This window comes from Gobio gobio (assembly GCF_949357685.1).
Source record: "Gobio gobio genome assembly, chromosome: 1".
NCBI classification, from domain to species: Eukaryota; Metazoa; Chordata; class Actinopteri; order Cypriniformes; family Gobionidae; genus Gobio; species Gobio gobio.
In genome coordinates, this window is record NC_137097.1 from 82,000,489 (window position 1) to 82,072,577 (window position 72,089).

The following is a 72,089-nucleotide window of genomic DNA, read 5'->3' on the forward strand; positions in this document are numbered from 1 at the left end:
AATCTAACAGAAGATTACAGTAGCCATGAGCCTTACTTTTACTATATTGAAGACTTTATCAAAAACTACCTGAGGAGGACCCGCAGCAGATTCTCTTTTAATGATATCCTGATTTTCTTTCAACACATAAACACGAAAGCTTGCTTGAAAATGCATAAATACGATGTGCACGGCAGTTCGTGATATAGTCACGGAATTTTATCTATTGATTCGTGTTCGTGAACACGAATTTCACTTTTTTTTTTTCGTGTCACTCAGCACGACTTTCGATGTGTTTCAATGGGAAGCACTATTCGTGTCTGCACTACGTATTTCTTTCTGCCACTCGTGAGCATTTTTTTCTTTTAAGCGCTACATTACTCAACATTTAAGCAGGACATTTCATCCTTGTTTTTATTATTCTGTAGGCTACTCATCTTTTGGCTAATATCTTCAACACATAAACACCTGTTGCTTGATAATTCAACAATACGATGTTATGACCATCTGTTTTATTTGATTCTCCTTCGATTGTGAGGACGGGGGATTATGATGTTAATTAAATTAAAATAAAATAAAATAATTTAATTTAATTAGTGGACGCCAGCATTACCCGTGATCCTCGGCATCTGTTGCTATGGAGACGGAACCATTCCGCTTTGCTATTGGGTGATTGCTTTATGCCGCGGATTCTGTCTCATTGCGCTCAAACCACTGTTCAGGTAAGCCACGTCACGAGACTTGTCTTGAATGTAATGATCACGTTTTGCTTAAATTGTATAATTAAATGCATTTTCTTTGCCATTAGACACACATGGTTTACATGTCAGGGCAACGAATTAAAGGCCGACCAATGGTTTCCTCATTATCAGCAAAAAACAAACAAAGCACGTGAACTAAGGTTAACGTTAGCTAAAAGTCTAACTAACTTAGACATAAGTCATCTAGACAATGTAATTTTCAATGTAATCACCCACTACGTCATATAATAATAACTTACTAATAAGTTACTGCACATAACGTTGCCCCTTAAATCTGGGATGAGGAACCCCATTTGCATGTTACACACTTTTTATTAATTTATTAAGTATTTTTAATAAAATTGGTGAACTCATTTTAAATCTTTTATCAACATATCTACTCTGCATAATTAACATTTTCTGTTCTCCCTGCAGATCCTGTCAAACTTAACCTTTTCGAACCTATACACCTGATTTTCAAAACCCAAAGGCACTTTTAAGAGCCAACCTCTATTTTCTGTCTCTCACAACCTCTCTATCCCTCTCTCTAACCTCTCATCTATCCCACCATCTATATTTCTATCCATCTCTTCTATCTATATCTGTTATCTGTCTTTCAGTCTCTATTTCTCAATCTTTCCTCTCTTTCTGTCTTTGTCTACTTTTCTGTTTTATCCGTCTCTGTCTGTCTGTCTGTCTGTCTGTCCTTTGTATGTTAGTTTGTTATAATGCCAGGGGGGTCTACGAAAAAGATGTGTCCATTTTGTCAGGGCATTTTATTTTGCGCACAGAAGAAATGTTCCCACTGTCAAAAGGAGCAGCCTCTGAAGCAGCGCCTCAAGAAGAAGCTTCAGAGGTTCGATGACAAACGAGAGGAATGGGTGGTGGGCCGTAAGAAGAACCACAATATCGCATCCATCAAGGATGAAGTCATTATCATGGTATGTGCAATTTCATACATGATGTTAAACTGTCCAGATCATCTAGTCTAGGACACATTTTCCCACATTTTCCCATGGTCAATGAGTCACGACAGTACTAATACTAATAATGATGACTAAATAAGCTTATGTAGGGCTATTAAATAGCGGTCCCAAACTAGTTTTTGTTAATACAATAAAGTTGGTAAGTCGGCATGAGCCACCAGAATAAAAAAATAAAATAAAATAAATAACATTAAAAATAATGTTTCATTTTAGGGTTACAGAAACTACAGCTACCATGGCAAATACACAATACTAACATGAACCGTTGATGAAACATGGAACTGCTGCTGTTAAATAGAATAAACAAATCCTTCCCAGCTAACACACGACGTACCAGTTATGGGATTTATTAGTACCTTACTTTTTATTTCATGACTTATTAATTGACAACGTAACGTTGCATACTCGTAGTTTCTCTTGCACTTTATATATTTATGCATTTAGCAGACACTTTTATCCAAAGCGACTTAGTGCATTCAGCCTAACATTGCTAACAGGCTAATGCAATGCTCTACCAATTGAGCTACAGGAACACTATATGAAACAATATATGAAGTGATATACAGCACACGCCGCCACATGTGTCAATGCATTTCTGAGTTCATAGCAAATACAGGCTTGTATAACGACAGAATCACAGGTGCAATATAATAATCAAAGTTTCTTATCAAGTGAACGAGAAATAACAAATAGACTGCATTCATACTTCATTGAAGCATTTTACAATGTACACACGTCAAGTGTAAATGTATGTGCACCATTCACCCATTTGCTCATATAATCACAAAGGTTCTGCCTTTATTTTTATTTTTGTAATAGATCTGTGTTTTGTCACTGTCCAATTCACAGTGGTTACACAATCCTAGCAATGTAGGTGCTAAACCCGAGCTATTAATGTTGCAAAAAGTTCTATTGTACCCTCATATTGTCAGATTAATCTTTTTGCTGTTTCTCTAAATAGAAGAGTTGGTTTTGCTTCTACTGAATGAGCCTTTCCTGTTTGCACATACTTGGTATACAAAAGCTAAACTCACAATGAAGTTAAATATACTGAATTGCATTAACCTGAATGCTGTCATCAGAAATGTTACATTTTCTCAATAATTAATATGCTTAGTTATTTTTGCTGTTGTTTTTCTATTACTTTAAACAGCAAATACACAATGTTGTCATTTCATTGCAGCTTGAAAAACTCCATTCCATTGGATACAAGCCAGTTCTGCTTCTTGGAAAGGAGACCAAAAAGAAAGGAAACAAGTGTGAAATATTAACCACTCGCTGCACACTCTCTACCAATGCCCAGGACTACCTTCAGAAGATAGGCTCATTTTATGAATACCTTTGTGAAGGTGAGATGCATGCACTCTATTTTCACAACTAGTGTTGAGTATGCAAAATATTTGGTCAGTGTTTAAATCATAAAGGATGGAGGATACGGCGTAGGTCCGACGCAGAAGTATAAATCAGCCTTTAACCTCCTTGAAAGTAGAAACTTCAGAGAGGTTTCCATTTGTAAATAAATAACACAGAGCTTGTTAGCACAACACTGGATTTTTTTTAACACAATTGAAGTATTTCATATTCATATTTATCTTGCCTTAGAAACAGTCAAACAGCACTCCCTCAAACCATTTTGTAAGATTTGGAAAATTACATTGTAAGACAACTGACTTCAAAACATTTCTTCCTGTCCACTGCCACTGTTTTTATCTGCATACTATGTGAGGTTTGAAAGCAAGTGCACAAGATTTGGAGATGAGGAGCGAACTAATGTACTATGATTATGTGATTGATTGTGTAGATTAATAAGACATGGATAATTCTGCATGGGGTCTCTAATCTAACTGTTATTGAGCTGGAAAGAAGTGGACATTAACCTTGTGTATTTCTAAAGCAAGTCTTTAAGTTTATTTCACATTCAGTGTAATCCGTATGCATTTATGTTAGAACATTATTGGGTTTAAACATATACTGCCAACTTTGGAAATTTTTATGTTTGGTATGTTTTTTGTAGAAGCCATATTTCTTTTCTGTTTTCAGCCCTCATACAACAATATTTTTAATGTTTAGGTGCATCTCAATATAGTGCTGAATGTAGAGCTTACAATGTAGATCATTGGACCATTAAATGAACTAGCACAACAACAAAAAAGAAAACCATCAAATGTTGGCTGGATACACCACACACTTACATGACAACGAACTTGGAGACATAAAGGCCAGTTCTTTTAGCACATGACACAGTCCAGTCTGAACTAAACAGAGACTTTGTCTATGAACAAACACTACACTTGGTGTAATTCTTTGAATAGATATTTTGAGCACTCTTTTTTTTTCCTGACTAAAAGATATATTGTATTTGTTTTAGTCACAGAAAATCAATTAAATATAGATTTGCAGATATCTAATACATCCAGTAAACTATCAATAGTTTCCCTGGAATCTAAAGTGTCCACAAATCTGTCTGGGAAAAATTGGACTTTATGATTCAAAAAGATTAACATTTAAAATGAGTTCATGTTCATGGTTAACCTCTATTTTATAAATGTGAGCAAAACATAACACTTGTTTAACTTGCACAGGTTGGACATATTGTTCCAATGGTGATCAGCAGATTACGCTGCACCTCACACCCTGTGACCCATTGGAGAACACAAGCAACCAGGAGGAGGTGAGGACCACGCGGGTGGAGGAGACGAGGAACATGCAGCTGGAGCAGACAAGGGCTACAGTGGAGCAGATGGATCAGTTGAGCACTATGGAGGGGAGGATGGAGCAGACGAGCATTACGGAGGGGAGGATGGAGCAGACGAGTGCTACAGAAGAGCAGATGGATCAGTTGAGTACTACGGAGGGGAGGATGGAGCAGACGAGTACTATGGAGGAGCAGATGGATCAGTTGAGTCCTACGGAGGGGCAGATAGATCAATCGAGCACTACGGAGGGGAGGATGGAGCAGACGAGCGCTACAGAGGGACAGCTGGAGCAGGCAAGCACTACGGAGGGGCAAGGTAATTAGGACAGATTTAAAAAGTTACAGTATATATTTGTATATTTAAGTGTTTGACCCATGGGTTACCTTAACGTTACTTGACTTCCGGTATTTTTTGTTTTATTTCCCCCATAGCTTTCTGCAGGTTAGGGCTGCATGATATATCTTTTCAGCATCGACATTGCAATGTATGCACGTGAAATAGTCACATTGCAAGACGTGATGTCAAGTGGTGGAAATGAACTCAAACACGTCATTCTAAAACTTTTTTTGCTGCTTGATACTAAAGTAAAACTCAATGTTCTCATTTTCAATGAATAATCTACAAGAAAAGTCCATCTAATATTATATAATTAGATAGATGATAGAGCTATCTCTGAACTAGTGCTGTTGGAACTGATTTCATGAGTCATACTCATATGTCAGGGTAGGAGTGCATGATATTTGAAAAAATTTACATTTGCAATATTTAGTTTTTCTGCTGCATATATTGTGATATAAATTCACAATAAAAACACCGGATAACTTGAATAGCTCTTTTTGGAAACAATTAACCATGCAAGGATTATTTTGTGATTTTATAGGTGAGTAAATATGCATCGAAAGTAATGAACAAATCACAAGCATAAATAAATACAACAGAACACAGATACAAATGAAATAAATAGTGCTTTTATATATTTTCAGCTAAATCTAACATGTACAGAAATTGAATTATAAAATGTAAAATAATACTGCATATTTTTCACTGTATAAATTAAATATTATTAATCTGTGTTAAAACTACAAAAGTGATTTTTATCTTTGTCTTTTGTTGTTTCATTGACATTCATGACACAGAAAGCAGCAGGAATATAGACTGTAGTCACTTAAAGATGAATGCGCGCATTGCGCAGATCAAAAATACTGTTACACAACCAGTTTTCTTTCTCAATTGGCTTTATGCACAGCTGCACTACTTCCTGAACTTCAGCCAGCTCCTTTGTTTCCTGTCTGCCATTATTGGACAAACTGATTAATCCAGGTGTGTCTGATTATTGTTGTTGTGACTACAGAGGTCAGGCACACCTGGGGCCTATACCCATGGGCGTCAGTTTGGTTTGAAATGTGCTGGGGACAGAGACGCATTCAGAAGTGCATTTTCAGAAGTGCTGGGTACATTTTTTTTTCTCTTTCGCGCAGGTCATGTTTTGAAAGACTATGTCCTGCAGCTTACTAATGTAAATAAATAAAAATGTCAGATGAGAGACATATTGCGGGTCTTATAGCCTATCTTACTCATGCCGACGAAAGCGCCCCGCGAATTCTTTAATATTTTTCATTTTTGCAATTTTTTTTACCACTTCATTATCAGAGTCCCACTGGAGCCCGTGTTTTTTTTTTTATCCTCCCTATTACACATTAGTTACAGCCATTAAAATAGTTCAGTTTTGTTTTTAATGTCAAAGTAGATATATTTTGTTTTGTTTCTTTATTAAGTTAATTTAGAAAAATGTTTAAAGCATTTAATGTTTGTTAAACTAAAGTTTTTGCTTTTTAAAGTGACGACCAAGCGGCCAGCGGCCGACAGTGAGTTAACCCAACACTTTAGCCTCTGAAATCAACACTTGACTTGTCTTGCTTATTAAATCCATAAAAAACACTTAAAGCATCGTTTAAACGTTTAGCCTACTATCACCACCATCACAGTAAAAAGGCATTTTTGACAAGATGAGGCAGGCAGATCGCAACGGCGCGCGCAAACAAAACGGGCTACACAATCTAAACAAATAATTAAAAATAAAAAACATCCTGGTTGTCTTACCTTAGGCTACACCTCTCCGCGAAATGAATATATATCCGATCTTCAATTCCCGTGCTATATGCACATTTAACGGAGTTCATGTCAACGAAATCAACCGATATGAGTATTTTATTCATCAGCTCTTTTCAACATCAAAGACCGCATTATGAGAACGAGCGACCTAAACACTGGTAAGAGCCTTTAGTCTCATTAATTTTAATGAAGATGATTGTGCTTTTGAGCATCTAAAACTTAGCTTGTTTTCAGTTTCACTTGTGGCAGTTTGCGTGTTGGCTTGCTTTACTCATTTGCGGCGATGCGTGTTGCATAGCGCCGTCCTATAGCCTAAAAAAGCCCGAAGCCCGGCCCGCGTCTGAGGTAGGCTATGACTGGAAAATTGTCCCGAAGCCCGGCCCTAGGGCGTAAAAAAGTCGGGGCCCGTCGGGCTCGGGCAGAAATGTAGGGCTCTACTTTGAGTAAGGCTGAAAGCGTCATTCTTTTTAATACATTTCTTGAATGTCTCAATTACAGTAGGCCTAGCCTATAGATAATTATGATATTTGTGGCTGCACCGGGGTCCGTCATTACGCTAAATCATGAGCGGTCCATGGCACCTGCTACCCATGGCTGTTAACAACTGTAGCCTATAGGCTACATCAATCCATTACAACAATTTCGTGTTATGGGCACTGCCACTGATACAGGCAGCGGAAGAGCCTATTTTACGGAGCTTGCTTCTGCTTTTCAAACGTTTTTACAACAAAAGATGTCGTTAAAACGACTTAAGATCTCGTTATTATGAGAAAAGATGTAGTTAAAACGACATAAGATATCGTTATTACGACACAATTGAGTGGAAAAAATTATATGTGTGTGTCAGCAATGCTTCACCGCAAAATTGAACTCGAGGTTTAAAAAAAAAAAAAAAAAAAGTGGTGGGTACAAAAGGACTCATGACGAAATCTGGTGGGTACGCGTCCCCCCGTCCCCCCCGAAATCGACGCCTATGCCTATACCATGAAGCCGGTTTAGCTGGCTAGCCAGATATGTTTAAGCTTAGTTTGTGCCAATCCTGGGTTTAAGGTACCATTAAAGTGGTTTGGCTTTTAGCTGTGTTCATCTCCATAGTAATTATATGATGGTCAAACTTTGCAGTTAATCAGGGACATTGGCTACCCTAGCTTTAACAACGTAACAATGTTAGAGGCTAAAACTCTAAATAAGCTAAAAAAAAAAGTCCTTAGGTCCTTCCTGTCAGTGTGGTCAAAGGATGTGATTGTCCATGTCTTAAATTCTATTGGATTGTCATGAAATTTGATGAGCACATTTTATGCTAACCACACAAGTGATCTTCCAGTATTCTAAATAATAAGTTTAAGTTTAAAGTTTTATTTGGTATATGAGTAATTTTCTTTCTCCAAACCCACAGCTGTCTTCACAGGGTCAGCCAGGGGCACAGTCACAAGTCCCAGAAAGAAAAAGTCAGGTATGTAAATAATGTTTGTAGTGTAATTATTGCTGGATCTGATATCTCTGATATTAACATAGCTCATTAATCAAGCAGATTCTCTTAAGGAATTGAATTAATTAAATAGAATTTAAAGGGGAACACAGTTCATATATGTACGGGAAGAAGAAGGCGGGAACCAGCGAACATTCAACCAAACTTTAATAAATAAAATGAACAAATACAAAACGAAGTAAAATGCCAGCAGACCCTCGCAGACGTTTGCCGGCCACACAAACATAATAAAAACATGACATAAAGTCCAGGCCTGGTCCTCTCTCTCGTCCTTCACTGTCGCTGCTCCTCCTTTTATGCTTCCGGAGCTCCTCTGTGAGAGATTCGAGGCCGGTGCAGAGTGCAGCTGACACTTATTTTTCATTTGCCTCGCACTGTTCTCTCACAGCTCTCACCCGCCCTGCTCTTCACAGGGACCTATTATGCTCATTTCCAGTTCTATATTTTTATTAGAATACTAGAATAGCTTTGCATATTCCACAGTTCCACAAAAAAATCCTTATTTATATTTATATTGGCCCTTTATTCAGAAAACAAGCCGTTTAAGATGGAGCAATCTTAAAGCCTACTATGGTTCTTATTCTAATAAGCCTGCACATGATGTAAAATGTAGAGCCAAATATAAACAGTGTTTGTGTGCACACATTTACTGAAAGAGAAATGTTCTTTTGTCATATGTTGGGGGTCTGTAGATGCACCAGAGACACATTTATGTTGAAAAGACATTACAAAGTGCATTTGTCTTTTTTTTTTTTTTCCTGAGTGGATATATAACTGGACTGTAATCTTCTATCACACAGGTGTACCGAGGTATATGCCTAAGAGGAAAAAGCCACAAAAGAGTAAGTGCATGTAAATGCAATGATTGATGCTTCTCATCAGTGTGTTGACATTGCTATTTTTACCCCTGGTTATTTGCTATATTTCTGTTGTTGTTCTTTTTAACTACTTACAACAGATAATTAGTCCTAACAGACAACCTATGAAACCCCAACAGGCTCAGTGTGTCTAATTTGCCGTAAATGCATAGCCAAACAGTAGAGAAAGTAACAGTAGAGTATTCTCAATTGTGAGCTGTGGCTCAGCAGTATTATGGTTATTCCGGCAAGAATACCACATTGGAGATAAACATCACTTTTCATCCTTGTAAGTCTGGTCGATACTTAAATCTAATATGTGGAACATGTTTTTGATATTCACAGATTGCTCCTATCACACCTGCTTAGAGGCTTTCCCCATCAGGAGTGTTGTAAGAGAAAGAGTGAGAAAGGTTAGACAGTCATAAAAGAAATGCAGAGTGTAGACAGTATGCAGAGTGTAATATAGGATTTAGAAACCTTGTGCTTTAGCAATACATACTATACATACCGTAATTGTTTGATAGATACTTTTTATGTTTAGTCTTTTTGAATTACAGATTAGGAAGGAGCTTAAAAATAAGTACTGAAAAATGCATTATCAGATGCTGTAAATATCAATGAAACTCAATGCCTATAACCAATCATAATAGCCTTATGCTAAGAATGGAATTCATGTGTTTGTTTGTTTCTAATTTTCTTGACAGGGCAAAGAAGAAATGTTGGTTGAGTGGGAGCCCTGTCCTGTATGGTATGTTTATACTGCATGGTATATTTTACTTATAAAAACATGTTGTAATTATGTTTGCTTTACACTTGTTAAAAGGTTTATGTTTATTGGAAACCCAAGTACAAGTGCAAAAACATTCCCCTATTTTTTTTAGTGGCAAGCAGTGGGCCCATTCCTGGCAGCCAAAGGATTCTCTCCAAATCAATTGAAATCAATAAAATGTATAATTTTTTACTCCATTTTGGTTTCTGCCTATTTATTACATTGTTTCTGTGCTGCAATTTAAGTTATATCTCATCTTTCTGTAGTGAAGAAAAGGTGAAAATCTCCTGTAAATGTGACACATTACAATGTGGTTAAATCTCAAGCAGCTTAAATAGAAATGTACTTAATTCAACTCAATTTCCTTTTCAGATGTTATTCAGAAACATGTTTTATATGTCATGATTATAAATTGCACTAATACATTTTATTACAGTTTTTTTACATAATTAATAATTAATTGTTACATTTATATAGCACTTTTCTGGGTACTAAACACGGAGTACTTTACATGGAAGAGAGGAATCTCCTCAACCACCAACAATGTGCACCATTTAGCTGGATGATGCGTCGGCAGCCATATTGTGCCAGAATGCCCACCACACACCAGCTTACTGGTGGAGAGGAGACAGGGATGAAGTCAATCTGCCATAACTTGATGTCATGTTCTTTTGTCCGCCCTTTTCAAGTTAACTTAACCTCACTGTCCACTGTTAAGAAAGGCTTGTTTGAGAAATGAAGCTTGAATATGGTGTAACACATACGCGACCATCTTCATACTATTACATTCTCTGCCAGCTTGACTGGGTGTTTTACTTCTTAAACCAATCATATTTTCGTCTCCAGCCAAACATGTCAGTTAAAGTTTAAAGCTGTTCCTTAGCTCCTGTCATTTCAGGCAAATGGATGTGACCCTCTTCCACCCCATTCACCTCCAGTCATCACATTCAGCTCCCATGGATCTTCCCACTGTGCTCATCAGGAGCTGAGCTCCACACTCGTCCAGATCTCAGCATTGCTATTCACCCCTGCATCACCAATTGTCTATTCTAGACTCCAAGCCAAAGACTATCAACTTGGTTTCAACTTATGGATCTTGTCATTAAATTAGCTTGTAGTGTCTGTTTAAGCTTGTAGTGTAGTGAAAAAATAATCATTTGGTGTATTTTCACTTGTATAGTTGTCAAAGACCACAAATTCACTACAATAAACTATTTTAAAAGATGATTGATTTTGTTTTTACTTTTCCATACATCATGTTAATTTGTAAATATTAAATTGACCCTATTTATGTGAGAAATTTGTTTTAAGTGGATTATTTTGAAATAACAATTTGGGGTAGCATACAATTTAATTATAAAGATACTTTTCTTGATCACCGGTAGTTACTAGATATCAACAGTTTTTGTCACTTTAAAAGACTACTGATTTATTGTGAAGGTCTGGGTCTGGACAGTAGGCTATCTCATATTTTGGAAGTCTTCATTATTGCGTTATTGTTTTGGTCCTAATACTGACATATAAGCGCAGCTGCATTTTATTACATTCCCGAGGGGGATAAACAAACATGCTGAGGTCATAATTATACAACACATTACCGATAAACACAACTCGAAGTCATTTCCCTACTACCAAAGATGAACTGACATCCTGGCGATTTTTTCACAATGATAATCTAAATGCAATGTCTGCTTCGGCTGTAGGAGATTGGGGATAGTAAAGACAAATTTTTATAACCCTATTCCTACTCTGGAAACCAAAAGAACTACAAGTATGGTGGTCGATTTGGATGCTCCGTAAGAAGTTCTATGGTGCGTCTCTTGTGGGAATTGTAGTTTATAAATACATTGGCGACTGCCTTTATAGTTTGTTCAACAATAACAGTTAAATATCCCCGATGAAGGACATCCTCGCGATTTTTTCATCCTGATCATCTAAAAGCAGCATAGTGTATGTTTTGGCTGTAGGAGATTGCTGATATATAGAGTAAAAGTACATTTTTATAACCCTAAATTTAACCCTACTCTGGAAACTGGAAGAACTTCAAGTATGGGCGCTGATTTGTGCGCTTAGTAACAAGTTCAATGGCACGTCTCTGCTGGGTATTGTAGTTTTTAAAAACATTCATATATTCCCCAAAATTAGAAATTGGCAGTATTAAACTGTGGGCGCTCTTATGGGTTTTCGAGGCTGGGAAAGACATTGGTGTCATCAGATTTTAAAAATATAATTGTGAAATGGGTGAAAATTGCTTGTGACCTATTTTTGACAGCACCCCCAGTTGCTGCCCAACAGTGACTATACTCACATGATAGCTGAGGCCCAGAGCTCTCTATAACAGCTGGTCCTATGTCTGTAAACCTTCTTGTTGCTGATTTATAAGCCTTCAAACATGGTCCAAGGTCAAGGTTCAAAGATCAGTATTTGGAAAGCAGGAGCCACATAGAACCTTCATACTGACCTGTTACTCTCCAGGTTGAGACCTTTCCAATGGTGTATTTGGTTTAGCTCTACGACAAAGTTTTATTTTTCTCTTTTCATTGTCACAAGCCATCTGAGGCCTAGTTTCAGAGAGCACTTAGAAGGCCCAATCTAAAAAAAAAGATTTTTGTTTGTTTGCTTTTCCTTTTTATGTGAATAGTGATGAATAGTAATGAATAGTGACTAAAATGAGTCAGCTTCAGAGATTACAAAACGTTTTATTAGCCAATGTATTTGGTTAATTCCTACGAAAAAGTTTTAATTCTCACAATTTCATGGACAAGACTTTGCTCAGGCATAGCTTCACAGAACTCTTGGACAAAAAATACTAAATTGTTTGATATGGTCTAATTATTAACCTTATTTTCATGATGGCATGCAGGATCTATGTTTTCAGTGTCAACCCAAGTATTGCAGGCTTTCCCCCAAACCTGTAATAATGCACTGGATGGTCATTACATTACACAGCAGTATTGTAAGTTTATTAAGTTTATTACAAGGATAAATTCCTTGCGATGAACCATCTAGTTTTCAAGGGGGTCCTTAACACATATCAGGGTTGCAAACAGGTGGTGGGGGAAAAGATGAGAATGTTGCGCAGGGCAGGTGCATGCTCACTGAATTTTTTTTAAAGTTATTTGTTTTACTGCTCATTTGTACTTAATTCAAGGTTTTTTATGTATTTTTTATTACCCTATATGTCAAAAAGTAATATTTCACAAAATAATTAACATATTGTTGCAACATTTTACCAAAATCAACATTTAGTTAAAATCTCATATTATAAATGACAAAGTGCTACACAGGATGTTTAAGACAATATTGGCTGATTAGATAGTAACACTGTTTGCCACATCTCAGACCTCAAATACATTAAAAACTATGCCTATAATGGGTATTGTTTTAAGTAAAGGAAACGGTACATTACTTATTGAAACAACCAGTTCTTTATTTACCCTTGTAAGTTCACAAGAACCCTTATAAGACCCCCGCCACCTCCCTCCATAAAACACTTTTTTATTGGATCTATGCAAATCCAGATTACCTATTTTGATCTCAAAAAGGTGAGTTCTCACTGAAAGTGAGGAGTTTGCATCTTTGCATACACAGAAAATACTGTACATAAAGCAAAACAGACTACACAATACAATCAAACAGACAAAAACCTAATTTATGTTTCTTTCTCCAGCTATTGCCTTTAATCAACCATCAAACTTTAAAATAAATAAATAAAAATGTATGGAAAAGTAAAAGCATAAAATACTCTTCTTTGGAAATAATTTATTTTTTGTCTTTCACAACAATACCAATGAAAATACACCAAAATGCATATTTGTCACACATGTCATAAGGTTGTATTTAATAACACTGGACTATAAGGTTAACTTGAAAAGCACAAACAAAATAGGGAATCAAGTTATCTGTCAGCTGAAATAATATACAAAATAATGTATAATCAGGTACTTAATGTATAACCAAAACTGCTGTACCAATATTCAATGCTTTTAAGGACAAAACTGACAGTGACATAAATGTCAACAAATTAACCATCTTTAAGAAATAATTGATGTTGTTTATCTTCAATGGTGCAGTAACATAAAGTTGTATCCTATAATGCATTCAATCAAGTAGTGATACATAGACAGCCACCTCTGGGGGAAAAAGGCATAGACCCTCTACTGATAAAATTTTACATTATGGTCGAAGGATATGCTAAAGAGAATTTAACAAATGTTAACAAAACTGACAAGATTCATTACCTGGGAAGCTTGAGATTGCTCAGTAAGTCACTTAGAAATATGTTCTTAATATTTGTTGTATAAAGTCAAAAAGTTTGGCCTGATGTTGGCGTACAAAAATCAAAGGGGAGTCTCTCTTAAAGAAGCATGAATACACTACCAAACATCATGTCAGTCAAGTATTTACATCTGATAAGATCATACATTACTATACTAAGAGGTTTGTGCATCTTCAAGGAACATTAATATGCTTACATACATATACATATAGGTTACATTTTCAACCATATAGGATGCATCCAGATTTAGATGTGGTTAATCAATCACAGATACAGGGCGAGTCCATTTCATTCAACACAGTCTTTTGAGTAGCTTCAATCTGGGAAGATACAAAAAAACAAAAAGGCAAGAGGTAGGATAAGAAGGTGAAGTTCAGCTGTTTTAGAATGAACAAGGTGTGTAAAGCATTAATTATTTAGAGTAACAGTAACAGGGGGGTATTCCATCAACCCAGCTAATGTAAGCTGTCCTCAGTTGAAAAAGCCTGGCTTGACTTTGCTATGAGCTGATTGGCTGTTGAAACAGGTGATGTGCCTTACATTCTAAAACCAGAAACTGGCAAATTGTCTCCATCATCAGCTGGCTTGAGTGAAGCTGAGAAGGGCCAGTTTACATCGCTGCAACATTCTAAAACGGTTTACTCTCGTTGTGAATCTTTGGTCTGACCTGGGCTGAAGCCACAGTAATGGCATGGAACTCTTACTTAAATTATTGAGACTTATCAAAATAAGCCAAGCCATTGATGGAACACCCCCATCTATTTTGGAACAAACCTAAATAAATAAAATACCTAAGTTGTGTTTTCTTCTTCATCCTCACTGGTGTCTGGGCTACTGAGACCACTGGGATCTTCTGCTTCAACATGTAGAAGGACAGAGGCCTCAGGACCTAAAGCAGTCTTGTACTGTTGGAGGACCACTTGCAACTGTTCTGACACCTCTGACAGTCTTCTTCTTAAGAGACAATAAAGTCCCTCATTTCCCTTGTCTTCATCTCAAAATACAAAAGAGATTACATTAAACACAAACTGCTTATTAAGATTGCTTAATGAGGCCAAAGAACTTCAATGGAGTAAAAAGATTTCATCCATTCAAATCTGCATACCAGGATGGTTGGTGTTTTTTAAATGTGTATTGATGCCATGGTACCAAGCTAGCTTCTGTATAAACTGACTCACTGAGGTGACTTTATGAAGTGAGGCCCAAAGCAGCAGATTCAATTTCATACTTTAAATGGCAGGGATTTTATTCAACTTACCCCCCTCAGCCATCTTGTTCTTGAGAACCACTGCCAGGCTCTGCAACCATGTGCAGTGTTGTGCCATCTCCAGCACCAAAATGCTTTTCTCCTCTTGCAGTCGCATTGTCAACATCACTTGGTCATGCAATTGTTTCTTGGTTGAAATGTTTGCTAAGAATCAATAACAGTTTTATGTATACATTAGACATTCTTGTATAATAGCAGTGCAATGTTTTGAAACTACAAACATGTACTTTTTAATCAAATTGATACATAATGAGAAAACTGAAAATACACATAAACTAAATTAATATTACAACACTCAATGTTACATGCATCTAAGGCATGCATGTGTTGTAATATTCATTCAGTTTGTGTGTATTCTCAGTATACTCTACATAACAGAACTATAAATAAATTCTTGAGAAGCATCTGGAAATTGACATACCACTGCCATGAACCTCCCACGGCCATATTTGAGACACACTGCTCTCTCCAGTAAGGGAATGCTCCACAGCAGCGACATCAATGTTTGTGGCAGAGTCTAATACAAGACCATTGTATTTCTGTATCTCCTGAAGAAGGAGCTTTTTGTCTTCTGCCAGCTTCCTGCGAAGGCGGTGGCGAAGCTTGCCGCTGTCTAGAAAAACATGAAGTACAGAGATAAATGTTTATGACTGGTTAACAAGAAATATATATATATATATATATATAGCTCCCAAAAAGTGAAAGCAAAACTGCAGTAACTAAAGTATGTGAAAATTATTATTTAGTTTGACAAACATGAATTTATAAACATGTGTAGGTTGCATACATTAGCTTGAATTTATCAACCAATTATATTATATAGCTATACCATTCTGGCGGTTGAGGGTTTGCTTCCGCTGCCTCACACTAAGACAAAGCCCCTCAATTGACTGCTGAAGTCCTCTGTGTGTGCTGCTGGCATGAGATGTATCTGGTGTCTCTGTAGACAAACAAAATAAAAAAACACAGAACTGTTTAAGTGTTTACATTTATATATAAACTCCTTTTAATGCAACTTTATTGAACTTAGTATGTGCATTTCCTGCAGGGAAACTGGAATATAAAATAAAACCAGACATAAATGTGGCATAACATTGGATGCTGACATGTAGTAACCAACTGTTGTAATCCATAGATGATGAGCCTACTATCTTTGGCTGCTCTTTAATATCAAACTTTAAATTTCAGATAGTAGAGGAAAAGGACATTTGTTGTTTCTTTCATCTGGTCATGCTTACCATCAGCTGCCCATTCCTTCACATCAGAGAGCCACTGTGACACCAATTCATCTGTGCAATGTAGCTCTGTTTTTAGTTCAGCTAGCCTTGCAGTCTCATCCTGGAGTCTCTGACAAGTCTGATAAACAGTGTTAAAGGGTTAGTTCACCCAAAAATAATGTCATTTATTACTCACCCTCATGTCGTTTCACACCCGTAAGACCTTCGTTCATATTCAGAATACAAAATGGCTCAATGAGGCCTCCATTGACAGCAATGAATCAGTGTGTCGAATCAGCGGTTCGGAGCACCAAAGTCATGTGATTTCAGCAGTTTCAAATGTGATCCAAAACATGATTCGACACACTGATTCATAAATGCTCTGATGCTTCCTGAAGCAGTGTTTTGAAATCGTCCATCACTATATAAATCGTTTTGGTTTTTTGGCGCACCAAAAATATTCTTGTCGCTTTATAATATTAATATTGAACCACTGTACTCACATGAACTGATTTAAATATGTTTTTAGTACATTAAAGGATCTTGAGAGAGGAAATGCCATTGCTATCAATGGAGGCCTCATTGAGCCGTCGGATGTGATCAAAAATATCTTAATCTGAAGATGAACAAAATTTCATTCATCTAACCTAACTCTTACGGGTGTGGATCAGCATGAGGGTGAGTAATAAATGACATTATTCTCATTTTTGGGTGAACTAACCCTTCAATATACAATAATCAGGATAAAAACTTTGTATGATAAACAACAGGCCAAGTGCACACAACAAAAGGACACACAAAACAATTAATACTTACCTTCACATATCTTGTGGAAAGTGCCTGATGTAGAGAGAGACTTTATTTGTGGTTCCACCCCATTGCATGCAAGGTAAGCATGTCCACCCGTGCTGTTGAAAGCAAATAATGAGGTTATGATGCTTAATCTAATAAAAGTATGCAGGCATTTTGCAAACACTCTGATCACCTGCTTTTGACATGTATTTGGTCGTCAGGGCACAACGTGAGAGGTAGCTGTTCACTTGTTCCACCTCCTCACCGGCTGTTGTTCCTGCTCCTTCTTGGTTCCTACCACTCCATTTAATCTGTTGGCAAAGGGTGGGGAAAAAATTCAAATAAATTCAAGTCAATGTTGTTTATATAGCCCAGTATCCCAAATCACAATTTGTCTCAAAGGACTCTACAATCTGTACAAGAAACTATTAAAAAAAAAGGCTATAGTAGCCTTTCAATTTCATATTATTAATGTGATTGTAAACATTACAAATGTACATATGATGCAAAAATATTATACATACCTCACACTTTGTTGCATGGGCTCGAGCATGCATTACACTGAGGAATGGTTTCATTTCGGTGAGCTCCTGAAGAGCAGGAAGGACTCTAGCAGCTTTCTCCAAGTATGGCCAATATTTGCAAGCCACGTCCATTGCAAAGAATTTTGCCTTGGCTGGCATGAGCTCCTTCTGAAGATACAGAGGGTAGGCAAATATCTCTCCCCTGTACATATTAAGGGCTTTCAGAAGAAACCCATGACGACACACGGCAACCTCCATCCCCTCTTCATCCAGTTTGGAAGCCCTCCTTGACGTCTCCCTCGCTGCTGTCCACTGGGAGTCCCCACATGTGCCTCTTCCCTGTGTCTATGACACACATAACAAACACAACAAATCAAATAAAAGCAATGGTGTCTTACCATATATAGCATTTATTCTCTCAATTTGATTTTAGAGTAGTTGGTTAGCAGAAGCAGTTAAACTGGGGAGGAAATCAAGATCGGACCATGCGGTTATTAACTACTTTGTCATGTTAAGATTAAAACTTGCAGTTTTCATTGCTGTCTGTATGGTGTTGACAAATGTAGACACTGCACTGTCTTCAGCCACAAAGAGCCCCTCAAAAAAGCCAGGATCATCAGAGCTGAGAAAGAAAGAAAAATAGGGAATCCATGCATTAAATATATAAAGTAAATAAATCAATCAATAAAAAGACTGAAACAAAGACCACCTTGTGTTTCTTTGAAAGCGATATAGCTTTCTGTTCCCATCAGCTGAAACAGCCAACATTTCTGGCGTACAGGCTGGGCAGGTGAAATGAGCACTACAGCAGAGCTGGTTTTCCTCAAAAGAAGTGTATGAGAACTCTAAGAAGCTTCGCTGCAGAGCATCGCCGTTGATATGTCCAGACTACATAGAAATAAACAGTATTTGTGATGTTGTCTGCTTATGGAAAAACATGTTATAAGACAGTAATAACAATAACACATACTCTTCCTCCACACTTAGTGCGATGCTCCAGCAGCTTTGCGAAGGCTTGTCTGGAGAATCCTGGAGCGATGACCTTGAGTTCCTGAAAGGAGTTCAGGAGGTCCAGTGTATACAGCATTGAATTGCTGACAGAGGCTGGCCAATATCCACTCCTAAGGAGGTCCTTCGAATCAGGAGTCCACTGCTGCTGGCATGTTTGACACTTATATAGTGTTTGATGCAAGTCAAAACGCCCTTGAAACAAAAAAGTTAATATTAAAAAATAATAAATACACATTTACCAGATACTTCATTTTACAACAGTTAATTCATTCTGCAAATCGTGAATGGTTGAGAGACATTGCGCAAGTTCCTATAATCCCAGTATAGCACTCATACTTCTTGAGAAATGTCACGCCTACATTGTTTACATTTGTCTAATTCACAAAATTCTGGACAGCCGTGTTGATTGGACATCATGCTGGAAGGATGCAAAGGATGTTACTGCTTTGCGACAGCTAACTATTTTTTATTTTTTTGCAGAGGACAAAAATAAAAAGATGTCTGTCTTTTTACTGTTAATGTCAATACCACGGACACTGACAGGAACAATACCACAGCACACCAGTGTGAAAAACATCAAATCTAAAATAGAAATCTAAATAGTGAATTGTTTTTACCATTAATGGTGATTAAAATCACTGGTTTGCCAGGTAACACAGTGAAGTTTGTGTCTTCACAGGAGCAGTCTGGCACCTTCACAGTTGGCAAAATGCAAGCTGGCAAAAAGAAAGAAAACCTCTAATTTAGGTTACCTGTATCTGGCTGCAGACACACGTGAACAGCAAAATTAGGACTTCCGTGAGAACGTACCTTGCTCATGGATGCAATATCCACCTTCCCCGTTAATGATGCACAAGGTTGGAGGAATGGCTTCAAAAAACCCATGAATCACACATTCCCTGTTGTGGAGTGGCTTTTTTTTGTGATTCAGTACATCACAGTCCCCACAGAACCACTCCTCGGGAAGACACTCTCTGCACCTAGGGAGAAAATAAAAAAATATTTAGCTTATAAAGCACATCCCTGACCATAAATTCTCAGCAAACCTACCCTGGGTAATTAAAGTTTAACATTATTAAAAACCTACCTAATAACGGCAGGCTCGTGGCAAAGGCAACACGAGGGATGACCAACAGCCTCTTTTGCAACAAGGCATTGTAGGTGGTGTGGTCTTGCCTCTTTCCAGCGCTCTGAGGCTTTCTGCTGCCGAAAAGACCATGATGATGCAGAGCTTCTTTGAGGCTCAGCAGAAGGACATGATGCCAATATACTGGAGATCCTCTCCATATTTCTTTCTGTAAAAAAAATACGAAATAAAGCTGTAAAGGACCATTTAGATGAAGACCAATTAAAAGTCAACTGATCAATATTTTAAATACATTTTCATGATTCAGTGTCAAACTGGACCAAATCTTTACTACATTGTGTGCTTAATCCATCTACTGCACGTCAGTTTTGTCTAAAGGTTTTTTCTTTAATTACTTTAATTATAAATGGATTTTAGATTTAAACTTAAATTCATCACTGTTATTTACCAAATTCCTCTTGGGGATTTGGTATTTGTGAGAGTACAGTAAGTGGAACCTCCACACTGGATGATGGGGAACAATCAACCGGGGGGAATGTGACTGTAAAACAGTACATAGAAGAATGAGAACAGGTTAGGCAATAACTGCATTCATGATCTTTCTTTTTTCCAACCTACTGTATATACTGAACAATTTTCAGAATCAGACATATTTCTGTTAAGTACTTAGTAAAGTCTTAGTGCCACAAAAAGGTTTATGAACTTTTTTAATGTCTTTTTGTATATTGGAATATTTTAAATTCTCAACAATCAATTACAGTGTTCTAATTTAAGTTTGTCCACCATTTACATATTAAACTCCTAAAAACGTCAAATGATTCACATATAACCTGTAGCTGAGGCTTGGCGTCGCCCTCCTCGCCTCCCCCTCGGCTTGCCACGACCTACATAGACCCTTTTAGAGGTCTGTGGAGGGTCTCCTCCAGCGCCTCCACGTTTCCTCTCCACTGCTGCTCTCTGTGTGTTGGAGTAAATATTTCTTGTTAGACTGATGTTGTCAAAGGTACTGGAACCAAAAGACATGTAACTAGTGAAAAGAAAACACAACATAAGTGTGTTAGTAAGGTGTTGACGGCTTAAATGAGTCTTGGCATAGATTCTCCAAGTGTCTGTAATTCAGGTGGATGGAGCTCCATTCTTCCAAAATATATTCCCTCATTTACATATGCCACAGAGCATGATAGCATGTTAACTACTTAATTGCATCGTGCAATATACCTGTCTGAAATCTAATACACCCAACTTTCCACATTCATTACGTTTTTACATTAATTTGTCCCCCATCTGTATGTTCAAGTAGAAAATGATTCAAGTAAATAAAAACTCTAACCCTGGCTTCCGCTAGAGCGTGGTCATGTTTCAGTTCCAGAGCCATGCGTCTCCCCTCTTGGTAATGGGGATCCAGTGAGTCAAGGATATGTCTGGTGGCCATTGCAACACAGACAGATACAGACAGACAGAGACGGATAAAACAGAGAAGTAGACAAAGACAGAAAGAGAGGAAAGATTGAGAAATAGAGACTGAAAGACAGATAACAGATATAGATAGAAGAGATGGATAGAAATATAGATGGTGGGATAGATGAGAGGTTAGAGAGAGGGATAGAGAGGTTGTGAGAGACAGAAAATAGAGGTTGGCTCTTAAAAGTGCCTTTGGGTTTTGAAAATCAGGTGTATAGGTTCGAAAAGGTTAAGTTTGACAGGATCTGCAGGGAGAACAGAAAATGTTAATTATGCAGAGTAGATATGTTGATAAAAGATTTAAAATGAGTTCACCAATTTTATTAAAAATACTTAATAAATTAATAAAAAGTGTGTAACATGCAAATGGGGTTCCTCATCCCAGATTTAAGGGGCAACGTTATGTGCAGTAACTTATTAGTAAGTTATTATTATATGACGTAGTGGGTGATTACATTGAAAATTACATTGTCTAGATAACTTATGTCTAAGTTAGTTAGACTTTTAGCTAACGTTAACCTTATTTCACGTGCTTTGTTTGTTTTTTGCTGATAATGAGGAAACCATTGGTCGGCCTTTAATTCGTTGCCCTGACATGTAAACCATGTGTGTCTAATGGCAAAGAAAATGCATTTAATTATACAATTTAAGCAAAACGTGATCATTACATTCAAGACAAGTCTCGTGACGTGGCTTACCTGAACAGTGGTTTGAGCGCAATGAGACAGAATCCGCGGCATAAAGCAATCACCCAATAGCAAAGCGGAATGGTTCCGTCTCCATAGCAACAGATGCCGAGGATCACGGGTAATGCTGGCGTCCACTAATTAAATTAAATTATTTTATTTTATTTTAATTTAATTAACATCATAATCCCCCGTCCTCACAATCGAAGGAGAATCAAATAAAACAGATGGTCATAACATCGTATTGTTGAATTATCAAGCAACAGGTGTTTATGTGTTGAAGATATTAGCCAAAAGATGAGTAGCCTACAGAATAATAAAAACAAGGATGAAATGTCCTGCTTAAATGTTGAGTAATGTAGCGCTTAAAAGAAAAAAATGCTCCCGAGTGGCAGAAAGAAATACGTAGTGCAGACACGAATAGTGCTTCCCATTGAAACACATCGAAAGTCGTGCTGAGTGACACGGAAAAAAAAAGTGAAATTCGTGTTCACGAACACGAATCAATAGATAAAATTCCGTGACTATATCACGAACTGCCGTGCACATCGTATTTATGCATTTTCAAGCAAGCTTTCGTGTTTATGTGTTGAAAGAAAATCAGGATATCATTAAAAGAGAATCTGCTGCGGGTCCTCCTCAGGTAGTTTTTGATTAAGTCTTCAATATAGTAAAAGTAAGGCTCATGGCTACTGTAATCTTCTGTTAGATTTGACACACCAAATAGATGGAAAAACGGCATTTCTCATAAAAGAAATAGCAACATTTAGAAGGGATGGCCGTGGTTAGCAGCCTACAGAATATAAAGCAATAAAACAAGGATACAATCTCCTGGTTAAATGTTGGGTAATATAGCGCTTAAAGTTTAAAAATGAATAACAAATACGAAAAAACAATGCTCCCGCGGCAGGAAGAAAAACGTGATACAGACACGAAAAATGCTTCCTATTGAAATACATTAGATCGAAAGTCGTGCTGAGTGACACGAAAAAAAAAGGGGATTTCGTGTTCATGAACACGAATCAATAGATTCAATTTCGTGACTATATCACGAACTGCCGTGACACCGGGTTGAAACCCCTGAGTTTAGAATATTCAGAGTATTTCATTCTTTGTTCTACCTTTTTTCTTTCAGTACTACTGTCCCATTTCTGTCTTTATTGGCGAATTTCCATTTGTATTTATTTCCATTTTGCAGATGCAGGTTGTCATGTTTTTCACTTGTGTTATAAATTCAGATGTAATTGTTTTAAGTCAATGTGAGATTTCCTGTTGCAACTGTGGGTAAACTGAAGGATGTTGTTTACTTTGAGTCTCTTGATACAAAATCATATCAATTGCAGCCATACATGAAAATTAACTGGCATAGAATCCTGCTGTACATAAAGCAAGATTGATTTTTATAGTGTTTTTATGTTGATTCAGTGTTAAATAAGTGATTTAATTAAAGTTGAAAAAATATAGATTTTATGGCCATCTTGATCTATTTTTCATTGTTGAAATAACATTATTTCAAGGTGCAAACCTGATGAAAAATCAATGTTATATATCAACATTGTTTCAATGATAATTTGATTAATGCATTAACATTGATTCAATGTTGATTCAGTGTTAAATAAGTGATTTAATTGTAGTTGAAAAAATATTGATTTAAAGCCCATCTTCATCTATTTTTCATCATTGAAATAACATTATTTCAGGCTGCAAACCTGATGAAAAATCAATGTTAAATTTCAACATTGATTCAATGATATTTTAGTTAATGCATTAACATTGATTCAACAATGATTCAGTGTAGGTCTGCTATCTGGGTTCACACTGAAAAAAAACCTTTAAAGGCATCCAGGAGCTGAAGAACAGGTCATGACACTCTTCAGAGACATGAATCTGATATTAATTTTAACTGGTTCTTCATTGTTTTTCATCGGAACATCTAGTTTCTCTTCCACTTGTACTCTTCCATGCAAATGCAAGATATGCATTCATATAGTTTTGAAACTGATCAGAATAAACGCATTAATCATTTTATCAACACATTATTGTCTTGTATTTTCTACTCATTCTGTTTACGTCAGGAATGATTTCAAAGTTTTAGTTCTGAATTTACTTTTGAGCTTTCCATGTTTTTAAATGGCTAATAAATTATATTCCCCCGCACAAATGACTGAAATTGAATGAGATTGCTGTCTGTCTTTATTTTTAACAGTTTCACTCTTGATATCCAGTATCATATTCATATTTCAAAGAGTTTGTTCTTGTCAGTTTGATGTTCATTCACACCATGAGGCTCCATGAAGTCGGAACAATTACTGTGAACTTTAGGAGTTGTAACTGTAATAGAATGACATTCAAACAAATTGTTTTTGCATATGTAACGGCCACCTTGAATACTGATCATGATGTTAATGTTGATGTGCCTTTAAGATGACCTCTTCTATGGTGCACGCTGTTCTTATGTGAGCGCGCACGCATTTTGAGTGTGAGCGTGATGAGAGCGATGACTGCTCTACGGCCGACTGATGCTTCAGTTTATTAACGTAACTTTTTGCCCTTTGATTTTGTAATGTTTTTCAGAGTGTTTTCTTTTCATTTTCCCCCTCACTCTTTTTACATGTATGGGAAGAGTGTACTCTTTTGTGCGAACCCTTTATAAAGACTTGTGGGACTACCAGTTCATTTGACCCGTGTCGTTCTTCTCGCCTCCTGTTTCTTTTGTTTTTCATCTGGGCAGACTTCACCCTCTGGTAGACGTTTAGGGTTGCCTCCTTCAGTGTGGCAAAATAAGGGACACCCATTCAGTACCCCCCCAAGAAAAAGAAAAAAAACCATTGCATAAAGGACAGAAATAAAGAATACGTCATGAAATGATTATTTCAACATTGGCATAAGAAAACATGAGATCAAGTATGTGAACTTGCAACAGGACACATTTTATATTATTCTACATTTGATTATTTTATTTATTTCTAAAGAACTCATTATTACCCTATTGGGCTCACTTTAAAGGGATAGTTCACCCAAAATTAAAATTCTGTCATCATTTACTCGCCCTCATGATGTTCCAAACCTGTGTGAGTTTCTTTGTTCTGCTGAACACAAAAGAAGATATTTTGAAGAAAGTTTGTAACCAGGCTTCTTTGGGGGCACCATTGACTTCCATCGTAATCTTCCTATCTGTTCAACATAAAGAAATGTATACATGTTTGGAACAACTTGAGGGTGAATAAATGACAGAATTTTCATTTTTGGGTGAACTGTCCCTTTAAGCAGTCATTCTGAACCAGTAATCACTTTTTTGAATTTCAAAAATGTTTTTTTATTTGTATTAAAACCCCTTAAACCCGAAGTGTCCCGGCCCCGGGACACCCCCCCGCGATTTTTTTTCGCGGGGGGTTACTAAGCAACCACTGAATGTAATAACATAAAATAGGTATCATTTTAAAGCTTAGAATCTCAGCTTTTCAATGCATCTATCCATGTTGGGATACTCAAAACGAGTGCTGAGTTATTAATCTAAAACGGAGTGTACCGCCCGAGGGCGCCACCTAGCTGTGACAAAAATTAATTGTCATATTTTTCAAAACTACTGCATTGATCAACACAAAATAGGTGTCATTTGAAAGCTTAGAGTCTAAACTTTACAATGAATGTAGCCATTATGATTATCTCCAAAGTAGTGATGAGTTATTTGCTGATAAAATGGAAAAAAAAATCATAATTTATGGAGGGGGGGGGGGGGGGGGGGTTATTATGTTCTGCCATGTGTCAATCACATCATACAGCTCAGATAGTCATGTGTCATATGTCATTTGAAAGGTCTCGTGGAGCAGAATACAACAAACCTAATTGTTTTGGGCTTTGACTAAACTTTTAGCAAGTTTTTGTAAGTTAAGTCCTGCAAGACCCATATGTAAATAATATACTGATGCAGCATTCATGTGGCGTTTTTCGCTTGTAACTTCATGAAACGTGGAAAATGGCACATCATTATTTACAGCAGATTCTCACGATTAAGAAAAGACCAAGAACACCACAATCCGTCACTCGAATCAGAAAATATCACTCATTGAATTATTACACATTATAGCCTGACAGGAGCACATACGCTAATAAACAGTAGCTTTAAAGTCGCGTTTACGCTTGTAGCTTCATGAAACTTTCTCCGATCGTTAAACATGGCACAACCTTCTTTGCAGGAGATTCCCGCGATTAAAAAGAGACCAAGGACGCCATAATCCATTGCGTCGATCACGAGATATTCCTCACAGATGATGTGTTGATCAGTGCTGGTTGGCAGCACATGGGCATTTACGTTATATAGCAGCTAGAGGGCGCCCGGGGGCGGTACACTCCGGTTTAGATGAATAACTCAGCGCTCGTCAAGAGCATATAAAAAATGATAGATTCATTGAAAAGCTGAGATTCTAAGCTTTAAAATGATCCCCATTATGTGTTATTATATAATATATATATAATATAATATACATAATATTGTAATAATATAATGTTTTATCAGCAGTTTCTCAGCATTAGATTGTCCAAATGTAATAATAATTTATATTTTCTAAAAATATTAAAAGTGTTTTAACAAATAATACATACTTTTTGACTCTCCTTGCTATAATTTGAGTTATGAGTCTTTACATTTGTGTATTTCTCTCAGAAAACAACAGTTTTGTAAATGTCAAGGACTGAACAAAAAGGCTACCTTTGTTCTAAATGCTGTAACTTTTGATTACTTTATGATATCGCCACAAAATTTGATCCAGATGCAGACCACATATAGGAGAACATCACCAAAAAAGAATTTTTCTGCTGCCCTATTTCCTTCCTGAGTTATTGAATGTTAAATAAGAAATATTTATAAAATTATTAAAAAAATATTTTAAAATATTCCCTTTTATCAGCAGTTTCTCAGCAATATATTGTCCAAATATAATACAATTTATATTTTCCAAAAATATAAAATGTTTGCTAACAAATGATACCTACAATTTGACTCTCCTTACTATAGTTTTGGAGTTGTGAGTCTTTAAAGTTGTACATGTCACTCAAATAACAACTGTTTTCTAGATTTTTTCAGGGTGTCAAGGATTGAACAAAAAAGCTACTTTTGTTCTAAATGCTGTAACTTTTGATTACTTGATGCAATCGCCACAAAATTTGATCCAGATGCAGACCACATATATGGGAACATCACCAAAAAAGAATTATACTGCTGGCCTATTTCCTTCCTGAGTTATTGAATGTTAAATAAGACATATTTGTAAAATTATTAAAAATATATATTTAAAAAATGCCTTTTATCAGCAGTTTCTCAGCTATATATTTTCCAAATATAATACAATTTATATATTTTTTTTTATATATTTTTTAAAATATAAAATGTTTGCTAAGAAATGATACCTACCATTTGACTCTCCTTACTATAGTTTTGGAGTTATGAGTCTTTAAAGTTGTATATGTCACTCAGACAAAAAAACTCAAAAAACACCTTCAGGGCTTAAGGGGTTAATTTACTTAAATTATGACTATATTATCATGTAATTATTTGTCCCATTTTAATCTAAATATTTTTTTAAATGTCATAAACTATATGACAGGATTATTTATTATGTATGATTTTAGCCTAGCTAAATTATAAATTAATAATAACATTTATTAGGCTATAATCTATTAATTAACCTGTCTAAAAAATAATAATTCTGTCTGCCAAGCTCTGATAATTTATGGAATATTATATTAATATATTATCCATAAAAAAAAAACTATAGGCCTACCTTAGAAGCACGGATGTGTGTGTCACATAGACCGGTCTCTCAGCGCTGCTGCTTTAAGTCAGTCAGTCTGAGACACTGAAATGCTTCTCATAAAGTGTGCAGTTCGCCTGAAGTTCATCATGAGTTACTGGACAGACGCATTGATACCTTTTTGATATTCAGCTCTATATCTGGAGATCCTCTTGCGTTCAAACGGTGGACGCGACGCAAGCTCGACATGTTTTTAAAAAGCAAATCGCATCCCGTATCAAACCAATATCAAACCAAGTCATTTTGCTTGTGAATACAAGACAATTCCGTATTTTACGGGACGGGTGGCAACCCTATAGACGTTACACATAGGTAAGAGTGAACTGAGTATATTGAATAACCAATGAGTTGTTACAGTTGTAGGATTTATGATGAATATAGTGAGTTTATCTAGTTTTAACATTTGTATTTGCTTCGTTTTAGTGTCCTGAGGGGAATTGTGTTGACTGTGCCTCAGAGAATTAAGCAGATAGATTTAAGAACACAGGTACTTCTATTAAAGGTCCCATGGCATGACATTTTTCTATTATTTTATGTTTCCTGAGGTGTACTTATATTGTTAGTATGATTTTTACATCCAAAAATGTCATAATTTAGAAATAAAAGGCATTTTTTCTATACTGTTATTACCCCTCTGGCTGAATGCCCTGTTTCAAGGGGAGTGTCTGCTGTGAGACTTCAGTGAAAACGCCCACTGTTGTGATTGGCTGACATCTTTGCATTTGAAATGAGTGTTAGATTATTTTGCGGAGAGGGCGTGGTTTAGCGAGGCACTGCATGCATGCATGAGAGAGAGAGACTGACGGGGCACTCGTGAACCACGGAGAGCTGAAGGAAGTTTTATTGTACTGAGTTGTTGAGAGCGCTGTACTTTTAGCGCAAGCTTATTTGTAGCTGAGGGTTCTGAATAAACAGTCCCAGTCACGTCGACTCTGTCTTCTTCCACCTTATTCTACCAACTTTGTAACACATGTAATGTACCGTTACAGCTGTCGAGATGAACGAATCGTCAAAGTGTGGATTATAGCATTATTTTATGATCTATTCCTATCACATGAAAGGCTGCAGTGATGTGCATTGAGTAGACAGACAGTCTGTTGATCGCATGAATGCAGTGATCTTGTCATTGCAACACGTTTTCTCTCACAAAATGCTCTCACCGCAACAGCAAACACGACATCGACAGGAATACAGTAAGAGCTTTGTGCAGCATAACAGCGTCATTCATTATAACGGCAGTTTGGGCAAGTGTGCAGATACACTCGCGACGTGTGATTGACAACTCCAGACATTATAAAGAGTGTTCTTTGATCGCTCTCTCTAGTTTAATCACTTGAATAAGGGATTTGTTTCATGCTACTAACAGAAACGATTGTTTTAGTCACTGGCTTGATTCACTGATGCATCACGCTTAGGACATCAAGACGGCGATCATTAAACGATCTAGAAAGAAAGTCTGAGTGAACTTGAATGATTAGCTACACATCAGAAATCACTGATCACAGATCAGGCATTAATGAACACTGTTACTCACTGTTTGTCGCGGTGCTGTCGAATATCGTAAAGTCTGTTTGTAAAGCCTGTGCTGACATAAACTGAATCCATTTTCTCCGAATGCTCTGGGCGGGAAAAGCAGAGGAAGGGGAGGTAACCTTTCCTGGTATGACGTCATAACAGGAAAATTCAATATCAGCTCGTCTGAGCTGTCATTTTCTTAACGGCAGAGCAGGACAGCCAGAACTCAGTTTACACCTATCAAAATGTCTAGCCACTCGGGGACCATATACAGGCTTGGAGAATTCCTATTAATGTTAAAAAACCTCATAAAATGAAGTTTGCATGCCATGGGACCTTTAATGGAATTTACTGAACGGGGAGATTTGGTTTTAAGTTGTTATTTGTGTGTTTTATGTTTAATGGTTTTAAGTGTTTTAATTCTTGTAAATGTTTTATAGGGCAATCTGTAGTAGTTTGATTTGATGATTTACTTTTGCTTTAGAGTTTGGAGTGAGATGGTGTTTTATTTGTGATTTGAGTGTGCATTTTATTTGTGAAGTGCCTCTGCAGTTCAAAATGCTAAAGCTACCAGTTACGCTCGTCAGACATGGCGTAAGCATCTTGAATTGCAGAGGCACTTTCAACACTTTTTCCACGGAAGGCGATCGGCCAGAACGTTACTTGATAAAGTTTGTAACGGAAATTAATTTCAATGACCAGGATGCAGTGCAACAAGTGGGAGGAGTCAGAAACTAGCAGGGGAGGAAGTCAAATTCATTAAAAACACAGGTGTGTGGGCATGTGAGGAAGAGAGATGGGTTTCTTTGTTCTATGGTTGTTGGGGAGCGAAGGTGAAGTTCATGTATGAGATGCGCTCCGTTCACTGCACTGCGGAGGAATGCTTCGACTAGTACAGTTCCAGGAAGCTGATCCCTAGTGGTGTTTTAGTGTTTTAAACAACGGGAGCTGAATCAAGGGACCTGAATCAATGGACCAGGAGAGTTGTGGCGGAAGGTCGCTGCCAACTGAACGAGAAACTGGAGATTACAAGGTTATGCCAGTGGCTGCACAGAGGGCGAGTGTCGATTTGTTTACAGCTGTGTTGAACTGTTGAACTTGTTGGAGTGGTGTAACGGTGGGTGAGTTGGACTTTCCTGGAACAGATCGCAAATCCTCTGCAGCACACCACACTGGACTTCAGGTAGGCCTTGAAAAATTATATATTTGCTTTCAAGAGACCTTAAACCCCATTGACTCTCCAAGACAGATATCGCACACACACACACACACACCATACACGAGCACACTAACCTCACGTTTCTTTTGAACTCTCTGCTTGTGACAAAGACATTCAAACGTGATATCTGAACTGAATATGAACATGTGAAAGAGACTGAGTATGTTGTGGTGATTCATTTCCTGATATGTTTTGTTTTTGTTTTATTTTATATGAATAAGTGTGGGACAGCGCCATAGAGATGAGCCTCTTTTGAGTTAATTAAAAGGAAAACAAAGAACGTGTGCGCTTGTAACATGAGTTTATTTTATATTTGAACTGTTATGTGAGGAGTGATTCTAGATCCACTACGTCACGTTTTAAAAATGGATATTTTTCTTTCACAAACACATCGATTCGCTTCAGAAGGCCTTTATTAACCCCCAGATTTAACTTGGACTTCAAAAACAGAGCAACAACTACTGCTATAATTAGCCAGGATTTCTTTAACCCTCTATGGTACGCAATATGATTTCAATGAGAAAAAAAATATTTGTGGTGTATTTCCTGCTTAAAATAGGACACTATAACAATAACAATAAAAATTTTCATAAATTTTTTTTTTTTAAGTTTTTTTTTAAGTTTGTTGCCTCAAGGCAACATTGTACCACAACGGACAAATTTAAACATTTGACATTTTCATGTAGAAAAAATAAATATATTTATTTAAAACATCAATTTCTTTAACCAGACACCTGAACAAACACATTTGTCCAGTTTATAATGTATTACAAATGTCATATTTAATAAAAAGTAACATTTCAAATTCAGCTGTTGCTCTCAGGCAACATTGTACCATCGTGGAACACAAGTATTACCAAACCATCACATCAAGTTATCATGTCAAGTTATCATATCAAGTTATCGTGTCAAGTTATCATATCAAGTTATCATATCCATCTTCATCCTCATCTCCATCTTCGATCTCTCCCTGCCGGATTGTCACTATGACCTCATCTTCCTCATCACATGACACCTCATCCTCACCCTCAACAGTTGTGTTATATAATCTTTTTAAATGCTATAGAAAATGTACAGATCAACAATATGTGCAGTTATAGTATGTGAATTACTAATCGTATATGTGCATTACAAAATCATGCAAAAATGCAAATAAATTTAGAGAATTCTAGCTCTTTTCCTTACAAATATACTATATTTGTATCCACCCTAGTGTGTCTGGTATGGCCTTATGCGATTCCATTATGGTACAATGTTGCCTTGAGGCAACACACAGTTTTTTGTAATTTACTCTAAAACATTTGATGATATATAATGTAAAGTTCTTAAAAATACTTCTTTACTTACCAGTGAATGTGACTCATATTTTTTGTGGGTGATTAACTGGCCAGAAATTAGTGAAAAATGCACTTTTCATTGGAGAAAATATGGAGCCATGTGACCTGTGCACATGTGCTGAAACAGGACACAAAATGGAGCCCTGTGGGTCATGTGACAAATTTTTTGCACTTTCATTGATTAGTATTTGAGTTCTTCTTCCCAGAGATAGGTTTGACCAATAAATTGCTTTTTAATTTTATTCAAAATAAACTAAAATAGACTATGTTGCCTGGAGGCAACACCGTACCATAGAGGGTTAATATAACTCTAATTGTGTCCATCTGAAAGAAGAATGTCATGTACACCTAGGATGACTTGAGGGAGAGTAAATCATGGGATAATTTTCATTTTTGGGTGAACAATCCCTTAAACTCTAGCTAATTCACACTACAGTCACGTTTTAAATTCTACACAACATGTCATTTTTAACACATCTCTTTTTAGAGTGTGACAGATTATTTGGCTTGTTTTTACGTTCTTGTTCACGTCCATCAGATCTAAAAGAATAAATCATGTGAGATTTCAAATGTGAAGCTCAAAGTCAAGATCACTGAAGAGTTCAATAGTCATTTCAATCCCATCAAATCTGCTCGAAGATGAATGTCATGAAGAAGATTTGTGTTATATATCACTAGTTTGGTCCTGAAACTCTAGAAGGCGCAGGGGGAAGAACAGGAAGCAGGAGACAAATTCATGGCAAAAAATAGTTTATTGAATAATCTAGTTGAATTCAACAAGTGTTCATTACTGTTTCGCAATATCATCTTATGACACTGAAAACATTAATATGGAGACATTGACAGGTCTCTAACTTGCTTGTAAAGACACACCGCATAACATAAGATTAACATAAAACAGCAATAGAAAAAAAAAATTACCATTCAAAATGATTAAATGAATATATGTTATATGAGTAGATAGTGTTGGACTCGGCATCAATTTCCTCAAGTCCGCGTGTTTGTTGAATGAGGAGAGCAGAAACAAAATATAGTTTAACTGTTTAATTATTAATTAAGTCAGATGAAGAAAGCATACAGAGCTCTGGGTCACAGCTGTCCCTAATAACAATCCTATGCGAGGCTTGTTTGGGCAGTCCGCAACAGCTTGCACTTTCCCTCGACCCAATATTACACAAAAGAATATGTAGGATATGTATTTTCTTGGAAGTCAGATGACTTTCTGGCCTTGTGCATTGTTTGCAACATCGCCCCTTGTTCCAGTTCCTGTTTTTTCACCCTGCACACAAAACTGCTTCTTTGTTCAGAAACACAGAAGTGCTCTACAGCGCCTCAGCCTAATAACAAAACAACTCCTCAAATGGACCTGTCATATGTACCAACACCCTATGGCTATAACTCTGGTCACTCTAATCCCCAACAGAAAGTACATACTTTTATTACCCATTGAGCTTTCAATCCCCATTATCTTCAATTAACTATGTTAATGATTAATCTCTAAAAGCATGCTAGCAATTATGCACATGTGAAGTACAACATGGATGCATGTTTGCTTTCTGGAAGCTGCACATCAAAAAATAAAATTCAATCTTTAAATCCTTTATTTTAAAAAAAATACATGAACAAATAATGTTTTCTGACAAAGAAGGCAAAAATGATGTGTAGATAATTAATTGATTTGTGTGGAACTAAAGCAAATCATCCTGTCATACAAATCAGCACTCAATAGAGTGGGTTCGGAAAGTATTCAGACCCCCTTAAATCTTTCACTCTTTGTTACATTGCAGCCATTTGCTGAAATCATTTAAGTTCATTTTTTTCTCATTAATGTACACACAGCACCCCATATTTACAGAAAAACACAGAATTGTTGACATTTTTGCAGATTTATTAAAAAAGAAAAACTGAAATATCACATGGTCCTAAATAATTCAGACCCTTTGCCCAGTATTTAGTAGAAGCACCCTTTTGATCTAATACAGCCATGAGTTTTTTTGGGAAAGATGCAACAAGTTTTTCACACCTGGATTTGGGGATCCTCTGCCATTCCTCCTTGCAGATCCTCTCCAGTTCTGTCAGGTTGGATGGTAAACGTTGGTGGACAGGCATTTTCAGGTCTCTCCAGAGATGCTCAATTGGGTTTAGTCAGGGCTCTGGCTGGGCCATTCAAGAACAGTCACAGAGTTGTTGTGAAGTCACTCTTTCGTTATTTTAGCTGTGTGCTTAGGGTCATTGTCTTGTTGGAAGGTGAACGTTCGGCCCAGTCTGAGGTCTTGAGCACTCTGGAGAAGGATTTCATCCAGGATGTCCCTGTACTTGGCCGCATTCATCTTTCCCTCGATTGCAACCAGTCGTCCTGTCCCTGCAGCTGAAAAACACCCCCACAGCATGATGCTGCCACCACCATGCTTCACTGTTGGGACTGTATTGGACAGGTGATGAGCAGTGCCTGGTTTTCTCCACAAATACTGCTTAGAATTTTCTCTTTTAATAAATCTGCAAAAATGTCAACAATTCTGTGTTTTTCTGTCAATATGGGGTGCTGTGTGTACATTAAAGAGAAAAAAATGAACTTAAATGATTTTAGCAAATGGCTGCAATATAACAAAGAGTGAAAAATGTAAGGGGGTCTGAATACTTTCCATACCCACTGTATATTTTGAAGTATTATACAGCTCAAACTGAAGAGCATAAGAGCAGTGCCAAGGTCACAGGGTCCTCATCAATTTCTCGTAAACGGGAGAGTGCATGGCTTCTATACCTTGAATGCAATGTAAATCGCTTTCCACCAAAGCGTCTACCAAATTCATACATCCTAAATTTTGATCTTTTTGTTACTGACTCTGTTGGTTTTGTGAATAGAGCACAGTTCAGGTCACCTCTTACTCCAGTGCTTTCCAACACAAACACAGTGTCACACCAGAGATCGTTCTGCTGTGCTCTTGTCTTGACAGCAGTGACTTTAAACTTCTCAAATGGAGGAATCAGCACCTCTTTTTGATCAGGATACTTTGAGTATTTTGACACATCAGCACCTTCACAAGTTCTGATTTCAAAACAAGATTTCTTTCCAAAACCTTCTGCTACTGTACGATTAAGAGAGGATGAAGCAAACTGGCCAAAACGAACCTGTTTGTTCAGAACAGTCTTAAATTCAACATTTGTTCCACGATAAGTTAATTTGCATCCATTTTGTGTTTCCTTCAGAATCTGTATCGCTTCTGTCAGCAAAAACTGAAGTGAATACCATGTGTATGTTATGTCTTTGTATTTTTGTTTATCACTACGAACAGCATTATTAAATACCCAATATGTCTTCAAATTTACGTTAGTGTACACATAAAGGGCAACTGAATGATTCTCTTCCAAGTTATCGGCAGGAGGCTTATGATTCTCTAAAGCATCTACCCAAGCCATTCTGAATTCAGGTGACTTATTGAGTTCATTCTGTAGCAATTCAGTCTCAACCAGACATTTCATGCTCTTTTTGCAACCAACATAAAGGTCATCAACAGACCTTTCTGCCATATCCAATGGATATATCTGTCCTTCAACAGCAGTTCTGTGATCCTGCAGTGACAGGAATCATAATGATCAGTCATCAGTATATGTCTGTAATATTCATACTAGAACAAAAGCTCACCTGTCCAAGAGCAGCTGAAATGAGCAGAAGAGCTTCAATGATCAGCAGCATCTTGATTCAGTCGAATCCCTCAGATGATCCAGTAGATCCAGAGAATCTCAGATACTTAAACACAGCAAACAATCTAAGACAAAACAGGCAAGAAAAACCCTAACAAAATAACGAAACCTTTAAGAGGAAGGGAGATCTGTTATGTTAATCTTTTACTTTACCGTCCTAATAATTACTGGTGTGCTTTTATGAGGTTCTTCAGAAGCTCATGAGCAATGATGAGAGGAGAAGATCGGAAAAGGCATCAAGCCAGATGACAGCAGCAGTATTTAAACCAACAGATGAGGAAGTTTGCTTCCTGTCAACGTAAATTGGCCAGTCAATCCTCGCCACAGTTAAAATCCTCCACATTTAATTTTCTACTGTAAAATGTGATCAGTTGACTTTACTTAAAAAAAGTGAGGATACCCATTGCCTTAAAATTATTAAGTAAATAAACTTCATGCAAAAATAAGTTATGTGGATTCGTCAAGTTTACATAACTTTGAAAATCTACTGCAAATAGTAGGCCGTCAGGAGAATTTTGACATACTATTTTCAACACACGATGCTTTGGGACACACTTATTCTAATCTCACATAGTATTTAGGATGGATAACATATGCATTAGGTTGCAGGGATGGCACAAACGTTAAATTTTTTTATTCAAATAAAAAAAATTTTTTTTTAATTGCACTGTCAGGACACCTTTAACAATCTATTATTTCATAATCCAGTCAGATATAATTCATTTTTCTCAGAATCTCTGCATCAGGATATGAAACTGCACATATGCATATTCTTAAATAAACCAGCGTTTGGTTCCCCTTGAGGCTCTTTACTCATAACACGCCTGCTTCATATCTCGATTCAACATGTAGTGGATGTTATTTTCAGATCTAATTTATCACTGCAGTAATCTTGTGTTATTGATTATAGCAGCCCTGTCATTCTACAGCATAAGGTCCAGTAATGTTGTTTGAAGAACCAAATTTGCCAGAGTTCAGTTATCACAATTGGAAGATTTGACATCTGTCAAATCATCTCAGATGTTTTACGAAAGGTACGAAGAACGGACCCCTGATCACATTTTCTCTTGGCTTTTCTTGCCATAACAAATGTGTCACAGCACAGCAGACAGACAAAATCTAATGTCAAAAAGTCAAGTCAGACGAATCTGTCGTTTTGGGAGCCTGAGACCACTTTTTTTTTTACTGGGTAGATAAATTTAAAAAACAACACCCTCGCGTTTTCGTGTGTACAGCCAATCTGTATATTTTGTGAAACTATGTCATCACCCCAAGTCTCGACCCTAGTCAGACACCGCTACGTCACATAACAGCAACAAGAGCAACAACAACAACAACAGCGGACTACATGCTTGAGTTTGTGCTGCAGAAGCTTTCTGTTTCAGAATGGGAGGCATGTCAAACCCAATAAAGCAGGGTAAAACAAGCCCATTTCTGAAAGAGAGGTAAATTATCCTTATGCAGAGTTCCCACTGCACGATTTTCAAAGTAGCTGGATCACTGCTCTTTTCATACTGTATGACTATCTGGGCCAGAATTCAGTCACTGCTGTGTTCACACTGACCGATGGATCGGCAACAGGAGGTTTCACACTATATGACTGCACAAAAGGAAGAATCGCCAACAACTCTGTCTCGTCAGCAAACTATGTTTCACAACCAAACACACGTGAGAAGTGACAAGGAAACAATGAGAGATTACACGTGCGTGAGACCAGAGACACACAAGACTAGAATTATTATAAAAATTATAAACTGCAGAAAGCTTGCGATCCAAATTGTCTGTTATTATGTAGCGAAAATGAGAAAAAGGAAAAAACATTACATGGTGGAAGAAATGATTGGGGAGACGTGGGGAACAAGGATTGTGTGTTCTGCAAAGAGAGTTGGAGGTAAATAAATCATTGTGCAATGTGCTGCTGTTGCGGCCGGTCAAGCAAATGTTTGTGTTCTGTTTCGGTTTGATTTAATTGTAAATATATCAATTAAAGTTAATATTTCAATTAAAATATCGGTCATCGCCGATGTAGTTTTCAGTCAGAACTCATTTTACACAGCTAGATTTTGAATCAGCGACAGGTCCATTGGTATTTAGCATGCCAAATATCTCAAAGGCGTCGCAGACTCATCGGCGATTCTCTCAAATTGCATCTTTGATAATTCACACTGTGTCATTGTCACCGATTTACCTATGATTTTGGGCATTTGCCGCGATTTCGCAAAAACTGTCAGCGAGTGAAAATCGGGCCTAAAGTAAAGCAGTGTGACCTCGGCATTAGAGTCAGTTACCATGGTAAACCCACACAGCTAATTTTCCAGTGTTAAATTAACACTGCTCAATGTTAATATGTGTCCATATTGAGAGTGTTAAATGTAACACTGAATCAGTGTTGAAGTTAATTAGGTAATTAAGAGATTAATTGAGTGATGTTTGAGCATCAGTGATGAACACCTGAGGTTAATAAGCAGAATCACTGAATGTAAGAGAAACACAAGAACTACAGCTGAATTCAGTCACAGCCCTGAAATCAACTGAATATAAAAGAAGACATTAAAGCTCTGAATATCTCAGCAGAGGGGGATTAAACAACTCCACAAACAACATTACCAGCTTCACACATTACTGGCGCAACAAGATGAATGACAGACATCTGACCCAAAGGTTGTGGATTCAAATCCAGTGTGGGGAACTTTATACATTTTTTTTTTTTGCAATGTGTAATTTCAATTCCGTTATTATCCTATATTAAATGTTGTATTTATCTTCCTTCCTCTTAGATTAGAAATAAGTTTGTTTTTGTTCTAAGGATCGGTTTTGCTGCCAAGACAAAATCTGAGATCCAAACCCCAGCAATAGAACAATAAAAGTCACTAATCTGGAGAGAAGATCTCACAGAAACTGTGGGACACCACCCTGATCAAACATTTCCCGCCCTCCCCATTTTGCCCTCTCTTTGCCCTGGTTAAAGTCACCAAATGCAGATATACCAATGATGAAGTATCTTGTAAATCTATTGTTTTATCCTTTTCATGTTTGGTGTCCTTTTAAAGGTCTCGGTGTGAATGGTAAAATGGTCTCAGTTTCACTGTAGTCACTAGTAGTATTAGAAAGGTTGAAAACTAAGGAGAATTCTGTTCTCCTTTTTGAGTGGTCTCTTCAAAGATATCTGATCCTCTCCCCCAAAACCAGGGGCCTGTTTCAGAAAGGAGGGTAAGTGAAAACTCTGAGTAGGTTAACCCTGAAATAAGGGAAACTCTGGGTTTTCTGTTTCAGAATGGGAGGTATGTCAAACCCGAGAAAGCAGGGTAAGCCAAGCCCGTTTCTGAAAGAGAGGTAACTTATACTCAGAGTCAGTTACCAGGGTAACTTACTCTGTGAACCTAACCTGGTCAGGAGCAGGTTTTCTTTGGTAAACCCAGAGTTTGTTTCGTTCTCCTCCCCCTTTTTAAAGCACCAGCAGTGTTTAAATACTTTATTCATTCAAAAAAATTATAAATTTAATCTAAATCTAAAGTAAGCAAAGTTTACTTAAAACAAATTAAATTATCTGCCACTTGACAAAAATACAAAGTAAGAAAAGCATTCCTTGCAGGAACATTCATTGCTCATATTTTCATCATGAGGACACTGTCAAAGTGACAAAAATGGCATGTTTTATACAGGATCCTGACGTTCACTTGATAATCCTCTAGAAGTAACCTGGTTGGACGCATTTATGACACTCATATACCCATCCTCACACTTTCTGAAAACGGATTATTGTATGGAATGGAAGGATGCTGCCAGATGGTAGTTCGAGATATATGCCATAACCACCACCACAGCTGTTAAATACATTTATTTACATTTTTATAGTCATCTTTATTTCCTACAAATACTTTATTCTTTTTCCTGTTGGGTGTTAATATTCTTCCTCCATCTCCTCTTCATCTGTCAGTGGTGCTGGAGTTTGGCTGGCCTGAGTAGAAGTCAAATGTTAATGTCATTACCCTGATTAATAAATGTAACAGGTGGGATTAGAGAATATTTCATTATGTGAAAAGAGCATAGACCCTTTTCACATTTCTGGGTTTCCGAAGCTGAAGTCGTCATAGTTGGGTTAACTCTTATAGCGGTGAATGAGAGAATACATTAAATATATATTTTTGTGTCTCCATTTGCTCAAATAGCAAAAGAAGAACTCCACAGTAGTGATTTCACAACTTTCAAAAAGATGGAAAAATTAAAGTGAGATTGATAACTGCAGTGAAAAGAGAGAAAGATGTTAATTTTAACTATCACTCCCATAGACGCTGTATTAGAAACACTCTCACAGCAGCGGTAACTTGATTTTTGTAATTTGATGCAAAAGTAATATAATACAAAGTATTAGTGTTATAAATGTACATACATTTAAAAAAAAAAAAAATACAAAAAACGTTGCAGGATTTACGAAATTGATGACCATTAAAAAACGTCATCACAGTCTGTGAAAAGGGTCTATGTGGGAAAAGCTGCGACTGCATGAAAAGTGGGATTTTCGTCAGTATGTGACACTGTAGATTGCCGTGAAACTTCAGGTTTACGACTGTGCACGGCAATTTGCAGGCAACACCGAAAACTGCCGCAAATTGTCGTAAATTGACGTGGGCCTTGCTTGGCAGTTGTCCCCCCATGACCCCCCCTCCCCTTAATTCTAGGGGAGGCTTTATCATGTAAATGAACATGCTGTGAGCTACACAAATGCAAATCAGAGTAGCAGCAGGGGGAGTTTTATCTAGGTTCTGAATTTTTTTGACTAAAACAAGTTTAAAGTTTAAGTTAAAATGTTAACTTAAATTTAAGTTAAATGTACTCGTTTTAGTTCACATTACTAAATTTTTAGGGCAACCAGTTTGCTCCAATTTTTTAAGTTGATTCAACTTTCCGGGCTCACAGTGTAGATTAATTACTCTGTATGTCATTAGCAATAACCAATGTTATGTAAAAAAAATAAAATAATACAGGACAGCAGTGAAGACAGCAAGACAATGAACCAAAGCACACAAATAAATCAAGTAAAGCATACAGTTTACATACCAAAATAAATTTTTCCACCCTGCACTGTGAATGATTTTTTAAATGGCTATTAATCATAAATGTGAAAGTACAAGTTTGTGTGTTTATAGTTAAGTCAGATTGTGTTTTTCTGTAATTGTCATTTAAATTGAGCTCACACCACATTTTATGAATTATCAATGCAGATTTTCAAGAGGTGGTTTCCTGGACAGGGTTTAAATTATGCCAAGAGTAGGCCTTAATCTAGTTAATCGTGAGTTAAAAAATTGTTGCCTGGAACAAAGATTAAGCACATTTACTAACACCTGGACTATGAGTCCTGAACTAAAATAAACTGGATTCATTTACAGTTTTATCTAATTGCTTACACACAATTTCTGAAAATATGGCTCCATTTCTTGTAACTCTACACACAAAACACACAAAACATCAGACATCTCTTGCAAAAGCAACACTTTGTGCAAAACTATTTTAACTCTTCCAAAAATGTTGTTTTTGCATATATCTAACTACACACAAATATGCACAACTGAGGAATTTACAGTTGAACTGAAATCAACTGAACTGAATCAACACTGAAGTCACTTGAGCTGAATATTGACACTATATTGGCTTGTTAGAGCCGGTTTACAGCAGAATTTGTTTTGAACTTGTTACTGAAGCTGCTATGAAACAATATATTTTGTTGTATGCATATTCTTTCTTTCTCAAACCTTAGTTTTGATTTCTAAGTGATCAATTTATGTATAAGTGTTTTCACACATGATCATTGGCTGTATGGGTCCTCAGTAAATGAATGTGGCATTTAAATGGCAAAAGTCATTCTTGTCTCTATAACTTACACTGCATGAAAAGTGGGATTTTCGTCAGTATGTGGCACTGTAGATTGCCGTGAAACTTCAGGTTTACGACTGTGCACGGCAATTTGCAGGCAACACCGAAAACTGCCGTAAATTGACGGAAATTGACGTGGGCCTTGCTTGGCAGTCGTCCCCCCATGACCCCCCCCCCCTTCATTCTAGGGGAGGCTTTATCATGTAAATGAAGATGCTGTGAGCTACACAAATGCAAATCAGAGTAGCAGCAGGGGGAGTTTTATCTAGGTTCTGAATTTTTTTGACTAAAACAAGTTTAAAGTTTAAGTTAAAATGTTAACTTAAATTTAAGTTAAATGTACTCGTTTTAGTTCACATAACTAAATTTTTAGGGCAACCAGTTTGCTCCAATTTTTTAAGTAGATTCAACTTACAGTGTAGATTCAACTCACAGTGTAGATTAATTACTCTGTATGTCATTAGCAATAACCAATGTTATGTAAAAAAAAAAAAAAAAAATACAGGACAGCAGTTCATGTCTTCAACCTTTAGAGAGGTTATGTGATGCAACAAGACAATGAACCAAAGCACACAAATAAATCAAGTAAAGCATACAGTTTACATACCAACATTAATTTTTCCACCCTGCACTGTGAATGATTTTTTAAATGGCTATTAATCATAAATGTGAAAAGTACAAGTTTGTTTGTTTATAGTTAAGTCAGATTGTGTTTTTCTGTAATTGTCATTTAAATTGAGCTCACACCACATTTTATGAATTATCAATGCAGATTTTCAAGAGGTGGTTTCCTGGACAGGGTTTAAATTATGCCAAGAGTAGGCCTTAATCTATTTAATCGTGAGTTAAAAAATTGTTGCCTGGAACAAAGATTAAGCACAGATTACTAACACCTGGACTATGAGTCCTGAACTAAAATAAACTGGATTCATTTACAGTTTTATCTAATTGCTTACACACAATTTCTGAAAATATGGCTCCATTTCTTGTAACTCTACACACAAAACATCAGACATCTCTTGCAAAAGCAACCCTTTGTGCAAAACTATTTTAACTATTTCCAAAAATGTTGTTTTTGCATATTTCTAACTACACACAATGCACAACTGAGGAATTTACAGTTGAACTGAAATCAACTGAACTGAATCAACACTGAAGTCACTTGAGCTGAATATTGACACTATATTGGCTTGTTAGAGCCGGTTTACAGCAGAATTTATTTTGAACTTGTTACTGAAGCTGCTATGAAACAATATATTTTGTTGTATGCATATTCTTTCTTTCTCAAACCTTAGTTTTGATTTCTAAGTGATCAATTTATGTATGTGTTTTCACACATGATCATTGGCTGTATGGGTCCTCAGTAAATGAATGTGGCATTTAAATGGCAAAAGTTATTCTTGTCTCTATAACTTATGACTTCCTAAAGACACGTTTATGGGTAAATAAAATATTAATAATATAAATAAAATGAATATCAAAACATATTTTAAATATAATGAAGTCATTTTATTATAGCACTCATCAGATGTTCCTGGAAACAAAACAGAGACAGAACAGTATAAACAAACTATACAACAAACTAAACACCAAATTACAAAAACATTATTATGTGAAAGTGAATAAAGTTGTGTGTGTTTTCAGTTATAAATATGTGCTGTGTAAATTAGCCTATACTTTTAGAAATTATACATAGCCTAACTTTAAAAAACAAACAATAACCCATATAGATAAATTATAATAATTGTATAATATTAAGCATTTACTTAATATACATTGTAACATTAGGCTACTTTACTCTAGCACAGTAGTCATTTAAGCAATTAATTAATATCTTATATTAATATGTATGTAGCCTAGGCTACATCTAAAGGTAAGTCTGCTTTAAAAAAAAAAAAATATTACACTTCGACATGTACAGAATGTGCGCGTTAAGAAACACGTTCAAATGTGTCTTCTTAACATGTTAAAACTGTGCGTCGACTGTGTGTGTATGCCTGTTACACGACCAGAATGTGCGTGTCTACACATCCAAAAGAAACACGTTAAAAATTGCTGCGTTGAAGCGGAAAACAGGGCGTGTTGAAGGTTGAAACGATCATAAGTCACGCGTTTCGTAAAGAGATTTGGCCCCGGGCACGTTCCATATTAGAGCCCTAGTCCAATGAGGTGCGAGGTCGAGGTCATGGCCATGACGCGTAGAAGACGAGCTTTAAACTTTTTTGTATGTTTTTTGCTGCTTTCCTTTTTCGTGATCAACAATGACAGGACACCGTCTTCAACTCAATCTCTGCGTGGACGCGACGAACTTTTTGGACTCATTTTCAGGAGGCTGTCTTCGTCTTCACAACTCTGAGGCAAACTGCAGGCGCTATGAACCAGAGAATGGGTAATGTTACGATTTAAAGAATATGCTTTTATTCAGCTGTATAAGGAAATGGATGCGTTAATAGATCCGAGCTTAAAACTGCACATTTTGTTTACACAGACTATCCTCGCCTCATAACGAAGCCGTGAGCTCTTATCTGCTTGGAGAGATTTCCGCGAGTCCAGATTTAACCGCTGATCACGACGACATTGTGTGTAAGTAACTTCTAATGTGTTTCTCATTCCTTGTTTAATTTTACCGTGACTGTTTTTATTAATACCAGTCTCATGTAATTGTTTTCCAGCTGCCTGTAAGACGTATTATGAATCGACACGCCGGAGCTTCAGATACAAACAACCTGAACTTAACGTTACATAGCAGGCGGAAACTGCGAAGTTTAGCTCGGAGTCGATCAAGAAGAAAAAGGGTAAGATTTATAATCCGTTTTTTGTCAATGTGAGTATTTTTCAGGTTGCTTATTGTCTTTATGGATTGTATTACAGTTGCTGGAAGCGAGAGTGCGCTGGATGAGGTGGACGTTTGGAAGTCCGCGACCATTGAACTCATGTTTGACGAGGAAGACGGCTTTGTTGACGGGGTGTCTGGATGGATTGTACGGCCACCGCCCTCTCGCAGCCTGGAGCACGCCGAACTCTACATTACATTACGAGACATTACTGCTGCACTGTACATAGTTGTGTGTTTAATAATAAAGCTGTTTCTTTGAGTAAACCGCTGTGTTTTATAAATGAAGCCCTTTCTTTGAATGAACAGCTGTATGCTTATAAATGAAGCCCCTTGTTTGAATAAACGGCACGGTCCGTATAATTTTCCCATATAGTCCTTGATGGTATGAATACTTCATAGCACAATAACATTAATATGAAACAAATTATTACAACATAAATTATATATTTATTATTATTATTATTATTGGGGTTTACATTTATAATGAGCCAGGGGGACCAATAATGATTGGTTTGCAGTGATCTGCCAACCAATCACGAGGGATTTTTCTTTTTTAAATGTAGTGGCTTCAGCCAATAGTGAGTGAGTAAATTCAAGTCTGGCCGTTGACTCTCTGGTTTCGCTGCTATTCATATGCAAATTAGAGGCGTTGCACCTCCGCGCGGTCTCTCAGCGGGGGGCTCTCCACCTACGTCATGGTTCGTTTACGACAATTTGTGGCACAGACGAACGCAATCCCACTTTTCATGCAGTGTGCTGCACATTTGACACTGAATGATATTTATTTAATATGTCAAATGTTTGTAAAGTCATTAAACCTACACCCATGAACATTTTATGCTTAAAGCTTTTCCTGATTGAATTATGTTTTTTTTTTAAATGTTTTTTTTAGCGGCTACCACATTCTTTGTTTGCCTTTTGGATACCATGAAAATTAAACTTCATTAAAATAATTAAGAATTAAACTTGTGTATTGACCCGGAAGTATGCAAACGTCTTTTTGTTAGGTGCTGTTGCCATGGTGAATCGTAATTTCGTAGCTCCATTGATCGTGGCTGTTCATAGTTGGAGTGCATGAGCTTAATTCAGAGTCAGTCTACTCAGAGTTGATTAAACAACCTCAATTCAGCTGTTCTGAAACCCAAAACTCAGAGTTTCCCATCTCAGAGTAAGTCAACTCAGAGTTCAGGTTTAAACTCAGAGCTTGTTGAACCTCCTTTCTGAAACAGGCCCCAGGTGTTTGTGTTGCAAATATTTACAAACCTTTTGTTCTAGTTGGAGTATTTAAGGAAGGATAACAGAGCTGCCAGGGGGGAAACATTCTGCAGCCAGAACCCCAAGGAGTCTGTGTCTTTGAGACACTCACACACACTGCATGTATTGTGCCAGACAAGATGACTCTTTGAAATTATTTTCATATTACTTTGCGATTGTGTTTATGTTTTTACGCTGATCAGTTGTGTACCATGGATTCTTGCTTAATTATTTTCTTGTCTGGACAAAATAAATGTTAATCTTGATTTATTCTGTATCTTTCTGAAATCATTATTTTAGTAGAGTCGCATGCGTAGTAAGTAGGAGCTACCGCAAATCTCTCTGTTAGGACAGATCACACTGAGGACTCCATAGCGGGAGCATTGAGCCAAGCATGAGAGAAAATCAGATTTCTGACTGTTGCTGGGATTATAAGTTTCAGCTCTCGTGGCTATTAATCAAATTACACTTTTTGTTATGAGTAAACATGTTGGACTCACTTAAAGTTAAAATAGTTCACTCTGCAAATCCTCTGTAATATCAGAACTGACTAATCTGTGTTCGTGAGAGCTAGTGAATCGCGACACTAGCCTCTGTGCGGCTCTGGGTCCCATGGTGGAACGAATATTTGAAAATAAGTGATCCTAAGAAAAATCAACGATCTAAATTAAATCGCAACTAATCTTAAGATCAGCCGATAAACTCTAAATGTAGCACACTTTATGGAGTCACATAAAATTGGAGTCAGATCAAATTATTCATGGGGTCGGATTTAAAATTAGATATCAATAAATTAAGAGAATTTCACCAAAATGCTGAAAAGGCTTACATGCAGAATTCCTTTTGACCAAGCCGTTAGAATCCGTTTTTTGGGGCTAACGGATGGAAGTTTACAGTTAATTTTGTTCATCTGAACTTCTGTTCATTTTGAGTTCATCCTTCCTATACTTCTGAACCTATCTGTTCCTCGGCCCCGCAATTACTGTTTGCAGCTACATTTGTGTTTATATCTTTTGGTTGTTTTGAGACATTGCATCATACATTCAAAATGGTGGAGGGAAGAGGAGATGCACCAAGTTCCTCAGGAATAAATGTTAAATAATTTTATTCTCAGAAAACCAGACAGGTACAAAAATATTTTTCCGCTAAATAAAATCTGACTCCATGAATAATTTTATGTGACTCCAATTTTATGTGACTCCATAAAGTGTGTTACGTTTAGAGTTTATCAGCTGATTTTTAGATTAGTTGCGATTTAATTTAGATCATTGATCTTCTTAGTATCTCTTAATTTTCAAATTCGTTCATCAAGAGACCAGATATCGCACAGAACAGACGCGTCTGGTTTGCGCGTTCACAAGCACAAAATGGTTACTTCTGATATTAGTCAAAGGATGCAGAGTGGATATTTTACCTTTAAGTGGTTGCACATGCTCACTCAACAAAAAGTGTAATTTTAGTAATACCCGCTACTTGCTGCAACTTGCTACTAAATGGATAGTCAGAAATCAGATTATCGCGCACTCTGTGCTCCATGCTTCAGTAGTGCCGTCATCGGTGTGATCTATCATAACACTAGATTTTGCGGTAACAAAGGAGTCTACATTAATCCATACTAAAATAATGATTTCAGAATAATACAAGATAAATCAAGATTAACATTTATTTTGGCCATACAGGAAAAGTAAATAAGTCAACAAGAATCCATGGTACACAACTGATCAGCATAAAAACATAAAACACAATTGCAAAGCAATATGAAAATAATTTCAAAGAGTCATCTTGTCTGGCTCATAGGCTACATGCAGTGTGTGTGAGTGTCTCAAAGGCACTGACGCAGCACCACATGGGGGTTCTGGCTGCATAATGTTTCCCCCCTGGCAGCTCTCTTACCCTTCCTTATATACTCCAACTAGAACAAAAGGGTTTTAAATATTTGCAACTCAAACAGTCCCCAGGTGTTAACTGGATTTCCAGGCCTTCGTCAGCAGCAGACAGCTGCCGTCAGCCCAGGTAGCAGCAGCCAGCCTTCTTAAAGTCTCGGCAGGATCCTTGGAATCTGCAGACCCCCTATTCGGGGGGGGTAGGTCCTGCCAGGCCTCCCTGAGGGGTAGGCTCCCAGTCTGGGTTACCTTCGCTCAGGAGTTAGGCCCTGTCTGGCCTCCCTGAGAGCCTGCTGTGGTCAGCAGGCACTGCTTGGTCTCCCCTGAGGGGGCACCATAGGCATTAAGTCCCTCGACGGCTGGTACGAGCTGCTAAATAGGTGGTAGGCGCTACTGGGCCTCCCTATGGGCCTGCTGTGGGGTAAGCAGGCCCACTTGACCTCCTCTGCGGATGGCGTTCCTGGGCCCCAGTCACTGGATGGCTAGCACGAGTGTTAGTAGGTAGTAGGCCTCATCCGGCCTCCCTGAGTGACCTCCCTGGAGGCAAACTCCCGGTTCCCAGCCACTGTGGCGGTGAGCATGAAGTGCTATGAGTAGCACCTTCTGCTATCAGGTGGTAGGCATGGTGGCCTCCCTGACGATGAGCTCACGGTTCCCGGTCGCTGTGGTAATGAGCATGGAGCGCTATGGATAAGCACATTCTGCCGTTGGTTGGTAGGCTCTGTGGCCTCCCTGACGACGAGCTCTCGGTTCCCGGTCGCCGTAGCAATGAGCATGGAATGCTACGAGTAGCATGTCCTGCTATCAGTTGGTAGGCACTGTTGCCTCCCTGAGGGCGAGCTCCCGGCTTCCGGTCGACTATGGCAATGAGCGCGAAGTGCTACGAGTAGCATGCTCCGCTATCGGGTTGGTAGGCATTATGGCCTCCCTGAGAGCAAGCTCCCGGTTCCCAGTCACTGTGGCAATGAGCGTGAAGTGCTACGAGTAGCACGTTTTGCTTTCAGTTGGTAGGCACGGTTGCCTCCCTGAAAGAGAGCTCCCGATTCTCAGGCGCTGAGACGACTAGCGAAACAAAACGCTAGGCGTGGCGTGCTCTGCTATCAGGTGGTAGGCATTGTTGCCTCCCTGAAAACGAGCCCCTGTTTCTCAGGCGCGAGAGTGAGGCGGTTAGCGAAGCACGACGGACGGCATGCTCTGCTACCAGGTGGAGGCATTGCGCCTCCCTGGAATCGTTCCCCGGTCCCCAGTTTCGGTAACGGATCGTAGCATGGGCTGCTATCAGGCAAAGCTGCACGGGCTTCCCTGAGGGGATTCGCTTTGGAGTAGTAGGCCCACGTGGCCTCCTCTGAGGGCACGCTCTGGTCTCGTGGTTCCTGGATAAGTCCAGTCAATGAGCAGAGGCCGGCTCCCCGGCCGCTGTGGTGTGCGTAAAGTGCTATAAGTGGCACTTTTTGCTATCAGGTGGTAGGCATGGTACCTCCCTGAAAGCGAGCTCCCGGTCCCCAGCCGCTGTGGTGAGCTTGAAGCGCTATGAGTAGCACATTCAGCTTGGCTGTGAGTGCCCGATGTCTTGCAGTTGGTAGGCCCGCTTGGCCTCCCTGATTAAGCGAGTCCCTGGTCTTCCCAGCTACCTCGAGGGCTAGCACGACTGCGATCAGGTATCAGGCCCGTTTGGCCTTCCTGAGGACGAGCGCTGCTTTGGATGCGCGAGCGGTCTATCAGGTTACCAGGTGGAGGCCTCTCTCGGCCTCCCTGGGGGACGAGTTCCCTAGGCGGGAACACACAACTGGCTTTTTGCTGACAGCTAGTGGCTACCCGCTATCAGGCGCCGGCCTCTGGCCGTTTGCGAGACCTGAAGGCGGTGTTCTTACCCTAGCACGACGAGGTGTCACTGCGGCTATGTGGTCCTGACAGGACGGGACCTTCATAGTAGGCCTACGGCATGGTTGCCTACCGGGCAGGCTTATGAGCTCCTCTCAAGCGAGGGTCTGTTGTGAGCTTACAGCCTCCTGGGGCTGATCTATTGGTGGTAGGTCCCGAGGGGCCCCTCCCGATATATTCAGCCTATAAGGCCTTTTGGCCTCCTAAGCACGTTTTAAAGTAAGTGCTTGGTAGATCCGAGGATCGAGCGGCTTGACTCCCCTCGCTAGCAAGGGTTTGAAAGCACTTCGCTGAGCGCTGCTCTCCGGGATAACCCGTCTCTGAGGTCCGGCTAGTCGGTGACGCTGCCCTTTCTTGCAGCACCCTAGCGGGATGTCTCTTCGGAGGCGAGTACCAGAGGCTCTGTACTGTACAGACAGGGTTGACCGTATTACGTGTCCCATACTAGACTGGGTCACCTGGTCAGGTCTCCCTGGTGGCATTCGGTGATAATCTCCCGAATAGTGACTGGCATAGGGTTCCCTCGTAGTTCCCTTGCCACGCTCCCTTAAAGGAACCCCTTCTAAGTCGAATGGGTTGGTTCCAGGCCTTCGAGCAAGGCCTGGGAAGGACCTCATGTGTGTGAAGGTTTCCTTCTCAGGCGATAGCTTGGGCTATGACCGTAGGGAGCGCTGTCACTGACAGCCTAACGTGACCAGAAGGGGAGTGGTTCAGGCATTTCAGCAGAATTTGCTTGTCTTGACAGTTGTCACTGCCATTGGGCATGCACTCCCGTCGGCATGGCGGCGTGGGTATATCGTTCCCCGTAGCGTCGAAGCTGACGCAGCGCGAGTTCCCTTTCGAAAGGGAACGTCTCAGGTTACGAATGTAACCATTGTTCCCTGAGAACAGGGAACGAGACGCTGCGTCGCTGTGCCATGCCGCAGGGCCTGCCTGCCGAAAAACAGTCCCCTCAGACGAGTAGATACTGTCATGTTGGCAAGGCTCCCTTATATACTTCCTGGTCGCACCTTGATGACACCATGGGCTGTCGCCGGTCAATAGGATTGACGTGATTCAATGTGATTTCAGGCACCAGTCACGCTGGAGGCGTTCCCCGTAGCGTCGAAGCTGACGCAGCGTCTCGTTCCCTGTTCTCAGGGAACAATGGTTACATTCGTAACCTGAGACGTTTTCCAAAAAGAACTTCAAAATTTTGATTCGTCTGACCACAGAACAGTTTTCCACTTTGCCACAGTCCATTTTAAATGAGCCTTGGCCCAGAGAAAACACCTGCGCTTCTGGATCATGTTTAGATATGGCTTCTTTTTTGACCTATAGAGTTTTAGTTGGCAACGGTGGATTGTGTTCACCGACAAATGTTTTCTGGAAGTATTCCTGAGCCCATGTTGTGTTTCCATTACAGTAGCATTCCTGTATGTGATGCAGTGTCGTCTAAGGGCCCAAAGATCACAGGTATCCAGTATGGTTTTCCGGCCTTGACCCTTACGCACAGAGATTGTTCCAGATTCTCTGAATCTTTGGATGATATTATGCTCTGTAGATGATGATAACTTCAAACTCTTTGCAATTTTTCTCTGAGAAACTCTTTTCTGATATTGCTCCACTATTTTTCGCCGCAGCATTGGGAGAATTGGTGATCCTCTGACCATCTTGACTTCTGAGAGACACTGGCTGTGTTTGAAATCTCCCCTATACCCTTAAATAAGGCATTATTTGAGTGAACATCCATTTGTAGTGGTGTCCGAAACAATAGTGGACGTTTTTGAGTGCACTCATTCAATTCCACAATACACCGCAATAACGAGTGCACAGTAGATGTACGCGCTGGAGAATATGCTTGTTCGATGCCCGATCGGCGTATGACAAAGTCCTGCGAGAGCGTTTCGAGAGCAAATGAGAAACGACTCCTTATGCTTTTGAATCACTCACACTCTCAACCAGACGGTGTACTCTCAGCGCACTGTGAGAGTCGCGCCCTGAATTAATTACCTTACCGCTGTCTGATTCGCCCTATGTACCCTCATTCTCCATTACTCCACTTCTCCAAAAACACGCCAACAAGCTTAAAGTTAACCCTAGAGCTCTTTACTTGTGTGGCACTGAACTTACTTGGAAAGGGTAATGAATAATAAAGTAGCTTAACTAATAAGCATTTAATTAAAAAAAATAAAGACTTAATATTATATATATATATATATATAATGATATATATATATAGTATATTAGGCTATATATTTCATACTATATAGTAGGCTATTATTTATACTATATTGTATGGACATCCGAAGCAAAAAAAATGTGGGTGGGTCCTTTAACAGAAACATTTTACTGGAGTAGATGCAATTTACAATAAATATATTTAAATATATCGGCTTGTTTAAACGTCTGGTTGAGGCAGACAAAACTACGGAATGTCTGCAACAATAGTGTAGGGGTAAGACACATGGCGTCAGGATTTGACGCAAATTGATCACAGATCCAAATCCGCCTTTTGCCAAACTCACTCTGATCCTTTTTCCCGTCACATATCAGATCGTAAAGGCATTTATTTTCAATGAAAATTAAGAAAATATTAGAAAAGTGAAAATAAAGCTTCTAACGCGTTTAATCAGTATTTATCAGGGTATGTAAACAGACATGTGCTCAATTAGAGATGATAAAAGTGAGTGGGTCCAATATCATTGGTCTTAAATGTGTGTGGGTCGATGCCATCTCCTGGCGAAACGTGGGAATTCATTCAATGCACGGCGCAACTCTCACAGTGCATTATGGGTATTCTCTAGCCGTCGAGCATACATCGGTTGCAAACTCGTTATTGTGGTGCATTGTGGGATTGAATGAGTGCACTTAACGTCCACTATGGTTTTGGACACCACTAAATGGCTGGTCCCTCAAATAGTGCCCACAGCTGAATCAATCATCCATCCATCTTCCAAACCGCACTGGTCCAGCGCAATATCATGCATACAGGTATAAATTATCCTTTTTAAAATGATTATTATATTGTTTGATTAAGGTTACATGCTAGTTTCCGTGGCAGAGTTCAAGATAAATCTTTTCATTATTACTGGAGCTGCCAAACAGCAAGCACAAACTGCAAAAACGGCAGCCTTTCCGGCGCACTAGTGTCCGAAATCACTCACTCGTTTTCGAAGTGGACTATATCAGTGGACTAATGTAGGGAATAGTGAATGAGGGTATAGGGGGCAATTTCGAACACAGCCACTGCCTTCTTCTTCTTGTTTTATGGCGGTTGGCAACCAGCTTATTGGTGCATTACCGCCACCATCTGCCCCAGAGTGTGGATCAGATAATAGATTTACAAAAATCTTTTTCCTTACCATCATACCCCCTTTATACATTCAAATTACCCCTTCACTCATACCCATGCCCACATATCCAAAAAAATAATAATAAAAAAAAAATAATTACAAAATACCTATCTCTATTATTTGATACTCTACTTATATCCCTGTACAATACCTCTCTCACAATCTTATCTATCATATCCTATTGAAAACCCCTGATTCTCTTAAAAAAGTATTCAGTATTCTGATCTGTGCCCTATCTTTTGTGCTCAGTAACCCATTTAACGTTAACTCCTGCACCCCTATTCCCCTCAACTTCTCCCTCATCACTTCTCTCTGCATTTCATATCTTCTACAAATCATGACTACAAGCTCTGCTGATTCCTCTTCTTGACACCTCTCACACAATCCTGACTGATGTTTTCCTATCATCTTAAGAGTTTTATTTAATGTGCAATGTCCCAACCTTAACCTTGTCAACACTATATCTTCTCTCCGATTCCCACTTCCCACCCAATCTCCTTTAACATTTCTTTGAATTTGATACAACCATCTCCCTTTCTCCTCTCTATCCCACCTTTCTTGCCACCTTTGATTTATTTTATCCCATATTATGCTTTTAACCTCTGCTTTGCTAACTTTTATTTTGCATATCTATGTTATCTTTCAATAATGCCCTCTTTGCTAGTTTATCTGCCACCTCATTTCCCCTAATCCCTACATGCGCTGGAACCCACATAAATATTACCTGTCTTCCATTATTAACTATATGTTATTATCTGAAGTACTTCATACAAAATATCTTGCCGCCTTTTTGAAAGAAATGATCTTAATTTCCGCCCACCTCAATGCAATTAATATTGCCAACATTTCTACAGTATATACTCCTAATTTATCCGATGTTCTTCTATTTATACCAATTCCTTTTCCTGGTATTACCACCCCAAACCCTGTTGTCTCGGTCTCTGGTTTTTTAGCACCGTCCGTATAAATCTGTGTAAATTCATTATATTTTTCTCCTACTCAATAATTAAAACCAAATTAATTTCCTCCTTCGCTTTCCTTTTTACCTCTAGCACAAACCAGTCTACCTCAGGCCACACCATCTTCCACGGAGCCATCTAAACTACCGTAGGACTTATTCTTAAATTAAAAACTTCTAGATCTATTTTATTACCAATCCGCCCAAAATTGTCCCTTTGACTTCTTCCATTTCCCCAACACTCCAGTAGTACTGCTTTTGTGGGATGGGAGTCCTTATGCCCCTGCAAACTAGCCCAATAGTTCGCCATCAATTGGATCTTTCTTAAAGGGGTGGTTGCATGCGATTTCACTTTTTTAACTTTAGTTAGTGTGTAATGTTGCTGCTTGAGCATAAACAGTATCTGCAAAGTTACAGCGCTGAAAGTTCAATGCAAACGGACATATTGTCTTTTAAAGTTATGGCAGTTTATTGCCTACAAAAGCGGTCGGTTTGGACTACAACAAGCTTCTTCCCGGGTTGGTGACATCATAAACCCTTTCTATTAACATAAACACTGCCCCCGCGAACACGCAACATAGTGGGCGAGGCCACGTCGCAGTCATTACGAAAGAGAGAGAGCTGTTGCAGAACTACAAACTACATTTGGCCATCTAACCAATCTAAGACCATTGCGTTTTTCGGAGGGATGGGCTTCATAGAAGCAGGAAGCAAACAAGCCGTTCAAAGGGCAGTGGAGACAGCGATGTGGAATAAAGGTAAATATAAGAAAAATCCGGCGTAAAAAAAAAAAAAAGTATTAAGACAGGTTATGCTGCGCCATAAACACAACCAAGCCTTGAAAAAAAACACGGAACCTCCCCTTTAAATCCAGTGGCATTTCTCCCATTTCAACCTGTATGGCTGGTACGGAGGAAGTTCTAAAAGCTCCACAACAGATCCGCAATGCTTGTATCTGAATCACCTCTAATCTTTTTAACAGGTACTTAGCTGCTGATCCAACCACTATGCTACCATAATCCAAAACCGATCTAATCAATGCCACATATATACTCTTTAGAGATGAGCGACTAGCTCCCCATTCTCTTCCTGTCAGACATCTCATCACATTTATGACTTTTTTTGCACTTGCCCTCCATTTTCTTAATATGCTCTGTAATTGTCAGTCTTGCATCAAATGTCACTCCCAAAAATTTTAATGTACCTACCCTCTCTAACTCTTTCCCGTACATCCTTAACCTCATACCTTCATTCATTATTTTCCTTGTAAAAAAGACTGACTGCATCTTTTCTACTGAAAACCTAAACCCCCAATCATAACCCCATTCTACCACCTTTTCAATTGCCTCCTGTACCTTCCGAACAACATATTCCACATTCATTCCTCTTTTCCACACCGCCCCATCATCTGCAAACAAAGACCTTCCTATATTTTCTGGACCCTGTTCAAATACATCATTTATCATAATGATGAACAGCAACGGGCTTATCACACTCCCTTGAGGTGTGCCGTTTTCAACCATATACAGGTTTGATATTTCTGCCCCAATTCTCACCTGAATTTTCCTTCCAATCAGAAAGTCTTTTATCCAATTAAATGTTCTCCCACCTACCCTCATCTTATTCAGTTTGATTAATAGTCCCTCCTTTTCAATATCAAAAAATACTGCAATTACACTCTCTTTATTAGCTTGCGCTTTTCTTAACGCAGTCTCTAGCTTTAAAACCGAATCCATAGTATTCCTTCCCTTCCTAAAACCACTCTGACAACTTACTAGTAAATCTCTTCTTTCAAGTTCATATGACATCCTATCTGTTATAATTTTTTCCATTATTTTACACAAGTTTGACATTAGAGTTATTGGCCTATAACTCGTGGGAATAGTTGGATCCTTGCCATTTTTCCTAATCGGAATTACTATTGCTTCTTTCCATACATTTGGTAATATCCCCTCCTTCCAGACTTTATTGAATACCTCAAGTAACTTTAAAAGTGATCTTTTCCCTAGCTGTTTTAACATTGCATAACATAATCGATCTTTCCCTGGAGATGTGGGTTTTGCTCTCTTAATTACTCTTACCATCTCTGCCAGAGTGAATGGTTCTTCTATTACCTCTCCGGACTCATTCTTTCTATTTAACATATGTAAATGCTGATTTACCCCCCTTACTTCCATTCTTCTCCCACTGTGCATAAAACTGGATAGTGATCACTCCCTACCGTTGTTGCGGCCCAAACTTCCCATTTACTATATCCAGCCATTGAGTTAGACACTAAAGTTAAATCTAATTCTGATTCAATTCCTGTTTGTAAGTTTATCCTAGTTCCTCTCCCATCATTCAAACAAACCAATTTCTTTTCATCCATCAAATCTTCAATTATCTTACCATTTGCATCTGTCTGAACACCTCCTAATTTGGTGTGCTGATTTTAATGCCCATAGCTCAATGTGAGCTATGGGCATTAAAATCAGCACACCAGATTACTTTATCTCTACCTTGCCCTTGTATTCGTAAAACCTTTTCCAATGTCAACCTTTTACAAGAGTTATAGTAATTGATAATGCCTATCCCTCCCCCTCTTTCCCACACCTCCACCACTATGTATTCCTGATCTTCTCCCTCTTCCAGTAATTGATATGGTATTCCATGCTTGATGAAGGTGGCACATCCTCCTCCCCTCCTACCGTCCTATCATTCCTAATTGTTGTGTATCCATGGATTCCTGAATACATTGTACATTCGGTTTTTCGTCTAATTCATTAATGAAATGCTTAAATCCCTGACCATTAGCCATTAAACTTCTAGCATTCCATTGTAAAAGGATCACCATTAATATTAACCAACCCATGATGTTTCTTCACTTGACTGATTAGCAAGGTTCTCCCTCACTTCCTCCCAAATCAGTCCTACTAATCCTAAATGATTAATTGCAGCTTTGACCACCAACTGAATTTTGTCTTTTACTTCTGCAGTACAGTACTATTAATCACTCCAGCTATAAACGTTACCAAATCTCTTTTTTCCTCATATATTCTGTCATCCTTTCTTTGTTGTTGCTCTTGCACTCCCATTTCTTCTAACCCATTCATACTATTTCCCTCCTCTCTTGACACTTTAACAGCATCTGCATAGGTTATCCTTCTTTCCACTTTTATCTTTTGAATTTTAGTCTCCCTCCTCATTATTTCACATCCCCCATAAGCCACATTATGAGCTCCTCCACAGCTGCAACACTTTGGTGGAACCCCAATTCCACACTTTCCATACTCATGGTCCCCTCCGCATCTAGCACATCTTCTCTGCCTATTGCAGTTTTTTTGCTGTGTGTCCAAACCTCTGACAGTTTAAGCATCTCATTGGCTTTGGTACGTACATTCTCACAGGATAACTCATGAATCCCAAGAATACTTTCTTTGGAATATTCTCACCTTCAAATTCTATTGACACTGATTCACTGTCCCTCATTACTCCTTACTTTGCTGACTTCAGTCTTTGAACCTTCAGCACTTTTCCTCCTTTTAAGTTATTTTTCAATTCATCCATGCTGACATTCATTGGCACCCCCGTAATCACTCATATCCAACCATCTTTCTTCTGAGCTCCCACCCTTCCTGTATTTTCCACTTTACATTTTTCCTATCTCTTTTTTTAGTGCCTTCTCCATTTGCATTGCATCAGCACACCTCACCAATAAGTTGCCATCATTAAGGACCTTCGCATATTCTATTTCCCCTATCTTACTTGCCAAAGTTGTTGTTAACACAAAAGGGTAAACTTTCTTCATGTTATCCTGATTCTTGTCATTAAATCTTATTACAACTACATAATCCTCTTTTCTTTCTTTCTGTGGTCTCTCTTGACTTTCTTCTCTTTCTATACCATCATCATGTTCATTTCTGACTCTTTTATTCCTTTTATCTTTTTTATCACTCATCCGTCTCCTCCTATCCCCACAATCTTCATCTTCCCCTTCATTACAGTCCATATCTTCCCACCTACCTATCTCTGATCCATTCGCGGAGCAGTCGTGCTCAACCGCCTTCAGCTTCAGATGAGTGAGTTTATCCGTTATTTCCAATCTTAACAAAAACACCCCAAAAAAGAAAAACAAATAAAAATATACAAACAAAAGGTTGAAAACAGCGACCGTGAGCCAACCAATCCACGGACCAAAGACTACTATCTCGCCGAGAGACACTGCCACTCTGAGAGGCTCTCTTTATACCCAATCATGTTACCAATTGACCTAATAAGTTGCAAATTGGTCCTCCAGCTGTCCCTTAAATGTACATTTAACTTTTCCGGCCTCTTATTGCTACCTGTCCCAACTTTTTTGGAATGTGTAGCTCTCATGAAATCCAAAATGAGCCAATATTTGGCATGACATTTCAAAATCTCTCACTTTCAACATTTGATATGTTATCTATATTCTATTGTGAATAAAATATAAGTTTATGAGATTTGTAAATTATTGCATTCCTTTTTTATTCACAATTTGTACATCGGGTTTGTAAATTTTAAAATGAATAATACATATTTTATTAATAGTTTTATTGATGGAAGAAGGTAAATCAAATAATACTAGGTATGATACAGGTTTTAATTGTTTTAAATAAAAGTGGGCAATTTTTTAAATAAACTTTCAAGACATAGAATTATATATATTTTTTAAATGAACTCTCTATTGCTGTTGTTATTTAATGTTCTTATGTCTATTCATACCATTTGCAAGTAAATGTTTTGAAAAGTGTTTTTTGTTGTTTTTTTTGTTTTTTAAAAGACCAAACAATGAGTTTTATTGAATCACTTTTTATACCATTAATGCATGGTCCACTGCAGTGGACAGATATGTAACTCTCTCAAAATAAAATATATTGAACATAAAAGTTATTGGCATGATTTTTCTCTTGTTTAAAAGTAAAAACAAACAAACAAAATATTACTTTGTGATTCAATAATTCATGTATGAATGTTGGAATTATTAGAACCATTTAAATTACACTGGGCTACCATTGTGGAGCTGAGTGAAGCATTTGCTCAGGTTGTGGACTGACGTATGTATTATTCAACATTACTGGCGCAACAAGATGAAATGACAGACATTTGACAAAAAGGTTGTGGGTTCAAGTCCAGTGTGGGGTAACTTTATAAAAAAAAAATTTGCAATGTGTAATTTCAATTCCTTTATTATCCGGGTAAGTCTTGAACTTATCGTTCTTCCTCTTGGATTAGAAATAAGTGTGTTTTTGGTCATTTTGAGTTCATCCTTCCTATACTTAGTACATTCTTAGTACAGTATATTTCTGCCATTTTTGTTCTTCTGGCTCTGCATTGCGCTACAGCCCCTTCTAGGGCTCGGCCCCACAATTGCTGCTTGCAGCTATATTTGTGTTTATATCTCTTTGTTGTTTTGAGACATTGCATCATACATTCAAATGGTGGAGGGAAGAGGAGATGCACCAAGTACCTCAGGAATAAGTGTTAAATCATTTTATTCTCAGAAAACCAAACAGGTACAAAATAATTTTTCGGGTAAATAAGATGTTAGAAAAGCTTTTATCCAGATTTAAAAAATATTTCTCTTGTACATTTTTTTTTTCTCTGACAGAAAATACATCTGTCCACTCCAGCGGGGTATATTTTGCCAATTGGGCCTTAGATTCCACATTATTGTGTATGTTTTAGTTAAACTATGATTTAATTTTCATGTTAGATTTATTAAACAGTAATATTACATTTTTAAGATTAAGATTTTATAATTTCCTTCAATGCTTACAGTCTACATGTATTGTATTTTTATTTTAGGCTGTCAGTGTACATTTTAAAATGAATAATACATATTTTATTAATAGTTTTATTGGTGGAAGAAGGTAAATCAAATAATACTAGGTATGATACAGGTTTTAATTGTTTTAAATAAAAGTGGGCCATTTTTCAAATAAAGTTTAGATGCATAGATTGATATGTTTATTAAAATGTACTCTCAATTGTTGTTGTTATTTAATGTAATTTTTGTATTCATATCATTTGCAAGTAAATGTTTTAAAAACAAACTCAAACAATGAGTTTTTCTGAATCACTTTTTATACCATTAATGCATGGTTCACTGCAGTGGACAGATATGTAACTCTCTCAAAATAAAAATATATTGAAAATAAGTTATTGGCCTGATTTTTCACTTGTTTAAAAGTAAAAACAAACAAACAAAAATATTACTTTGTGATTCAATAATTCATGCATGAAAGGGTTAATTATGTTGGAGTAATTAGAACCATTTAAATTACACTGAGTTACCATTGTGGAGCTGAGTGAAGCATTTGCTCAGGTTGTGGACTGACGTATGTATTATTCCATAATCCATATTTAGGTTTTCTTAGAATCTCTGCATCAGTATATGAAACTGCACTTATGCAGGTTCAGCGGTTTGTTCCCCTGAGGCTTCATATCTGATTCACTCATATAATGGTTGTTGTTTTCAGCTGCAATTCTGTGTAGAAATAAATGGCAATTGAACTCACGTTTGACAAGTTATCTTCTGGTTTCTTAGCATTGTCTACGCATATTTTCAAAAAAATGCAGTGTTTCCCGCACAGATTAGAAACCAATTTGTGGTGGTGGGTGGGCAGGGGCCTGTGATTGGCACAAATATCGATTTCGATCTTGGTTCAGTATCAATTAATATGTATATAGCCTACTGTAGCCTACGTATAAGGAAAAATAAGTTTGCCTTTTTAGCACCATTTTAAACTTTTCTTGGGTTAAATTATATTCTCTTGCATTCATTAATATTCCCTTGTGTGTGCTTACATAAGTATAATTAAAAATATTAGTATGTAAGTTATAAACTTTTTAAAAATGTCACATTTAAAGAAATCTAGTGTTTGATCATGTCTAAAAAAAAGTAAGAAGTTATGACCTGCAATACTTTTTTGAGCAACCAGACTAGATACATAAAGAGCCATACAAGCACCTATAGTGGGTAAACCATGGCTTTACAAATGAAAATTATTATTTTTTCCAGCCACAAAATGACTCTAATTTGCCTCTTTGCATTAAAATGATCTATTTTAACCTTGATTAATGTCCTAATTGTAATATAAATAATAAAAAATAATTAAAGTGGTCATTAATGGACCATAATTATTGCACAATAGTAGGCTTATTTAGTACCAAAAGATATCCTCAAAATATTCAATAAATATTATTAAACTAAAATATAGAACATTTATTTAATTGAAAAATAGTTAAGGTGTATGGTCAAATTTGACCATCAATGAATATGAGTGTGAGCAATTAGTAAGGAATACCTGAGGGCTAAATACAAGAAAAACATTAACATTAATGTTAACAATGTTGCATCTCCATCGCTCTCCATAATAAAATTATGATGCTTTACGTAATGAAAAATTGCTGCAAATACCTGTATAGTAAAACGTCTCGGTTACGTATGGTAACCCTCGTTCCCTGAAGGAGGGAACGGAGACGTACGTCGGACGTACCGACGAATTGGGATCACTTCTGGGAGCCCCTATCAGCTTCGAGCTATCTAGAACCGGCCAATGAACAATTGGCGTGCGAGATTTGCATCTCGCGCTCCGCCCCGCGCCGCGGGTATAAACAGGAAGCGAGAGCGAATGCACGCTGTTTTTCACTGAGGAGCCAAACGTAGTGGCTCAACCTGCAGTGATGGTACAGCAACTGTGGCGACGGGACGTACTTCTCCGTTCCCTCCCTCAGGGAACGAGGGTTACCATACGTAACCGAGACGTTCCCATTCAGTCGGTCACGTTCGACGTACGTCGGACGTACCGACGAATTGGGATCCCTTATGGAAAACGCCATAGTTACTACCACTTCCAGCGCCCAGCGATGAGCCCCACAGACCCCGATCTGATGCGGGCGGGAAAGTCCACGCAGGGAGAGTCAAAGCTGCTGTTCCGCAAGACCCACTCAGCTGACTGTATTGGATAACGCTGGGAAAGCGTGCCTGTGAAGGCAGCTGCGGAAGCCACATCATGCCCAGAGGGAGTTACCATGTGGAGAATACACGTATGGGCTGGCCGTGGGCAGCACAACATACGGAAGTCCCAGGGGTGGCCCCGGCCAATAAGGAGGGGGACAACACGTACCTGGGACGGCAGAGGGAACTCTGCCGAGGGAAAGACACGGGCTCGCCGTAGGGAGCCGTACCGTGGAAGAATACACATATGGGACCGCCGTGGGGGTCACTACATATGGAACCCAGCCTAACACAAGTTCCACCAATGCATACGAGTGTTAGACCTGGCGTCGAACGCTCCGCCACGTCCGACTGCCGCGGGTTGCGGAAGACTCAACAGGGTTTGCCGTTCCGGGGAACTCGACTTGAGCTAAATAAGCGCACGCATCCGTCTACCATAGGGGAGGGAATGCCGCATGGGCATGGGAGCGGCCCGAAGCGGGATCTGAGTGTGCTGTGCAACACTTACCTGCATCCGCGGAGGGGACGTGCGAGTGTGGGGAGGCCGCTTGTGTGCGTCCCGACAGCCGGCGTCCCCTGCTGGCGAAGGGAGAGTTACTTGAGGGTGGCGAGGCATGGGAGCGTCGACCACCGCCAAGCACGCTCTCTTGGCACCCAGAGATATTGGAAACTGCTCTTTTATTGAAGTTTTGGGTGCCAGACAAACAAAGGATTTTCCCCCGGCCCTCCTCCGAGGATCTCCGAGGATCTGACCTGGACTACACACATCCAGACACAGGTGAAAAAAGCCAGGCAAAGACTGTACCACCTGCGCCAGCTGAGGAAATTCAGGGTTTCACCAGCCATCCTGAAAACTTTCTATCGAGGGGCGATAGAAAGTGTCCTGACTCAGTGCATCACAGCGTGGTACGGGAACAGCACCAGTCACGACTGCAAAGCCCTGCAAAGAGTGGTGCGCTTATCCGAGCGCATCTCAGGCTCAGCTCTCCCGTCTCTGCAGGACATCTTCACCAAACGCTGCAGAGGTAGAGCTACTAAAATCATCAGAGACATTAATCACCCTGCAAACTCTCACTTCACCCTGCTGCCATCTGGTAAGCGCTTCCGTAGCCTGATGGCAAAGACTGAAAGACTCAGGAGGAGTTTCTTCCCCCAGGCCATCAGACTCCTGAACTCAGTCACGTGACTTCACTTCACCCCGCACACGCATAAACATCCAGTTTAAACATTAACATCCACATACTGCCATTGCACTGCACTTTACGTTCCTGTTCCTATTGTTACTGTGTAACAACCTGTAATAAACCTTGCACATTATACTTCTTTATATATACATATATATATATTTTATGTTAACCACTTATTTTTTAAGTCTACAGTTTATCTCACTTATCATATCCACATATTTTTTATATTTTTATTTTATCTTATTTCCTATTTTTATCTTTACTTGATTTATTTATAATTCTACTTATGTTAATACTTTTTATTCTAATTTTATTCTATTTCTATTTTAATTTCTTGTAACTGTTATTTGCACTGTCCATGGAGCGGACCTGTTTACATTTCACTGCCAGTTGTATATTGTGTATATAACTGTGTATGTGACAAATAAAACTCTTGAATCTTGAATCTTGAAGGAGTGGTGCTCCAGCCATCTCCCTCAGAGCAGTTTCCTCCATCTCTGGGCGGCCCGTCTCAGGGTCGCTTGCGACGGCGCTTGCCACCTGGCTTGGCAGCGGCCTGAGCGGGCTGGACATCCTTCCCACGGCCGGCCCCACGCCGGCTGGTGGAAGGCTGCTGCGGTGCCTTGGCGGGGGCGGGAGCGGGAGCGGAGGCGGCAGCGGGTGGACGTCCTCGGTGACGAGTAGTCGGCGGCGGGGTGGAGGCAACAGCGGGCCGCCGGGGCAGGATGTGCTTTACACCCCCAGATGGCTATTACTATAAACAGAATTTTACAGATAGAGGTATACAATGATATATTAGGCTAAAATGAGGAATATGGCAGTGGATTAAGGTAGTGCAATAAATTATGGACAGAAGCTATCCGAAAAAAAGTGTAAAAGTGCAGTGGAAAGTGGTTGCATATTACAGTTAGAAGTACGGTGCAAAATACAAATGTAAACAGTTGGTACTGTAAATAACAGTCGGCAGTGCAAATGAGCATAATCCAGTTACGGTATGGTAGTGCAAAATGCATAAGTAAACAGTTGTTACTGTAATAAACAGTCGTTAGTGCAAATAACAAAGTGAAGGTGGATGTGAGGTAGGAGAGTTATCAGTATATGAGGGGAGTGGATCAACGGGGGTTTGAGTTCAGTAAGGAGACAGCTCTGGGGAAAAAACTGTTCTTTAGTCTGCTGGTCCTGGTCCGGTGGATCCTGAAACGCCTGCCGGAGGGTCTGTGGGCTAGGTGAGAGGAGTCCTTGAGGATGCTGCGAGCTCGATGCAGGCAGCGTTTCCTCTGGATGTGCTCGATGGCAGGTAGTGGAGTCCCTGTGATGCGCTGGGCAGTTTTCACCACCCGCTGCAGTGCCTTGCGCTCCGCAACAGAGCAGCTCCCATACCACACTGCCACACAGTTGGTCAGGATGCTTTCTATTGCACAGCGATAGAAGTTCACCAGGATAGCCGAGGAGAGCTGATTCTTCCTCAGTGTCCTCAGGAAGAAAAGGCGCTGGTGAGCCTTCTTGACCAGACTGGAGGTGTTGGTCGTCCACGACATGTCCGCCGAGATGTGGATCCCCAGGAACTTGAAACTGGAGACACGTTCAACAGCCATTCCATTGATGTGGATGGTGTCGTGTGTGCCTCTTGACTCCTTCCTGAAGTCCACGATGAGCTCCTTCATTTTGGTGGTGTTGAGGAGCAGGTTATTTTCGGTGCACCATGTGGCCAGGTGCTGGATCTCCTCCCTATAGGCAGTCTCATCGTTGTTGCTGATGAGACCAATCACCGTAGTGTCGTCCGCAAACTTGACGATGGAATTAGATCCATACACAGCCTTGCAGTCGGCGGTGAAGAGGGAGTAGAGAAACGGGCTTAGCACACAGCCCTGTGGTACACCAGTGTTAAGAGTGATGGATGTGGAGCAGGTGAATCCTGAACGAACATTCTGGGGTCTGTCAGTTAGGAAGTCCAAAATCCAGTTGCACATTGAGGTATTGATGCCCAGGTCTCCAAGTTTGGCTATTAACTTGGTTGGGATGACAGTGTTGAATGCTGAGCTGAAGTCAACAAACAGCATGCGTGCGTAAGTGTTTTTATTGTCCAGGTGAGTGAGCACAGAGTGCAGTGCCATGGAAACGGCATCCTCTGTGCTCCTATTGCTGCGGTAGGCAAACTGGTGTGAGTCCAAGGTGGATGGTAGAGAGTCTTTTAGGTGTTCCAGGACCAGCCGCTCAAAGCACTTCATGACGATGGGTGTGAGTGCTACATGGCGGTAGTCATTAGGGCACCTCGGGTTAGAGTGTTTTGGCACTGGCACAATGGAAGTGCGTTTAAAGCATGAAGGTACAGCTGCTTGGTCAAGAGACAGGTTGAAAATGTCTGTAAAAACCTCAGCGAGCTGCTCCGCACATGCCCTGAGAACACGACCAGGGATGTTGTCTGGTCCAGCAGCCTTGTGCGTGCTGATCCGGCTCAGTGACTTGCAGACATCTGTGTTGGAGAGTGTGATTGGTGGGTCAGCTGAGGGTTTGAGCTTGGTGGCAGTTTCTCTGTTGTCTCTTTCAAAGCGAGCATAAAAGTGATTTAGCTCGTTCAGGAAGTTGACATCAGTGGCTGCGGGGGTGGAGTGGGGGGGTTTGTAGTCACTGATGGCCTGGATGCCCTGCCACATGCGTCGAGGGTCAGAGTTGGAAAAGTGACCCTCTATCTTTAGCTTGTAGCAGTGCTTGGCCTTTTTGATGCCCCTCTTCAGGTTTGCTCTGGACGTACTGTAGGCTTGTGCATCTCCTGATCTGAAGGCAGTATTGTGTGACTTCAGCAGGAGTCGCACTTCCCTGTTCATCCATGGCTTCTGATTTGGGTATGTGGTGATCTGTTTCTGGGTTGTAACACTGTCAATGGTGGTATTGATATGATCCAATACAGAGGAGGTGTAGAAGTCAATGTCCGTGTGAGCGCCACTGGTGGCTTGAGAAGCAAACACACTCCAGTCTGTGTGTAGAAACCTTTCCTGGAGTGTGGAATCAACCCCCGCAGGCCACATGAACATGAACTATCCACAAACGCCGCCCCAGCGTGCTGTGTGCCCAAACACGTGAGACAGCGATTGTGACCGTCAGCAGGGGACAGGGAACGACCGCATCCAGAAACGCACGGGTGGTAAAACCTCTTGAGAAAGACGTCACGTCACCCGTGAAGCTCTTTTGTGAGGAAACGCTCTGTGCTGAAGCACTCAGGGGGAAACGCGACAGCGCACGGGATTTAGTGCAGCCCGTGCCTGTACTCAAACAGGGAAAACGCCCAACCAGACCAACAGAAATTTGTTGCTGTGAAAACAGCAGTTTTCTCTGTACCACAGAGGCAGCAGATGAGTCTTCCGCGGTCCCGCTGGAATGTGCCGTCTCTCCAACACGCGTTTCTCCTCTTCTCTGGTTCTTTGTTTAACTCTTTTTTTTTCTTTGCTGATAGCAGGTAACTCAATATTGAGTGGTCTTCGATTGCCGTTTGGCTCCGAAGTGAATGACAGCGTGCATTCGCTCTCGCTTCCTGTTTATACCCGCGGCGCGGGGCGGAGCGCGAGATGCAAATCTCGCACGACAATTATTCATTGGCCGGTTCTAGATAGCTCGAAGCTGAAAGGGGCTCCCAGAAGTGATCCCAATTCGTTGGTACGTCCGACGTATGTCGAACGTGACCGAATGAATGGGAACTGTTGTGTATCCACTTAAGCCATTCAAATGCATTGACAGAGCGCTGGTTAGTTTAGATTAAGCTCTGTGAACCACGTGACCGTGCGCACCGCCGGGAGATGAGACCATGGCGCAACTCTGTTTTTCAACGCCTCTGGCTTTAACTGTTATGCCACATTAACGCCAAAACACTATTTATTGTTTGAATTTCGTATTAAATTTTAAAAGCTTAGACTTTCATATCAAAAGCAGGTTTGGCAGTTTGGCGTGAGATTTAAATGGCGGCCAGTGTTGATTCTGTGGCGCACCGCCACGAATTAGTCTGTGTGTGGGAAACACTGAAATGTTAATGTAGTTGTTTCCTTCTTCAGAAATATATTATCTCCACTTCATATTAGGCTTCAAAGTTTTTGCATTCCATATAGCAAAAATGATTTAGGGAACAAGCCTCTTTCATACATAAAAATGCCAACAGAGAACCCAAATGTATTCTAAATGTACAATATCAAAATCATCTGGGTATTTTTGGAACAGGCCAAATGCAGATAGAGCCATCTAATTCTAAAAAAATAAATACCTTTCTGCTTTATAAGGTATAATTATAAGGTTCTCTCTTGCAAAACATTCCAGTTTTTCTCAGTCGCTTTGGTGCATTTCTCACATCTGCATTTACATTTGCACAACAGTTAATGCAGTTCTCAAAACAATTAGTACAAACTGCAAAATCAAGTTGATAACCTGCTAAAGCGTGTCACTTGCTCAAAATGGATAGCTCATTCCTCAAAAGCAAGTATTCATGTCAATGAAAGTGTCAGTGTCATCAAGATGAAAAGTTCTGACTGTCACAGTTCTACGAGAGAGGACTCAAATGCAGGAATGAGTGATCAGGGGTTTAATAACAAAACAGCAGACAAGACAGTAAGGTAGAGGAGGTGATAACAGTCCAAACGATAGGCAGGGACAGGGCACAATAACAAACTGAGGGAATGGCTGCTGAGACCGGCCCAGGGTGTGAACAGGCTGGTGTGCTGTCAAAGTCTGAAGCACCAGGCCAATGGATGCAGCAAGAGTCAGACAGGATCACACAGCACTAGTGGGTAGACTCACAGTGCACGGTCAGGCATAGCACCGGTCTTGCTGCTTGGCAGAGAGCGGAAGCAGCCCTTGATGCTCAGCATGCAGGGCAGGCCTGGAACAAACAGGAGACCCAACAAACACAAGACAAGGCAGGGTAGGGTAGGGTAGGGTAGGGTAGGGTAGGGTAGGGTAGATAGCAGAAACAAATGCTTGGTAGTTACTAGAGAAACTTCTAGCAAACAAACTTTAACAGCACAATGAATAGTAGGCATCACATATACTATAACAAACCCAGACACATATGAGGGAAAGAACACACTTTATAAAGGTAGCAGAAAACATGAGGAACAGGTGAACACACTCAAACAAGGAGCAGAGAACATGAGGAACAGGTGAGCACACAATTAGTGAAACGAGGACTAGACAAGGGGGCGTGGTAACAGGAAACAAGGAGGCAGGACACAAGGAGCACAAGGCAAACACAAACCAAGACAGCCATGTGTTCAAGCATAACACAAACAAAGACACATTAAACAATGACAAAACAGACAGAGCTGTCAGAGGAGAACCCTGACACTGACACCCTTGTTTATGAACAAGATAGTCAAATGGCTTTGTGACGTTTTCATTATGACTGTTTACTCAGTAAATGTTTTCCAATGCAAAAAAGTCAGATCGTGGTGACACTACCTGAAAATGCTCAAGACCGCACTATATGCACTATTTGCACAGCCATTTGAAAAATACAGTACAGTTACACATTACTGTATTTAGTGAGGTAACCGAGTAGCCTAGAAATCTAGACGCACGCTAGCGGCAGAACATTTATTTTGCCCGAGTGTAGTCTAGCAACTCTCTGTATACCTGCGAGCTGGAAACCAAACTCTGGTCAGGCCAATCACAGCTTGTGTAGAGTCGGTGGGCGGGCTTAACATAATGATGGCACGTCATGGCAGAGTTGCGGAGGTTCTGCGTGCTACTCGTAAACAAAGAAGCTGACTAACAGCGGCCTTTTGAATCAGCTTTGGCCGCGACTCTGGAAGACTTGGAGTTAAGCTTTTCTTTGAGAAAAGAACATAGAACGGCACTGAAGTCATTCTTAAGAAAAGAAGATGTGTTCGAAGTTTTGCCGACCGGATATGGCGAAAGTCTATCAACTAACGTTAGCTCGGCTTCACCTTCTTCTTCGCTCTGGTTGGTTGTGGCACTCATGGCGCTATCCAATTGCGTGCAGAGGGAATTTGAAAGACAACCATTTATCCCGCCCCTCGGATTGAGCCCTGTCAATGGTGAGTTTCCAGACCCAACATCTTGATGTGGGCCTGGCTTGTCAGGCTAGTAACCGAGTACAAGACACTGAATATGTATTTTTCACATTTTTACTGCATATGCTCTTTGCAATTCTAATTTGTTCACAACATTGTGCAAAAGAAAAAATACACCCTTATTTACAATAAACAAACTCCCTTTGGGTAGAGCTGTGCACAACTGTAAACAATATTGCAGTACATATTGGAACTGAACATACAACATACATAGTACTGTAATCCTTCATGCACATCCAGACGTTCCTCTCTTTCTGGCCACATAATTTCATCTACATCGCAGCGAATATCATCTCTTGCAATGCAGCGAGGAAAGTATCTCTTCAAGTGGCGAATCCATCCTCTGCGGGACTCTGCTGTGATTTCATCACATGCTGCATCCATGGCTGCTAGCAGGACCATTTGGGTATGTGGATGCCGGTCATATACCTTCCACCTCCAGGAAGAGAAAAACTCCTCTATTGGATTTAGTGTAGGGAGGGAGATATTCCACCAGCATCCTATCATGTGCTGCAAACCACTGTCTGACGACATCTGAGTGGTGAAAACGCACATTATCCAAAACAACAACATGCTTGCTCAGATCGTCTCTAGTTAGATCCCTCTCGTTCTCAGCAGATGTTGTGTGTTGCATGGACCAAGACGGGGGATGTGGGTGAGGACGCCATTTTCTGAGATGGCTGCACACATAGTAATATTCCCTCCTCGTTGGCCTGGCACATCAATAGTTGCTCTCTGTCCAATGCGATTCCTTCCACGTCTTCCTCTTCATCTTCTGCGCGCTCGCCGTTTGCAGTGCATTAAGCCTTGTTTACTCTCGCCTTAGGCTCCTCCCCAAATGGACGAGGCGTTTTGGGGGTGACTCTGAGTAATTGTTCTATAAACCATCAGGAAAAAGCGTTGAGAAGAAGTGGGCTAATGTACACCCTATGATGTACACAGGTGATGATAACATTTAGTAAAATTTTTAAGTGCCATTGTTTAAAAATGTTTTATTGGCTGAAATTTCCAAGACGTTCATTTAGGTTATGCCATCTATGTATCTTCCTGTGTAGATCTGAAAATTCAGCTTTTGTCCCCGTTATGATTGAATCACAGGACCGGAATACCAGTTGCCTTGTCAAAAAACTCTTTATTGTCATATGTCTCGACATAGGAGAGAAACGTGTTGTTATCGTGCCAGCTGTATGTTTCTCTGAGGTTGTACATTAACAGTGAGCATTATATACCACTGACTACAGGATTTGCAAATCCTTACAAGGTAAAGAAACATGTTGGTCTGTTTAAAATAGAATGTATACTTCATGCTTACATCAGTTGATAATATAAGCTACTGTTACATCATCGGAAACAGGTGCTACATATACTTTAAGGTCCTTCATACAGTCCATGACAGAACATGTACACACATTCTTGTATGACCAAAATTATCTCCGTCCTTCTCCCTCCATATGACAGTAATATGTCATGCAAACTTCAGCTCATGCAGTATATATAACTTTCTCATGCACTTAAACTTCACAAATACATATAGATTTAATTATGCATATAAATAATATTAAAATAACAAATTTCTGATCTACATCCTGACAAACCTTTTTTAAGTTTATCATTTTTGAATAGAGGTTTATGACATATCCTTTGGTGTAGAAAATAAATATTAATATATTTGAGCATGCAACATTATTTCAATGCGACTGAACCGGGCCTTTAAAATTAAGGTTACAAAAGAAGTTTATTAAGAATGAGAATACAGAAGGATATTGAGATATATTTAATACTTTTAGAGATACAGGCACAATATGGAAAGACTAGTACTGATGGCACTCAGACAGGAATGATCAATTGTGTTGATAAAAAAACGAGATGCATTTCTAGTTTCAACATTATTTGTTGTTCAGAAAATGTGTGAACATTGAAAATGTGAACCAAATTACTCATGGAGCCACATTGAGATCCCCATATCTCTGGAAATTATTTGGCCTTAAAAATGAAGAAACCAAAAGTAAAAAAAAATGAATCTAAAAGGATATTAAAGGTATCTTCAAAATGAGTTACAGGCATGCACACTTTGATCAAAAAACACAAGAAGGGCTTTTTTCCATTTGTTTAACTGCTACTGTCAGCATATCATGCAAAAAAGATAGATAAATTCAACAGATTGACCTAATAGACCTGCCAATCTCTGTGTAAAAATAAAAAAAATGATGCTGCCATTTTTCTAAAGCCAAAATTGTCATTCTGACCCCCACCGCAAAATATTGAATTAGCCTACTCAGTAAATATACATCCATTACATTAAATATGTTGTCTTTTTTTCTTCATTTATATTTGTCTTTCTTCAGGAACAAAATGAACAAAATCAAAAATTTGAGCTGGGAAAGTTTCTGAAATATGGTTGATTTTGACATGGAATGACCCAAATGTGTGTGTCTGAGAACCTTTTATACCAACCCATTCTCACTCCCAAGGTGTCAAAGTGTCGTTTGGGGAGGTGTTTATACTCGACGCGCAGACTGGGTGCCGGCGTGATGAGACGTCATGCTCGGCCAGATTTGCCCGGAACTCGTGCTTCTTCGGTTGTGGAGCCGCGCGCAAAGTTACAAAATTTGACGTGCACACAGTTAAAGCTATGATCTACGATTTCAAAGATTGTTTATTATTAATAATCTCGTTTAGATGCTGGTTATGGTTCTACAGTACAATCCTAACAATATGAAGAGAAAAAAGAATGAAAAAAATCCATTCACTCTATTGGGTGTACACCCGCAGAGAAATTGACCAATGTAAGCTGTCCGGCCGGACAGCTTACATTGGTTAACTGCTCTCATCCAATCCCTGCTCCACTCGCGTTTCCCCCCGACCGCACCCCACCCCGCCCCCTCCTGCGACATGAAATTTTGCTGGCAAGTAGGCAGCGTCAACTCAGCAATGGAGAAAAACCAACAAACAGACAGCGGCAAGCGGCCCCTGCTCGCCCCAACAGTCAAGGTTGGAATAAAGAGAAAGTCAATTGAGGAAAGAGCAGATATTTAAAATAAACGTGAAGAACGCCGGACTCAAAGCCGAATCAATATAGGGTCCACCGTTGCCCGTTGGAGGAAGCTTCAGAGAAACCTTTGGACTTAAAACCGACGCTGATTATTTTTTGAGCAGGTAAATATTTATTTATACTTTTATGGTGTGGTGTATTACATAAATAGCTTTTTATCAGCATGACAACATGATCATGCTGCCGGTCGGCATTGGAATGTTAGCCGTTTAGCATCGCCTATCACGGGTCAAAGTAATTATATTTCTTGAAGTGCT